The sequence below is a fragment of the Perognathus longimembris genome, chromosome 7 (assembly GCF_023159225.1).
Source record: "Perognathus longimembris pacificus isolate PPM17 chromosome 7, ASM2315922v1, whole genome shotgun sequence".
NCBI classification, from domain to species: Eukaryota; Metazoa; Chordata; class Mammalia; order Rodentia; family Heteromyidae; genus Perognathus; species Perognathus longimembris.
Window position 1 is genome coordinate 10,228,675 of NC_063167.1, and position 61,418 is coordinate 10,290,092.

General features: G+C 60.6%; 3 protein-coding genes across 3 annotated transcripts in view; all 3 read left to right on the plus strand.

The window, feature by feature from the left end:
• LOC125354641 (protein-arginine deiminase type-1-like) overlaps positions 1-6,611 on the plus strand; it is a 21,719-nt gene extending 15,108 nt beyond the window's left edge. Inside the window, exons 11-16 of the mRNA XM_048350345.1 lie at positions 572-723; positions 2,529-2,673; positions 3,823-3,916; positions 4,450-4,529; positions 4,922-5,047; positions 6,378-6,611. Coding sequence (XP_048206302.1) covers positions 572-723; positions 2,529-2,673; positions 3,823-3,916; positions 4,450-4,529; positions 4,922-5,047; positions 6,378-6,611 — 831 coding nt within the window. The remainder of the gene's footprint in view (positions 1-571; positions 724-2,528; positions 2,674-3,822; positions 3,917-4,449; positions 4,530-4,921; positions 5,048-6,377) is intronic.
• Positions 6,612-10,314: 3,703 nt separating this feature from the next.
• On the plus strand, positions 10,315-28,349 carry LOC125354640 (protein-arginine deiminase type-3). Its single transcript, XM_048350344.1, has 16 exons — positions 10,315-10,406; positions 15,110-15,290; positions 16,488-16,560; positions 17,405-17,466; positions 17,641-17,758; positions 17,977-18,102; positions 19,019-19,197; positions 19,350-19,453; positions 19,531-19,642; positions 21,024-21,131; positions 22,164-22,315; positions 23,422-23,566; positions 23,656-23,758; positions 25,868-25,947; positions 26,931-27,056; positions 28,106-28,349. Exons 1-16 carry the CDS (start codon positions 10,315-10,317, stop codon positions 28,337-28,339), a joined length of 1,995 nt encoding a protein of 664 aa, XP_048206301.1. The 3' UTR covers positions 28,340-28,349.
• A 13,705-nt stretch (positions 28,350-42,054) lies between these two features.
• Positions 42,055-58,604, plus strand: LOC125354639 (protein-arginine deiminase type-4-like). The gene is made up of 16 exons (XM_048350343.1): positions 42,055-42,146; positions 46,288-46,465; positions 48,231-48,297; positions 48,980-49,047; positions 50,026-50,143; positions 50,840-50,965; positions 52,322-52,500; positions 52,617-52,720; positions 53,469-53,580; positions 54,019-54,126; positions 55,669-55,823; positions 56,307-56,451; positions 56,587-56,689; positions 57,269-57,339; positions 57,535-57,675; positions 58,345-58,604. The coding sequence occupies exons 1-16, from the start codon at positions 42,055-42,057 to the stop codon at positions 58,576-58,578; spliced, it is 2,001 nt and encodes a 666-aa protein (XP_048206300.1). The 3' UTR covers positions 58,579-58,604.
• Positions 58,605-61,418: the final 2,814 nt, after the last annotated feature.

Here is a 61,418-nt window from a genome sequence, read left to right on the forward strand (position 1 = left end):
TAATGGCTGCGTTTCTCTATGACTTGGCGTGCCACTCACCATCCACGCACTTGGGTTTGTTCTTTGGCTTTGGTGTTTGAACTCAGTGCACGCTACACCTGCACTCCACCGCGAGGCCCCGCCTCCAGCCCCTTTTGTCCAGGCTGGCCTAGGCGGTGCTCCTCTCACGCGTGCTTCCTGGAGTCTGGGAGGCTGGGCCTGAGCCGCTGCACCCAGACATTGGTTGAGACGGAGTCTTTCAAATTTCTTCTCTTTAACAGTTTTTTCTTTGGCCATGGCTGGCCTTGATCTCTGCCTTTTCACGCGGGATCGCAGGCTGGAGTCCCACAGCCAGGCTGCGGGTTCTTTAGGCGGGTGCCGCTTAACTCGCAGACACTTGGGTCTTTCCGCGGCTCTCCGTGGCTGACTGGTCCTTCGCTGCCTGGCCTCGCAGATGGGGCGTTCATCAGTCACAGGGAACCCCGGGATCTTTCAGGCTGAGGAGGAAGGAACAGGAGACCCCAGACACTCCCCCTTTCCGTCCTGACTGACCCCCTCCTGCTGGGGCCGGGTCTTGCTGCTCCTTCCCTAGGGCCCTGACTTCGGCTACGTCACCCGCGAGGTCCAGTTCGCTGGCTCCTCCAGCCTGGATTCCTTCGGCAACCTGGACGTCAGCCCGCCGGTCACGGTGGGTGGCAGGGAGTACCCGCTGGGCCGGGTCCTCATCGGAGGCAGCTTCCCCAAGTGAGTGGCCAGCTGGGGGGGGGGGGGGGTGAGGCGGAGGGCAATGGCAGCACCCGCAGTTCCCCTGGGGGGGGGCAGGGGGCGATGGCAGCATCCACAGTTCCCCAACCTGGTAGGCGGCCAGCACTGTCCGCCTGGAATCCCAGAATTCGAGACTCAGATGTAACACCAACCCAGGAGTGGCCCCAAGGCCTTCGATCCGCCTCACTGGATGCGTGTAAATCCATCGCCAGTATTAAATACAGCAACTGACCACAGGTTTTTAAAAATAGGCAGGTCTCGCCAGGCACTGGTGGCTCGCGCCTGTCACCGTAGGTAGCTACTCAAGAAAGAGGCCGAGCTCTGAGGATGGCGGGGTGAGGCCAGCCCCGCAGGGAAGCCTGGGAGGATTTTTGCCTCTAATTAACCAGCAAAAAGCCGCGCGTGGGGCTGTGGGCTCGGGTGGTGAGGCTGCCGCCCTTGAGTGAAATAAACCAAGAGACAGTGCCAGGCCCCGAGTCCAAGCCCTGGACTGGCAGGTGTGCAAATGCACGTGCGTACACACACACACACACACACACACACACACACACACACACCACAGCCAATCTCTCGGCTTCTGGGAAAGCTAGGAGCTCGGGTCTTTGGAGTCAGGTGACCTTGGGTTCAAGTCCTGCCCTCGTGGCCACTGACCAGTGAGTGATTAGAACTAAGTCACATGACCAGCGCTTACCACAGTGCTCTGCACATAGTAGGTACTCGACTGAAGAAAAATCCTACTTAGTGCCTACCAGGCAGGGCTGGAAATACTAGGGTAGACACACTACTCTAGACCCCATGCCTCGGTTTCTCTAGCTGTAAAAGGGGCCCAGTAGACACCCCCTCCCTCCCGCTGATGAGCAGCGCCCCTGGGATACAGAACGCGTAAACCACCTTTTGGAGGCTTGGTGTAACTCCTCGCCCCCTACCCCCTCTACCTGTGGGGCGGGTTAGATGGGAGGCTGAGGCTCAGCCAAGGGAGATTCCTGGCATTCGTTCATTCCGTCTTTCCCCAGTTTCAAGGGCTGTGCTTTGAGGCTTGCTAAGCGACAGGCGAGGGGCCCTTGTGCAGGGGTTCAGGAATACCCCAGGCGGGGTGTCTACAGTCACCCCTTCCCCACGGGATAAAGGGAAGAAGGGACTTCAAGACGTGGCCACTTCAGAGGGTGTTCCGGGGAGTGGAGCGGCACGTGCCAAGGCCCTGAGGCAGAAACATGCCAGGGACCTGGAAGGAAAAGCGGGGAGACCAGTGGGGCTGGAGCTGAGTGTGGGGGTGGCGGGGGGGGCGGGGGGAGGGCGGAGCGCTGAGCTCAGCAGCGGTGGCGCATGGTGAGAAGAGCTGCAGAGCTAACAGGATTAAAGGAGGCACCAGTGCCCAGAGCGGGCACAGGACGTGTTTGTTATACAGACGCACCTCCCTTTCCTCAGCTTGGGTTCTCTACCCTCTGTCCTTCATGCTAGAAGGTTCTTTGGGTGTTTCCGCCCCCTGGTGGCGGCTTTGATGGAGCTGAAGACTCCTGTCGGGGTCGGGGTGGGGGGGCCGGCCCTCCCTCTGTGGTGGGGGGAGAGGAGGAGAGGACAGCCCCCCACCCCCCACCCCCCCACCCCCCGGCTCAGGAGTGGCCACTTTGGGGCCTGCGTGCTCTGGAGTCAGCCCCTCTCCTTTGGGGCGTCCTCCCGGCCCCGGGCCCAGCATGGGCTCCCAGCCTCGGTTTCCCCTCCGACGGGAGGGCTGTGGTGAGGGTCCCCGGGTGACGCACGCGCGTGTCCCCCCCCCCCCCGCCCAGGTCCAGCGGACGGCGGATGGCCCGGGTGGTGCAGGACTTCCTGCGGGCCCAGCGGGTGCAGGCGCCCGTGGAGCTGTACTCCGACTGGCTGTCCGTGGGCCACGTGGACGAGTTCCTGAGCTTCGTGCCCACTTCTGACCGGAAGGTGCGCCCCCCCCGCCTCCGCCTCCCCCCCCGCCCTCTTCCCACGGCCAGCCTCAGGGGTGCCAGGGCAAAGCCCCCCCCCCCAGGGTCAGAGGCACCTGCTGGGGCGGGGCCTGGGGTCCGGCGGGGTCACGGGGTCCGGCGGGGTCACGGGGTCAGGCGGGGTCATGGGGCAGGCTCGGGAGGAGGGAAGCCCCCCCTGCACAGTTACCAAGAGTCTGTTGAGCCCAGTCTAGAGGAGTGTAGGGGTTGAGACTACAGCTACCCGGGAGAGAGCTGAGGATCACGGTTCAAAGCCAGCCTGGGCAGGAAGTCTGTGAGATGCTTATCCCCCAATGAAGCACCAAAAACAAGTGAATACATAAAAAGCCAGAAGTGGAGCGGCGGCTCAAGTGGTAGAGCGCCAGCCTTGAGGGAGAAAGCTCAGGACAGTGCCCAGGCCCCGAGTTCAAGCCCCGTTACTGGCACGCGCACGTGAGAACAACACAAAAATACTAAGTTTACTCAGACCAAACCCATCCGCTGAAAGCCAGGGATGACACTTGCTATAAATTGTTACCTACGAAGTCGCAAACGCTGCATTCACTTTACTTCCTAGAACCCTCTCACTAGCCTGTTATTATTACTATTATTGTTGTTGCTATTTTATGTTTCCTATCTCCCAAGTAAGGAAAGAGCTCAGAGGAGTCATTAACTCATCCTGGCTCGCTCAGCCTGCAAGTGGCAGGGTAGCATTCACACACAGATGAGGGCCCTGATCTGACAGAGGACCCCGGGAGGGCTGCGGCAGCTGGGGAAGGAAGGCCTGTGTTTCTGCTCAGCCTGGTGTGAGCTCTGATGAGGGGTGGCACAGGCTGCCCCTGCCAGCAACAGAGACACCTGAATTGGGTGAAGATGGGAATTGAGTTCCCTGGTAGGCAAGTAGAAAAGGGCTTCCAGGCAAGGAGAACAGCACAGGCAAAGGCCTGGAGGTAGGGTCGGTCACCTAGGGGGGCTGGGGGCTGGGTAGAGTTGTAGGAGAGTCTTGTGGCTGGTGGGTGGGATGGAAGGGGGGAAGAAGAGAGTCCCCTGTGTGCTACCTGCCTCCTGAACTTGGGCCTGCCTGGGTTTGGGGGGGTCTCCGGTGCACCTTGTCTTCCTGCTGTGCCAGGGTTTCCGGCTGCTCCTGGCCAGTCCCAGTGCCTGCCTCAAACTATTCCAAGAGAAGAAGGAAGAGGGCCATGGGGAGGCGGCTCAGTTCGAGGGTGAGCGGCTTTCCACTGCGAGCCCCCTGCCCCACCCCACCCCTGCACGGTCCCCATGTTCCTCTGCAGAGCTCACAATGGGAATGAGGGGCGGAAGCTGGGGGCCTGGGGGCCTTGGGTGGTCTGGCAGCTCAGGGTCCCCACGCCCACTTCCCCAGCCTCACCCAGAGGTGCGCTCTGAACCTCTCAGAGCTCCTTCCCCTTCTCTTCCTGGAGGTGGCCATTAACTCTTTCTAGTACTTAAAGATCCATGACAGATCAAGGAGGTTCCCAGAGATGGTGGGCTGGGCGTTGAATTAATAGGCCAATGGCGGCCATTAATGAACAGGTCAAGGCCCGGAGTCCCTTCCCGAGGGGTTCCTGATCCATTACCTCGTCTTACTTGCAGCCAGCGCCAAGCATCCCAGGGGCTCCCAGCCTGTGATGGAGGGAAATCCTGGCCTGGATCCAGCTGTTCCCTGGCCTGGATCCAGCTGTTGCCTGGCTTGCCTTGGCCCGGGGCTTCTGAGCTCATGGCCGTTCCCGTCTTGCAGGGTTAAAGCACAAAGCAAAGAGAACCATCAATGAGCTCCTGGAAGACAGACACCTCAGGAAGGACAGCCTCCACGTGCAGGTGAGGGGCAGCTCCCACCTCAGGTGGGGACCCCCACCCCCCCACACACCCCGCCTCCTGGGGGAAGCTGGGTGGACTGTGCAGAGAATCAATGCTTGGGACGATGCCAGCCCTGTGCCCGACACAGGGCTCTGCCAGCCAGGCCGGGGCACGACATGACAACAACAACAAGGACTGCGGGAACCGTCCAGGCCAAACCCTAGCCCCACGGCGTCCTAGCTCTGTGCCACGGCTCGGGAGGCCCGTGCCTCAGTTTCCCCACCTTAGGACAGCCTTGGCTCCTCGGGCACAAAGCTGATGAGTGGCTCAGAGGGGCTGACAGGGGCTCGGGGCACCCAGCAGGTGCTTACGTCTTAGAGCTCTCTGCACCCCCCCCCTTCCCTACGCCCCAGAAATGCATCGACTGGAACCGCGAGGTGCTGAAGCGGGAGCTGGGCCTGGCCGAGAGCGACATTGTGGACATCCCGCAGCTCTTCTTCCTGAAGGGCGCCTACGCCGAGGCCTTCTTCCCTGACATGGTGAGGCCCCGGCCCAGGGGGCTCTGCCGGGATGGAGCTGCCCGAGACTGGGGGGGGGGGGGGGGCGCCAGCCTGCCTTGCCAGAACCGCCGTCCTGTGGCGTGTCCCGTCCAGAGGGTGGCCACCAGCCACGCGTGGCCGCCAAAGCGAACGCTTCTCTTCTTCCTCCGCGCTAGCCACGTGTGGAGAAGACTCTAACACGCTGTCTCCATCCTGGAAACATCCTGACAGTTCTCAATGGGGGTGGGGGGGGAGACGATGTTCCCCATGGCTTGTCACAAGGGGGGGGGTCACGAAGCTGGCATCTGGACCTGGCCAAAGAAGGCCTCTGAACGTACCCCGGCACACAGGGCACCCTCAGCCCCACCGGCAGGACCCTGGGCTTCCTGTAGGGTACGGGGCTGAACCCCCACCCGTGAGAAGCCAGGAAGAAATGGGGGTCCTGGGGTTCATCTCTGTGCCTTGGCTTGTCAGCTGAGAGCGGCCCACTGTGCCTATCCTCCCCCCGCAGGCCCCCAGCCCCCCTCCCCAGGAGACCTGCTAGGCAGCCGCTGGGGACTGAGGGCCAGCGAGGCCGGGCTGCCCACCGCACTGCCCCCCCTAGACTGGGGAGTCTCCCAGGGGAGCCCCAGGGAGGGCTGGGGCGGAGGGAGGGTGGACAGACACGCAGCTGGAGCCTAAGACGGAAGAGCGAAGTGCGTAGGAGCCAGCTGCACCTTGGTTTGCTTGTTGTTCTGTGTTTTAACTTGGAAAGTGAAATGGCTCTGTGGTGGGGACGCTTGGCACGTCCCTGCCCCCACCCTACATGTGCCACCCCCCCCCCCCCCCCCCACCGCGGGCTTTGCGCTGGCGAATGCCCTCGGTAGCCCCGAAGGCCAGACTGGAGGGGGGAGGGCCCGAGGTCCAGGAGAGCTCCCCCCTTCCCTGGGATAATCCAGGACCACACCCCACGGGCCCGAGCGTCCCACAATGACAAGGGGCACCCTGTGCCCCTTGCCATCCACCTGGGGCTGAGATCTCCTCTAGGAAACCCCTCACCTCCTCACATTGGTTCCCCAAGCCAGGACCACCACCAAGGGGAGGACAGAGGCGGGGCCTGCGCTGTTGTGATCGACAGCTCTGGTGGCTGTGATTGACAGCCCTGGCCGGCGTTCACCCGCCCTCGCCGCCACCCCGTGGCGGTTTCCGGAGCGCATCGGCCGCCCTGGCGGCCAGGAGGGTGGCGGGGACTGGGTGGCTTTGCCTGGCCAGGGCTGGAGCGAGCTCCCGCGCGTGGGGCCTGGCAGCCAGCGCAGCACGGCCGCCCTCTTGTCTTCTCCGTCTCCCGCAGGTGAACATGGTGGTCCTCGGCAAGTACCTGGGCATCCCCAAGCCCTACGGCCCGCTCATCCAGGGCCGCTGCTGCCTGGAGGAGAGGGTGCGCGCGCTGCTGGAGCCGCTGGGCCTGCGCTGCGTCTTCATCGACGACTTCCTGTCCTACCACAAGCTGCTGGGCGAGATCCACTGCGGCACCAACGTGCGCAGGAGACCCTTCGGCTTTAAATGGTGGCACGTGGCGCCCTGAGCACGCCCATCCTGCCGGCCGGCCACGGTGCGCCCCAGACTCCGGGCAAGGCGACAGCGAGGCGATGGCCCCCTTCCTCACCTCCGGAGTGACCGGTCCACCCCAGCAAGGACGGACCTCACACTCTCCTCCCCTCCCCTCTCAGCTCCCCAACATCAAGAGCCTGGACGTGTGCAAGCATGGCTGTGGGGGGGGGGGCCTCGGCAGGCAGACCCCGCTTTGAGTTGCTCCCTCCCCCAATCTCCCACCGGGGGGTGGGGGATGGGTCTGCTCCAGGAATGGGGGGCCGAGGAGGACCTGTGCTATGGGGCGATGCCCCCCCCCCCCGATTCCAGGTGGCTTCCGGCTCCTGCGAGACAAAATGGGCGATTGGAGGTGTCCTCTTTCTAAAGGGGACCCCAGGCGGCGACCTTCTTTCTCCCCACACCCCCGACTCCCATCAGCATAGGCAGGCAAACAAGGCTACTCAACACTGAAGACTTGTTTTGCAAAGGCCGAGAAACAGCCCAGTAGGAAATCCCTTTAATCTCTGACTCCATCTTCAAAAGTGCTCCTTACCCAAGTGTGGAGCCTCTAATTACAGCCAGCCGCTTCTGGCTAGAGGCAGAGGCCCGGGAGGCTGCCCGGGGGAGGCCGGGGCAGGAGGCCCAGACCCCAGCCTGTGGACCCGGCCTGGCCGGGCTGGGCACCTCGAGACCCAGGAGCGCCCGACTGTGGATTCTGGACTAGGCAGGCAGTGAGCGTTCCAGCTGTGGCTGGCTGGGTGGGAGCCCAGATGTTAGCTGCAGAGGGTGGGAGACAATTAGGTTATCTCTGAAGGTGGGGTGTAATTTCCTCTAATGGCCTTTAATGATTCCCCCTCCCCCTGCAGGCAGGGGGAGGGGGAGAGAGCCTCCCGTAGTCCTGGGACTGGGTAGCTTGGTTCTGAGCAGCCCCTGACCATGGCGGGGGGGGGGGGGAGGGTGGCCTCCCCTCCCCCCACACTGCAGGACCACAGCAGGTGCTAAACATTGGTGAGGCCTCAGACTGAAAAAGGCCACTGGCCACTCTAGTCAGCAAGGGCTTCTGTGCACCTGCAAGGGTCCCCTAGGAGCCTGGCTCCTCCCCTTCCAGAAGGTTCTGTGAGGTCCCTTTTGCCAGCTCCTACTCTCACCAGAGCGCCCTCCGTCCGCCGAGGACCCGACACAGGAGAGGCTGAGCCATGAGGAGAAGGCAGCCCATGGGGGGGTGGGGAGGACCATGTCTGGGAGGGGTGAACCTCAGAGCTGCTCAAATAGGGGGTTTTGGGGTGGCCGCCCAGGCCAGGGGAAGGCCTGAGTGACCAGACAGCTCCCTTCTGATCAATAAAAACCATCTCACGCATTTCTCTAAGCGCTGTCTCCTTGCCTCTGTTGGCTGGGCTGGGGGAGGGGGGAGGGGGGAGGGGAGAGGAAGAGGGACAGGGGAGGGGGAGAAGAGAGGGAGGGGCTAGTTTCCAGTTCCCGTCCCCTCTCCTGGTCAGGGAGCAGCCGGGCAGCAGCAGCTGATTCAGGAGAAAGGACAGCGCATGCCCGCTGGCCGGGGGCCCCACCCACCCGCTGAGATGGCTATCAGGAGGGAGAGGCGCTTCCTCTCTCCTCCCTTGAGTATCTCCTCATCGGTGGTCAGGGGTGCAGACCCAGGGGGAGGGACTGGGCCTCTGGGCAGGTGGGGGGGGGGGAGGGCTGCCAATCGCACGCAGCCCCGGTTCCTGAACTGGAATATGTCACCCCACACCTGCAGCACCTGCTGCCGCCTCAGGCGCCCCCCCACCCCCCAGATTACTTTAGCTTACGTTGTGGGCTAGGCGGCAAAAAGTTGCACCCCATCTGCCATCGACGCTTGAGTCCGAGAATGAACTCTGTGTGTGTGTGTGTGTGTGTGTGTGTGTGTGTGTGTGTGTGTGTTTTCACGTGCACGCACGCACGGGCACATACACGACTCAGGGCCTCACATTCACTTGATTTGATCCCTCCAAAGCCCCTGGCTCCTCTGGTGAAAGCCGGTTGTGGGTTGTGGGCTACCTCCACAGTCCACCCTCCGGGAAGGATGGGGCAGCCGCGGGCCCCCGTCCCGGAAGGGGCCATCCATCCCCCGTATTGCTCAGAGGCCGCGAGGGAGGCCGTGTGGGGCGTCCGCCTGAGCCCGGCCCTTACGCAGGCCGCCGGGCCCAGCGAGGCCTGGCGATGCTGGGCAACACGGAGACGTTGACCCAGGGGTCTTCCGGACGCGGGGCTTGGCCGTCCAGCTGGGAGCCCTGGACAGCCGCGGCGGGTCAGCTGAGGTCCTGGTCCCACCCTGCCTGCGCGGAGAAGGGAGGAGACTCGGATTCAGCACCTTCTGAGCCCCTGCCGGGCAGGGCGCAGGCTGCCATTATCCCTGCCGGTGCTGATGGTGACTTGTCACATTTTCTACAGATGAGGGAACTGAGGCCCCGAGCGAGGGAACGAGGAGCCGCCACCCTCCGAGGGCTGTCCCCTGACGCGTGGGGGAGAGTCTGGAGTGGAACCCAGGTTTCCTCTTCTCAGAGCCTCTCCTCTGGCGGTTCCAGGTGGGGCCTGGCCTCAGTTTCCCCACTGGGGAAGCACCGCATCCTACGCTGACCTCCTACGCTCCCGTGACCTTCATCTCCGCTTGCCCTACCTGAGGTTTCCTCTCCGGTGACGCGGAGGACAACGGCAGCGAGGTGAATCGAGTGCCACACTCGAGCCCCACCAGCCTGGGCCGTGCCCCAGACCGCTCAGCCAGGGCGGCAAGGCAGGGCGAAGCCCGCTTCCCCCCAGCCAGGCGGTAAGGAAAAGGCTGGCGTGGCTCCAGGCCCCGTCAGAAGGCATGGGAGCCTGTTCCCAGTGGCTCACACCGGAGGCTGCGACCTGAGGATCCCATGTTTGAAACCAGCCTGGACAGCAAGGTCTGGGAAGCTCTTATTTCCAATTAACCAGAAAAAAAAAAAAAAACTGGAAGTGGAGGTCTGGCTCAAGCGGTAAAGCATATAAGCCTTGACCAAAAAAAAAAAAGTTAAGCAGGAGTGCAAATCTGCTGGGCACTGGTGATTCACACCTGTAATCCTAGTTACTCATGAGGCTGAGGTCTGAGAAAGCCAGCCTAGGCAGGAAAGTCCATAAGACTCTTATCTCTAATTATACACCCGAAAACCGGAAGCGGCTCCAAGTGGTAGAGCGCTAGCCTTGAGTAAAAACTTGCCCAGGGACAGCGCCCAGGCCCAGAGTTCTACCCCCATGACCACAAAAAAAAAAAAAGAGTGCAAATCCTTGAGCTCAAGCCCCAGTACTGACACAGGTGCACGCACACACACCCCCACGCTTGCACACGTCCGGGCTTTGGGGGTGAGAAAGGGTCCAGATCAATGCCTCACATCTCCAACAACCCCTTCTGCCTTGGCCAAATACCTGTGGGGACTTGCTCCCCTTAGATCTGGAAACTAACTCCCCGCATGCCCCAGGTGAGAGCAGCAGGTTCATATGCAAATACTGGGGCCTTCCCAGCCAATCCTGAAGAGGTGATTGGTTCTTGGGCACCTGGGAAGGGGCTGAGCTTCCAGGACTGAAGCCAATGAGCTTGCACCCAGGGCCGGAGGGGTGGGGCCGGGGGCTTTTAAAAACCACTTTCCAAGGGGCCTGTGGGCAGTGCTGGGTTCGGTGGCTGAGCCCAGTCCAGAGCCAACATGTCTCTGCAGAGGATGGTTCGTGTGTCCCTGGAGCACCCCACCAGCGCCGTGTGCGTGGCTGGTGTGGAAACCATCGTGGACATTTATGGGTAAGAGCCAGAGGCCCTGGAGGTTGGGGGGGTCCTTGGGACCGCTGCCCCGGGGCCCTCTCTCCCGGGAGCTGTGCGGGGGGGAGGCCCCCGGTCTGGCTGCCCAGTCCCCTGACTCGGCCTTAAAACGGCTGCCAGTGGGGAAACTTGGGCCCTTGTCTTTGTCCATGGAGCTGGGATGGGGCCCGGGACAGGAGGCCCGGAGGGTGCACGGAGGCTCCCATGGGGCTGGGGTGGGGCTGGGGGCTGGGAGGGGCACCGGGCAGAGATCCTGCAGGCTGGGCTGGGGGTCTGCCTAATGCCACGGGAACGGGAAGAGGTGCCCCCCCCCCCATGCCCCTTAGCTTATGAGCTTGAAAACAGAGCTGAAGTCATTTTTGGAAAGACCCAGATCCTATCTGCTTGCCTATCATTTCCGGGGGGTGAGGTGGGAGGGGGGGAGGCAAGGGTCACTCTAAAACGTAAAACTCTATAGCTCGGTTCTGACCACCACCCTCTGGCTGGGTCTTGCTGTGGTCATCTCAGTCTGACAGGCGGGCCAGTTGAGGCACACAGAGGGTGAGCCCTGTATTGGAGTCACACAGTGACCAGCTGCGGAGCCCAGACCCAAGCTTTACCCGCTGGCTCCCTCAGGCCCTCTGCTTCCAGCCCAATGCCAGCTGTGGCCTCAGACCTGGTCCCTTCCCCCCCACCTTCCTTCAACTGTGCCCAGGCCTTTATGGTGCAGGAGGCGGAACATTCTCTCTCTGTCTCTCTGTCTCTGTCTCCCTGTCTGTCTCTGTCTCTGTCTCCGTCTCCCTCCCTCTCTCTGAAGACAAAGGAGGGTTTGGCTAGGGGCTCTGGATCTTAGGCTTTGGGGAGTCTGGTCCAGAGCTCAGCTTTGGACAGGGAGGGCCCCGTAACTGGGCCCCCCCCCCCCTCAGCTTCAGCTCTCTCCTCAGTGGCCTCCATGGCCTCTTCCCCTAGAGACCAGTACCACTCCCACTCAGCTGTGGCCACCACAAACGGTTCTCCAGAAACGTCCAGCTATGCCCTAGCGGGCAAAACTACCTACTCCTGGGAAACAAGTATCCTAGACTAAGAGTTTACCAGTGGAAATGGACTTAGCAGAAAGTCGCGATGACCAACCCCCCCCCACCTCCCGGTGAGAGAGGCTGAGTGGCTCACGAAGGGGGGGGAAACCACATCTAGAATGAGTCCAGCGTGCAGCTAGGGGCTAAAGCCTGGCTGAGGGCAGGTGGGACAGGGGGAGGGGGGAGGGGTGGGAGGGAGGAGGGCGCAGGGAGGGAGGAGGGAGCAATATCCGTGCCTTGCCGGCTGGCACCCCACCTGCTGCTCCAGGTCTGCGTGCCCCTGAGAGTGACTCACCCCCCCCACACACACACACCAACTCATGCCCATCGGGCAGGTACGTCTCCAGGAAGCTGGGCGGCTCTTCCCCCCGCAGAGCTGCCTCCTGGGATGGAGGACGGCTGGGGGAGGGGTGGATGGTGGGGGGGGGGGTGGCTGTCGGTAGGTAGAAGCCTGGCGTTGGTGGAGAATCCTGGGGAGGGCTGGGAGGAGGGCAGTCATGGGGCTGCCGCATCTTCAAATGCAGGACACTGGTCTCGGATGGGCAGGGAGGGTGCGGCCGTGGGTGTGGAGGCTCCGGGAGGCTGTGACTTTTCAGCCACTGTCAGCGAGGACTCACGCTTTCCCTGGCTAGGTTTCTCAATGCGCCCGTCGCCCCCTCCATCTCATAGGTGAGGAAACTGAGGCCCGGGGCTGAGTCACCGGCCTGTGGCCACTCAGCGTCCTGAACGCTCCACTGTGAACGGGACTCCAGGGTCGCCCTACCTGGGGACCAGCCTGCCTGCGCCACCCTGCGAGGCATAAGGGCCGAGCAGTCGGGGAGGGGGGCCTCGGAGGAGGTGGGGGGGCAGGACCCTGAAGGGCAGGCCCTTCCCCTGTCCTCTGCTTTCCCCTGAGGGAGGCGCAAGGGCTGGGAGAGCCAGGAGTCTGGGAGGGATGGAACCCTAGAGGGGGAGAGGTGTGCCCCCTGCACATCTATTCCCCGCGTGAGGGACACCCCAGAACCGTCAGGGCCCATCTGCTGAGCCGCAGAGCCCAGATGTCTCTCAGAAAGGGCAGCCTTGACCTTGAGAGCAAGCTTGACCTTAAGGGCACTCACCTTGGAATGACCTCAGGGAGCAAGCCCCTGGAAAGGCCAGAAGGCAAGCGGTCCACCATTAAGAACCATTGGGAAAATCGCTGTATGGATGGATGGATGGATGTACGCGGTGGTACTGGGATTTGAACTCAGGGACTTTACTAGGCAAGTCCCTTACCATTTGAGTCACACCCCCAGACCTTTTGTTTTTTAGTTTCAGATAGGACCTTGCGATTAAACCTAGGCTAGCCCTGGACCACAGTCTTCTCACCTCCGCCTCCCTAGTAGCTGGGACTACAGGCTGGCTCCATTAGATGTGCCGTGGCAGGAAGATGGGTGCCCCTGGCCTCCTCGAGGGAGGATCCTCAGCAGGTTAGCAGGTTTCTTGGAAGGACCCACGCCTGGGATGAGCTGGCCGCCTCCTCTTCTCTCCGCTGGAGGTTTCCTACCTCTGGCTACACATTTTGAGTCACCCAGGGTCTTTAAAAAAAAAGTATCGCTGGCTGGCAGTGCAGCCCTGGGAAAGGGCACTTGCCTGGCACGCACGAGGCTCTGGCTTGAATGCCCAGTGCCTCAAAAGAAAAGGAAATCGCTCTGGGTGTCCCTCGGAAAGCGTGGCTGGCTAGGCACCGGCGGCGGCTGAGATCCGAGGATTGAGGTGGGCAGCCAGCCCGGGCAGGACAGTCCGCGAGTGCAAGTGTCATCTCCAGTGAACCGCCAAGAAGCCGGAAGTGGAGCTGTGGCTCCAGTGGTGGAGGGCCAGCCTCCAGTGACAAAGCTAAGGGACAGGTTCCTGAGACCCCTGTGTGCCTGAGGCCAGCCGCTCCCAGTCCCCCAGTACCCCCCACCCACCCATACCCACCCCGGGAAGGCGAATGACTCAGATACCCAAAGGCCGCTTCCTGGAGGCGGGAGCCCTGGTTTTGCTGGGTCTCTGTGGCTGTGTCGTTCTGCGTCTGCTCCTGTCTGGGCCTCACCTTGAGTTCGCCTCATGGTCCCGGGGCCAGGCTTTCTGAGCAGCCTGCCTTTTGCTGTGTGGCCATCGGGAGGGGCTCACTGGCCTGAGGTTGACCCCCCCGTCCTGATTTGGGGGGGGGCCACTGGAGGAAACACAAGCCTCGGTTCCCGTATTTACCCTCCCCTGGCCGCACCCTTCGCAGGCCTGTGTGTATGGTGAGCCCCAGCTATGCCAGCAGCCGTCTAGAGGAGAATGGCCCCTGTGCCACCGTGGGGCACCGGGCCACCCTGGCAGCCCCAGGTGGCCGGCCCGAGCAGGACGGGTACCCAGGGCAGGCTCTCAGTGCTTCCCTTGTCTCCCAGGAAGTGGGAAGTCTGGATCGTGCTGGACCTGATGCAGGCTCTTCTCCCAGCAGCCTCTGGTCAGCACAACACAGGGCTTCTGTGTCAGGCTATGGGCAGCAGACTTGGAGTCTGGAGCCCCCGCCTTCCCCAGCCGCCTCTCTTCTGGGCCTCAGTTTCCCAGTAGTGAAGTGAGGCCATGACTTTCTCTTGTTCCAAGGGCATGATGTCCACACACTCCTTCCATCTCATCCTGAGCCCCACGAGGCACGTGTAGACTCTGAAGCTTGGGGCGGGGGGGGGGGGGGCGGGTAGGGGGGTGTGGCTGCCATGGAGGTCTGGCGAGTGGCAGGGTGGGATTTGAACCCAGGCCACCTGGCCTTGGGGCCTACAGCCTTGCTCACCCTCTCATAGCTCCACTGTGCTGGGAGTCTGGCCTCGATCTCCTGGCGTTTGGGGTGCAGCTGCCTCCCGTGCCCTGCTCCATAATTGACTGTAATGGCGCCCTTCCCAGCCTGGCCGGCGAGCCTCGCTCTCGGGACTGCCCGCGGGGCTGGCTGTCATTATCCCCAGTTATGGAGGCTGGGTGACTTAGTCAGTGTCACCTGCTGAGGCGTGGCCCCCCTGCCTCCGCCTGCTTCCGGATTCGGGCTCTGAGGCCCTCCCCCCCCCCCCCCCCCCTCGGCTGGCCCTGCATTCTGGACGCAGGGACAGGGACAGAGTGGGCGTGGGGGAGGGGCATCCAAAGCTTCCCAGCTTCCCGGCCCCGGGGGAGAGGGGCCCGGGCCTCCGTCCTCCATCCTCCGCGTCTGTCCTTGTGTCTCAACACCTCCATCTCTCTGGGTCTCTCCACGTTTTATCGTGGGGCTGGAGATCAAACCCAGGGCCTCGTGGGTGTGAGGCAGGTGCTCCCCGCGCCTCCGTGTCATGGCTCTGTCTCTGGGTCCCCGGATGGGGGCTGACCCCCCCCCTCCCAGGCAGTGAGGCCGGAAGCCCCCGATCTGGAAGCCCCCCCCACCCCCCCACCCCGTGTGGGGCTCAGCGCTGTCAGGTTGCGTCATGGATGCTCTACCTCAGCCTTCATCGCGTGGGCAGATGCCCCGGTTATGACACGAGTGTACACTCACAGGAGCACAGTTTCGTGTCCTCTACCCCAGCGCCAGCGCATGTTTTTGTTCTTGGCTGTCCCGGCTGGGGGAACCCGGCGGGCCCCCGGGGGGGCGTTTCCCACCCCCCACGCCTCCTGCTCTTCCAGGTCGGTCCCCGAGGGCACAGAGATGTTTGAGGTGTACGGGACCCCGGGCGTGGACATTTACATCTCCCCCAGCATGGAGAGCAGGCGGGAGCGCGCCCACAGCCGGCGGTGGCATTTCAACCGGGGGCTGGAGATCATCGTCCTCATGAACTCCCCGAGCAATGACCTCAACGACAGTCACGTGAGTGGCCCAGGCCTGGGGAGGGGGGCTGGGGGACCCCCCCCACCACACTTCCATCCTGACTTCCCGTGGGTGGATCCCGGGAGCAGAGCTGCTGGAAGATCTCAGCTCTGCAAGTGGCAAACCAAACCTGCCCTGTGCGTCCTTGGGCAGGACCTAGCCATCTCTGGTCTTGCCAGCCGGGGAGGTGGGGAGGGTCGGCCCCCTCCTCCCAGGGACAGGGGTGAAGCCAGCCCTCCTGGCTCCTTCTCTGGAGACCCAAGCCCCTGTGAAGGGAGGACCGGGCTCCATTCTGTGGCACGGGGCCTCAGTTTCCCCGTCTGAGGGCAGGGGTTGGCTAGGCGATCTCTGCTGTCGGAATGGAGGAGAGAGCGGAGGTGTTTCTCTGAGGGGCTTCGTTCTCCCGCTCCGCCTCCTCCTGACCCCATCTGTGTGGTATGCGTGGGGGGGGGGTGGCTGGGACTCAGCCTCTGTCACCATCCACACTTTATGGCCAGGCCCCCCCCCTTGCCCTTCGCGGAGGTGGGGAGACTGAGGTGGGGACCTGCAGGGCCCCATCTTGCAGATGGGGAAACTGAGGTAGCTCGGGGAGGTGAAGTGCCGTGGCCCAGACTCGCAGAGAGACCCCGGAGGAGCTGCCTGCCCCCAGCCTAGCCTCCAGCCAGCACTGACTCGCTAATCCTCTCTCTCCCCCTTCCCCTCGACACCCCCCCCCAGTCCTGCAGTACTTGGGTTTGAATGCAGAGCCTCCCACTTGCCAGGCCGGTGCTCTACCACTTCAGCCCCCCCCCCGACAGACAGACAGACAGACAGATGGACACATCCACACACACTTTTTTTTTTTTTGCTTTAGTAAATTTTCAGACAGAGTCTCATGCTTTTGCCCTGGACCACCTGCCTTGGAGACTTTCTTAACCCCCGCTGGACCTTTTAACACTCATCCTTTGGCCAATCGTAACATTGAACCCCCCCCCCCAACCACCACCACCAAGAGAGCTGGGGCCCCGTCACATTGGAGCTCCTGGTGGGGCTGGGACCCAGGGCTCCCCTTCTTCAGCTAGGCCAACCGAGGCGCAGGCGGTGGGATGGCTCAGGAGAGCCGCTCCCGGGATGGGGGGGAGGGTGGTGTCTCTCTCGGCCACACTGTCTTTGGGTGGGGCGCCGAGCGCCGCGTGACCATGCGCCCCGTCTCTGCAGGTGCAGATCTCCTACCACGCCAGCCAGGAGCAGGCGCCCCTGGCCTACGCCGTGCTGTACCTCACCTGTGTCGGTAAACAGGGCTCGGCTGAGCGGGTGGCGGGGGACAGGGGTGCCTGAGAAAGACCCTCGGGGAGGGGTGTGTGTGTGTGTGTGTGTGTGTGTGTGTGTGTGTGTGTGTGCGTGCACATGTGCTAATCCTGGGGCTTGAACTCAGGACCTGAGCGCTATCCCCGAGGTTTTCTTGCTCGAGGCTGGCTCTCTACCCCTTGAGCTACGACTCTACCTCCAGCGTTTCGGTCGCCGTTAACTGGAGGGAAGGGTCTTGCGGACTTTCCTTCTCGGGCTGGCTTTGAACTGGGATCCTCAGACCTCAGCCTCCTGGGTAGCTGGGATCCCACCCAGTGTCAGGCTCATTCCGCGCTCTTTAAGAAGCCAGGATGTTTCGTAGGTGCAGCAAGGTTGATTCTGAGCCCAGAACATTCCATTTGTGTTTTCCGACCTCCCCGTTTCCAGGAAGCATGCTGAAGCAAGGTGGGGGTGGGGGAGGGGGGCTCTGAGTGGCCTTGTGGTTAGTAGGAGGCAGAGGCCAATTCCCATCCAGGCTCTGCCCCCCCATCCCCTTCCCCCCCGCCCCCCCCCCCCGCCGGCCTGGACCCATTGCCCCAGCCACAGGAGACGAGTCAGATTTATAGAGATGGAGAAGGGGCCAAGGGACTGGGGCTCTGGAGGTGCAGAGGAGGGAGAAGTCACAGAAGGCTTCCTGGAGGAGGCAACCTTTGGCTGCACCCCCCCCCCCCAAGAGGCTCCCAAGGCCTCTCTCCCCCGAGCCTAGAGACAGGTCCCCCCACGTGTGGGCGTGTCTGCTGGGAGGGGATATAGCCTGGACCCACCCTCCGCCTTCCTGTCTCCTGCAGACATCTCCCTGGACTGTGACTTCAACTGTGAGGGCAGGCAGGGCCGGGACTTCATGGACAAGGTAGGCCTGTCCCGGGGCACCCTGAGCGGGGGGGGGGGGGGGGGGGTTGCTTAGGGAAAGAGGACCTGGGCTGTCAGAGCCCGCCCTGCGGTCTGGACTTGAAGGCTGGCCGGGGCTGCGGGGAGGAGGCCGGGTGTGACCGGAGCCACCAGGGCTGCGTCTTCTCCCGGGCAGCGGCAGTGGGTCTGGGGTCCCGAGGGCCACGGCGCCGTCCTGCTGGTGAACTGTGATCGGGACAGCGTGGACGGTAACGGTCCGGATAACTGGGACCAGCACGTGAACTGCCTGCAAGGTGAGGAGGGGCTGGGGCCGCCCCGAGGGCCTTGTCCAGCACCCTGGGATTAGAACCCAGAGTTCCAGCCCTCCCCCCGCCCAATGTGCCACGATGACCCTCATAACCCATCGGGGGCCGGCAGCGGACCCACCCCAAGGCCCTGGGGCCTGCGGGCCTCAGAGAGGGGCAGAAAGCCCAGGCCCCTCCTAGCCACTGCCCCTCTGCCCGCCCCTCAGACCTGGAAGACATGTCCATCATGGTACTGCGGACCCGGGGCCCCGATGCCCTCTTCCAGGACCACCGACTCGTCCTCCACACCTCCAGCTTCGACGCGGAGCGGGCCCGGGTCTTCCACATGTGTGGTGAGCCAGGGGGACCTTGCTCCGTCTCCCAGCCTCTGCAGGCACTGTGTGTGTGTGTGTGTGTGTGTGTGTGTGTGTGTGTGTGTGTGTGTGCGCGCATGCCAGTATGGGGGCTTGAACTCAGGACCTCAAGCTCTTGCTTAGCTTCTTTACTCAAGGCTGGCGCTCTACCACTTGAGCCATACCTCCATGTCTGGCTTTCTGAAGGTTCATTGGAGATCAGCGTCTTGGGGATTTTCCTGACTGCACTAGCTTCCAACTGCAATCCTCAGATCTTAGCCTCCAGAATAGCTAGGATTACAGGCATGAACTACCAGTGCCTGGCTACAAATGGAGTCTTTTTTTTTTTCTGGTCCTGGGGCTTGAACTCAGGGCCTGGGTGCTATTTCTGAGCTTCTTTGTGCTCAAGGCTAGCTTTCTACCACTTGATCCACAGCGCCACTTCCGGCTTTTTTTCTGAGTAGTTGATTAGACTTTGCTGCCTGGGCTGGCTTTGAACCGCTGGCTTTGAACCGCGATCCTCAGATCTCAGCCTCCTGAGTAGCTAGGATGACAGGTGTGAGCTACCAATGCCTGGCTTATGGAGTCTTTTAATGCAAATCTGCATGCATGTTTTTTTAGTAGGGAACAGCCTAGAATTAGCATAGCTGGATTAGCATCATTCCAATGATGATTCTTTGCAAGGAAGCCCTCTCCTACCAGGGAAATCTGGGTCCCGAGACACCTCCTCTTTACTGCCCAGGCCCCCAGGACTGGGGTCTGTAATTGTGTGTGGGGGGGGGGGGTTCCGTTTGCCCATCCCTCATGCTCCCCAGAGGTCAGGGGTCAGACTTCCCAAGAGTCACAGCCCCCACCCCGTCCCTCCCTCCCTCCCTCCCTCCCTCCCTCCCTCCCTCCCTCCCTCCCTCCCTCCCAGGCCCCGAGGACTCCTGTGAGGCCTACAGGTGTGTGCTGGGCCCGGACAAGCCGTCCTACGAGGTCCCGCGCCTCCACGGAGACGAGGAACGCTTCTTCGTGGAGGGCCTCTCCTTCCCCGACGCCGGCTTCCAGGGCCTCGTCTCCTTCCACGTCACCCTGCTGGACGACTCCAATGAGGTAGGGGTGGCCGGGCAGAGGGCGGGAAAGGGCCCCAGGCTGCCGGATGCCTCTGCCGGGTGAGACCGAACGCGGGGCCGTGAGCTCGCTAGGCGGGTGCTTTGTCCCTTGAGCCAGGTGTGCCCCCCCCCACCCTCCGCCCTCTCCTGCAGTATTTCTCCGAGTCGCCCATCTTCACGGACACCGTGGTGTTCCGGGTGGCACCCTGGATCATGACGCCCAGCACCCAGCCGCCCCTGGAGGTGTACGTGTGCAGGTGAGCCGGGGGCCGCGGCGGCCTCGCCCTGGTGACCCGTGGCTAGCTCTGAGCCGCCGTCCCCGCCTCGTCCACAGTGTGAGGAACAACAGGGGCTTTGTGGAAGCGGTGGCAGACCTGGCCAGGATGGCCGGCTGCAAGCTGACCATCTGCCCGCAGGCCGAGAACCGCAATGACCGCTGGATCCAGGTAACCGGGGTGACGGGCGACGCCGTCCTCCACACCACCGTCCCCGGGAAGGCCGGCCCACCCTCGCGGGGGAGCAATGCCAGGAGGACCCGGGTGCTCTCATGAGATTGCTCTTTCTGGTCTGAGACCTACAGCCCTTGCCCTAGAACTTTCTGGAAGTCAGAGGCACTCTGCTGCTGGACTCGACACCCCTCACCTCTCCAGCCAGGGCTGGCCCTGGGCTAGCTGTCGGTGGTGGGGGACAACTCATCCCCTACCATCTGGAGACCCCTTTGGTAGTCACCCTGGGAGGGCAGTGCCACTAAGCCTCCTGCCGTGCCCAGATCGGCCCCCAGAGAAGCTTCTAGTCCCTGTCAATAGTGAGGCGCCGAGCAGCCTGGACGCAGTGAATAATGGTTACCTTAATCAAGGATGTAGCCGGATGCTAGTGGTACCAACCTGCTGAGGAAAGAGAGGCAGCTGAGGGGAGGGGGAGAGCCCAGGGGGCGGGGTCTCGGAGGAGCCTCTGGGGTAGGGGCCAATGGGGTGGGACCTCCAGGGGGCGGGTCCTCCAGGGATAGGCCAGGGCCTTGAGGGGCAGGGCCAGCAGGGGGTGGGATCGTCTGAGCTGGACCAGGTCCTGCAGGCCTGTGGATAATGGCTTTCTGCCAGGACATATGTAGCATCATTTCATCTTGACCACCCCTGTAATTACCCCCATAATTAAGAAGCTCACAGGGGAGCAAACACCCAGGCTGCAGAGCTGGTAAGGGCAGTGCTGGGACTCCAGCTGCCCACTACCACCAGGAGGTTCAAGATGGGAGTCCTGGCAGAGCACCAGAATGTGCAAAGGCCCTGGAGGTGGGAGGTGGGAGGTGGGGGGGGAACATTGTGAGCTGCCTTTGGTCAGGACAGTGGCTTTGTGAAGGGCAGGAGGTAGGGGGACCTGAATGCCAAGCTAGTTAACTTCTAGTTCCTTGTAGCTTAGTCTAGTGAGGCTGGGCCAGGCAGGACACTGGGGTGATCCAGCCCAGCTGTGGGTTCTGGCTGTGCTGCGGACTGGCTGTGTGCCCTTGGAGAAGTAGCTACACCTCTCTGTTCCTCCTGGATTACATGAGGCTGTAATACAACCTCTACACGAACGTGTCGTGGGGATTCGTGGCAGAGCCAAGGACAGGGCCGGGCAGGCTAGTGTGTGTCTCACTGCCCCTGTAGTTGACAGAGGCCCAGCCATCCTAGCCTCCATTTCCCAGAGGGCTGCAGGCTGCTCTGCCCTCACAGGTCTGAGGTGTATCTGTGCCTTCTTGGGCCCCTCAGCCTGGCCCACGTAAGAGAGCAAGCTGGCAGCAAAGGCCTTTCCCGGGCACCAGATGTGCACAGCTGGCGTCTCTCTTGTCGGCAGGACGAGATGGAGCTGGGCTACATTCAGGCACCGCACAAGACCTTGCCGGTGGTGTTCGACTCCCCCAGGAACGGGGAGCTGCAGAACTTCCCTTACAAAAGAATCCTGGTGAGTGGGGCAGGGGTGGGGGGTGGGGGGTGGGCAGTGCCAGGGCGCAGGGATGGGCGCCGGGAACCTGGAGCGCAGCCGGACTCTGTACAGCAGTGGCACGTTCATTTCTGGTTTCAGAGAAGTCAGGACTAGCTTTGTGGGATCCGTGTGTCCCCCAAATGTCCCACCAGGCATACTTGTGTTAAAAAGCGGTGTTGTTTGCAGTTCCATTCTTGGGGCGTCCTGTGCTCTGATCTGTTACCCCTGGCAGCCCTGGAGGGGCTGTGCCCGCGATGGCACGGCGGTAATGACAGGCAGTGGAATGCGGGGCAGAGGGGCAGCGGGACCCCCAGAGGACAGGAGGGAGACTTCCTTGATGCCACAGGGAACAGGACGCCCCTCGGATTCCCCACTGGGCCGCCCAGGTGCCAGGAGCTGGGCTGGGCTGGCCTCCAAGGGGGCTGAGCCTGGACTTCCAGGACTGAGGCTGAGGAGCTTCAGACGCTGTGTGTGATGGGATACAGCGTCCTCCAATATGTCCTCTGTGGTGTGTGTGTGTGAGAGAGAGAGACAGACAGACAAACAGACAGACAGACAGACAGACAGACAGACATTGACCAGACATGATGGTACTCTGAGGGTCTGAATGCTTCCCAACTTGGGCCCTTAAGCACACATGCAATGTTGATTAGAGTCAGGCACTGGTGGCCCACACCTGTAATCCCAGCTACTCAACAGGCTGAGAGCTGAGGATCGAAGTTCAAAACCAGCCTGGGCAGGAAACTTTGTGGAGACTCTGTGACTCACGTGGTAGAGAACCAGCCGTGAGCAAAACACAGCCTCAAGGACAGCACCCGGGCCTTGAGTCCAAGCCCTAGGACTGGGAATATACATCATATCGACTACATCAAAACCCATCTTTGACTTAGTATTTTTGCCCAAAGAGCAGGAGGCTGCTTGACCCCACCTCTTAGGAGCTCAGAGCCCGGCGAGTTAGTTCAAACCCTTCCCATCATCCCATCCCCGCCTGACTCAGTCTCCCCCAACCAGGGTTTGGATTTTGGCTACGTGACGCGGGAGCCACGAGACAGGTCTGTGAGCGGCCTTGACTCCTTCGGGAACCTGGAGGTCAGCCCCCCAGTGGTGGCCAACGGGAAAGAGTACCCTCTGGGGAGGATCCTCATTGGGGGCAACCTGCCTGGGTGAGAGGCTGCGGTTGGGGGGCTCGGGGGGGGGGAGGATGGAGGCTGGGGTGGGGGCCGTCCTGACCTCCCCAAGAGGTGGGCTGTTCACTTACCGCAGAGTGCGAGGTTGCAGAGTAAACAGGGACCCAAGAGATTATGTGGTCCAACCTTTCATTTTACAAGTGGGGCCAGAGAGGGCAAATGAATGATGAGACTCGGGCCTTCCGGTTCTGAAATAAACAGACAGCGCTGCTACCAGAGCGCTTCTACCGACAGCCGTGGAAGAAAAGGTGTCCATTCCCTAAAATGCATTTCGGTCAAATCTTGTTCATACTATGAGGTGAATGACTAACATCAGATCTTTTCCTGAGCAATCAGAGACATGAAAAGTGAGATGACAGTAGAAGACAGACGGATGGGCGGATGGACAAATAGATGTGTGACACAGAACTACTGTGGGAGAGGAAAGATTATAGCATAATGGTTATTTTTCGTAGACTAGAACAAGACATTGACCCAACTGAGTTCAAATCCCACAAAGCTTCCAGGTAGGTTTCGGATCTAGTAATGGATGGATTCAGAGACAGGCTCTGGAGGGAGACCGACTGCTCTCAAATACATGACACTCCAGAGAGGACACTGCAGCAGGCCTTGCCTTGGATGCTTTTTCAGAAGGCTAATAATAATAATAATAATAATAATAGGACTTAGGTTTACAAGCAAAATGTGGGAGTTGTGGCTCCTTGCGGGCTTTGAACTCAGGGCTTCGTGACGTGCTAACTTGAGCCATGCTCCTAGCCCTTTTTGCTCCAGCTATTTTCCCCCTTGTGCCAGTCTCAGATAGTGATCCTCCTATTTCTACCTCCATTGTAACTGGATTACAGGTGTGTGTCGCCATACCCAGCTTGTTCTTCGGAGGTCGAGTCTTGCCGACGTTTCTTGGCTCTGGCTGACTTTGAAATGTGGTCCTCCCGGTCTCTCTCTTAGGCAGTCAGGGTCGCAGGGGGACTGCACGCAACACGTTTGTAGTCAGCTGCTGCAGACAGCTCGGACGCTTGCCGTTCCGTGTCTGCCTGGCGTCTTTGTCTTAGCTAAGTGGCTTTTCCTAACCCCGTGGGCCTCAGGTCGAGAGGCCGCAGGGTCACCCAGGTGGTGAGGGACTTCCTCCACGCCCAGAAGGTACAGCCCCTGGTGGAGCTCTTTGTGGACTGGCTGTCGGTGGGCCACGTAGATGAGTTTCTGAGCTTCGTCCCTGCTCCAGATGGCAAGGTAGGCACCCGGTGGCATGCGTCTCCTGGCCTCTGGGACGGGGAGCCGGGCAGGGCCGGGGCTCAGCCAGGCCTGTCTTCTGCACGCAGGGCTTCCGGTTGCTCCTGGCCAGCCCTGGCGCCTGCTTCCGGCTCTTCCAAGAGAAACAGAAGTGGGGCCACGGCCGGGCCCTCCTGTTCCAGGGGATCGTCGGTGGGTGTTGTTCCCGGGACGCTCCGCGCAGCTCCCTTGAGTTGCAGGGATGGGTAGGGCCGGCGTGGGGGAAGCGGGGAGGGGTTGGGGGGGGACGGCCAGTTTGTGACCTGCGCGTTTGCACCCGGCCTCTGCTCAGAGGGGCCCAGCGGCGGGGCCCGGCGGTTGGGGTTGAGTGTCTTGGATGGGCATCCGAGTGCGTGTGTTTTGTAAGGGATGTCGGATGGGGGACTGCGGAGGGCGCCGAGCCTCCGCCTCCCATCCTCCTGGCCTCCCTGGGGCGAGTTCAAAGGTGCCACCCGGGCGTCCTGGAGTGGAGGGTTCAGTTCTCCATAGCTTGCCTGGTCGCAGGGGCCTGTGGGAAGGTGAGGAGCCTGGCTCAGCCTTGAACTGTGGTCCTCAGCTCTTGAGTAGGTAGGAGCAGGTGCGCGCCACGTGTCTGAATTCCCCCTCCCCCCCGGGGTTTGAACAAGGACACAGGAGGACACCGAGGGGCAGGCTGACTGGGCTCCGGTGTCCGCAGAGACCTTCCTGGAGTCGCTCTCAAATCCACTCCCCCTCGACTCCGCACCACAGGCCCCACCCAGTCTCCAGGCAGAAAGCTGTGGGGTAGGGGACGTAAGCCCCTCAGGGACAAAACCCGAGGAGCTTCCGGAGTCCCTGCCTCGCCACGGCACTGTCCTAGCGTGACATGAACCCCAACCACGTTCCCTCAGCCCCCCCAAGCCCGGCCCCCGGAGCTCATGTCTGCATCCTCGATGCTGGAGAGACTGAGATCAGAAGGATCACAGTTCCAGGCCAGCCCGGGCAGAGCAGTCCTCCCTGCTCTGTGCTACCAGGCCAAGCTGAGCTTGGTGGTGGTGTGTGCCCATCATCCCAGGGAGGGTGGGAAATGAAAAAAAAGATGACAACCAGGACAGGAAGCGTGCTCAATACCAGGCTGGAGGGGTTGCTTAGCTGCAGGGTGCCTGCCTAGCAACTACAAGGCCCCGAGTTCAAACCCTAGTGCTGCCAAAAGCGTCCTCAAATGCACATTTTCCTTGCCCGTGGGGGTGGAGGCGGAGTGCTCTTGGCCGCTCCCAGGAAACCAGGTTTCTAAGTGAGCAAGGCCTGGGCAGGCCTTCCAGAGCCAGTCCCCCTGACCCGGCGCTGGACGCGGCTAGCTGGTCACGCAAGCACAGCAGGCCAGGTCTTTGTGGTCACAGTCACCCACCGCTGACCCAGGAGAGCCTGGAAGGGCTGCTCTCTGTCCACCCCCTTCCTACCGGGGCTGAGAGGCTCCGCCAGGGCAGACGCTGCCCCAGGGGCCTCCTCTGCAAGAATGCAGTGGAGCTGGGGCTGCAAGGGAGCCATGGGCCTCAGCAGGAGTACAGGGATATGGGGTCCCCCCTTTCCCCTCCTTCCCCCCCCCCCCCGCTTCGCCACTGCTCCTGAGCCCTGGGCTCACAGAGCGCCCGTCCCCCGCCCTGTCCTAGCCGAGTGGCTGCAGCCAGTCATCTGATTGCTCTGAGCTAGGTTTTCCTCATGGGTAAGGCGAGGCTGGCCATGCCTGCCTGTGAGCTGCTGAACCCCCAGCTCCTGGGCCAGGGCCTGGCTGACCGTGGTCTGCGCTGCTCCGGGCACAGGATAGGGAACCGGGGACCCCGCCCCCCCTGCCCTGGGCCGCCCCGCTCCCCGGGAACCCATGGGGAAGGCATCAGGTCGTCACAGCTGGAGGAGCAGAGGGCAAGTCAGAGCCTGCTGGTGGCACAGTCCCAGGACCGGCTGGTTCACTGGGGCCCGGGGCGGGGATGCAGACAGCAGCTGACCCAGCTCCTCCATTTGCCGGGGGCTGAGGACTCATCCCACAGCACCCCAGGGGTACTTGTGAAGGTCCAATTAAAGGCAACACAACTTCCAGTCAACTCAAATAAAAACCGAAAGGCCACTGCCCAGCCGCCGGTGGGACCCTCCCAGCCCCCTCTCCTCCCTCAGGCAGCGCCCGCCCAAGACAGGCAGAGAGCAGCAGCCGCTGTGAACTGGGCCTCGGCCTGGCCGCTTCCCGGAGCAGGACGCCCTCCCGGGGGGCCTGGTCCTCACCCCGCCATCTCTGTTCCGTCCGCTTCACAGGAGAAAGGCGGGTCCCGACCATCTCCATCAACCAGATTCTTTCGAATGAGAACCTCATCAGCTTTAACAAGTTTGTTCAGGTACCGAGGTGGGGGGCTGTCAGTGGAGGGGGGGGGGGCAGACATGGGGACGGGAAAGGGTGGCACATCTGAAGCTCACAGATGGGTGTAGGGGGCCTTCCTTGCCCTGCGCCACCCCCTGTGGCCGCCAGAGGGCGACGTGACCTCGCGCGCCGGCTCAGAGCTGGGCAGCTGGTGCTCATTGGTCCCTGAATGTATTTTTTTTTTTTGCCAGTCCTGGGCCTTGGACTCAGGGTCAAGGCTAGCACTCTGCCACTTGTGCCACAGCGCCACTTCTGGCCTTTTCTATATACGTGGTGCTGGGGAATCGAACCCAGGGCTTCATGTATACGAGGCAAGCACTCTTGACACTAGGCCATATCCCCAGCCGGTCTCTGATTGTAGGAGGAGCACTGTGATGTGAAGCCGGAGTGGGAAAATAGGCAAGACTCCATCTCCAATTAACCAGCAAAATGCTGGACTAGAAGCTGGACTCGGGTAGGAGAGCGCCAGCTGAGCAAGCTCAAGGACTTTTGTTTAAATAATAATATTAATTAATAATAATAATAATTTATTGTTGGCCCAATTACATGGATGCACTTATTAGATATCCAGTCAGAAATGCAAAGATGCTGGGATGTTTGCAAGTCTAAACTCAGCCTTCTTAAGGGCAGATATAAACTTGGGGCAGATAGAGACTGGGACCGACCAGTATATAGTGAGAGGAGGGGAAGATCCCCCTAAGAAGTGAGAGATGTAGAGAAGTGGGTCAAGGATGGACCATTCTAGAACATTCTCACTGGTAGCCCACCTACCAGCGGACAGGATGTGGGTGGGTGGGGCATTTTGACCCAGTGGTTCAGAGGTTAGCTTGTGTGGACGGAGGTTATCTGTGTTGAGGGTCACCTTGCCCCTCCTGGAACACACTTGAGCCCCGGAAGCCCACCCACACCCCCATCACACACTGGTCCAGTCGCCCCAACGCGCCCCTCGCCTCCCTCCAGAGCTGCATCGACTGGAACCGCGAGGTGCTGAAGCGGGAGCTGGGCCTGGCGGACCGCGACATCATCGACATCCCGCAGCTCTTCAAGATGGAGAAGAGAAAGGCGGTGGCCTTCTTCCCGGACCTGGTGAGCCTCCTGTCCCCAGGCGGGGGCGGGGGGGGGGGGGAGGGAAAGGGGGGTGCGGCTGGGGGGAGGGCCAGAGCGTCCAGGCTGGCGCAGTGGCTTCCAGTAGCCGCCGGCATGGCCCGTGTGAACGAGGTCACGTGTGGGAAGCCTGGGCGTCCATTCTGGCCCTCAGGTCCCAGCACTCCATCCACACACGCACAGGGAGACGTCCTGTGACCGACACAGAGGATTGAGCCTAAAGACATGTCCCCTGACCCAGTCTGTGTGACAGAGTTAAAGGAGCTGGGCACCAATGGCTCACACCTGTCATCCTAGCTACTCAGGAGGCTGAGGCCTGAGGATCACGGGTCGAAGCCAGCCCGGGCAGGAAAGTCTGTGAGACTATTTTCCAACTGAACATCAAAAAAAAAAAAGAAAGAAAGAAAAAAAAGGCTGGACATGGAGGTATAGCTCAAGTGATAGAGCTTCAGCCTTGTGTGAAAAGCTCAGGGACAGTGCTCAGGTCCTGAGTTCAAACTCTAGTACTGGCAGAAAAAGAGAGAACAGGAGCCAAGTAAGAATGCATGGTGGAGCTTTGGTGGAGCCTCGGGGTCTCTTTTTATCTCCCACTCTTCCTGCATGCTTCAAGGCCTTGGAATCACATACCTGCTCCCAGGCTCGTCCATGTTTCTCTCTCCTCTCCTCTTCCTTTCCTTTCCTTCTTTGGTGCCTGTCCTGAGGCTTGAACTCAGGGCCTCACGTGGCTTTTATGCTCTAACCTGGCACTCCACCCCTTGAGCCACAGCTCTCGGCGGCTAACCGGAGATAAGCGTCTTTGGGGTTTTTCCCGCCCTGGCTGGCTTTGAACCCTGATCTCAGTCTCCCGAGTAGCTGACATGACAGGCGGGAGGGAGCCCCTGGCTCATGGCGGTCGCTGGCCGCCATTGGGGTTTCCCAGGCTGCCTGGAGGCCCGTCTCTCGGGTCTTTCTGGGTGGGTGGAGGAGGGGGCAGCAGAAGGGGGGGGTGAGGGGCTGTCTCTGAGCGGGCGCCCCCACCCCGTGTCGTGCAGGTGAACATGCTGGTTCTGGGGAAGCACTTGGGCATCCCCAAGCCCTTCGGCCCCCTCATCCACGGCCGCTGCTGCCTGGAGGAGAGGGTGCGCGCGCTGCTGGAGCCGCTGGGCCTGCGCTGCGTCTTCATCGACGACTTCGCCTCCTACCACCTGCTGCACGGCGAGGTGCACTGCGGCACCAACGTGCGCCGCCAGCCCTTCGCCTTCAAGTGGTGGCACATGCAGCCCTGAGCTCCACCGCCCGCCCGCCCGCCCGCCATCCTCCGTCGAGAGGCGGGGCCTCGGCGGTTGGGGGTGATGGGAACCCAGCCCGGCCCCGCGAGCCGTGAGCACCAGGTGACCCCAGGCTCCAGACGGCACCCCCACGACGACCCGCCGACCTCCGCCCCCTCCGAAGCCCGTCCCTACACATGTCTGTGCCCTCCCTGCCTGAGCCATGATTGGTTCTCAAACATGAATCCTCTTGGTCTCCCGCAGGAGGACCCCATCTCTGTGGCTTTCACGTGAATCAACATGATCAAAGGGGACTCCTCCTTCCAACCCCCCCCCCAAACCCTTTGTTTGGGAACAGATTCATTGGGGGGGAGGGGTTGTGTGTCTAGAAGCATCCTGACACCAAACATCATGGCCCGTGCATCCTCACAAAGGCCCTGGGACTCGGCTCTGGGCTCTGGCCTGACCGTCTCTTACCCGTCAGGGAACAGATTCTCCACACAGGATGGGAGACCTGCCCCAAACCTCCCCCCAGGGAAGACCCAGGGACCCACTCAGGTGGAAGTGGGAACCTGGGCCCCGCTCCAAGCTCCCGGCCAGATGTTGAACTCTGTGCACAGTAGGTCCCTCTAGATGTGTGTGGAGGGAGTTTGGCTTTATAAACTCTCTATTATGAGATAGGCAGAAATACAGCGTTGTCTGCAATCCTCCTGGAATCTTCGGTGAAGTGTTGTTTGGGGAGACCGGGTCCCAGGGTGAGAAGAAGTGCCCCCGGGTTGTCACTGGCAGCCCCCACCTGTGGGGGGGAGGGGACTTCCTGGGTCCTGGGACCCTCCGGTGATTTGGCTCTCAGCCTTCTGTTGATCTCTGCGTGGATCCAAACCCTGGCTGTAGCAGAAGATGCCCCGAGAGGCACCGCCCTGGGGTCACTGGTAGCTCTGATATAGGGCGTGCATGAGCCTGGGGCCAGGCTGAGCATGGGTGTGGCCAAGAAGCATGGCTCTGAGCACAGGGCGTGGCTAAGTGTGGACCATCACTCTGGTTGCAGGGCGTGGCTGAGTAGGGGGTGTGGCTTGATGTAGGGCGTGGCTCTGTGTGGGACGTGGCTACACGTATGGGGTGTGGCTGTGGGCGTGGCTCTGGCATAGGGCGTGGCTAATGTGGACCATCACTCCGGTTGCAGGGCGTAACTGAGTAGGGGTGTGACTTGACGCAGGGCGTGGCTGAGCATGGGGTGTGGCTGTGGGCGTGGCTCTGGAGCATGGGGCGTAGCTAAGTGTGGACCATCATTCTAGTTGCAGGATGTGGCTGAGTAGGGGGTGTGGCTTGATGCAGGGCGTGGCTCTGTGGGACGTGGCTACACATACGGGGTGTGGCTATGGGGTGTGGCTCTGAGCACAGGGCCTGGCTGTGTGGACCATCATTTACCGTGGGCGTGGCTGGATAGGGGGTGTGGCTTGATGCAGGGCGTGGCTGGGCATGGGGCGTGGTTGTGGGCGTGGCTCTGGTTCATAGGGCGTGGCTAAGTGTGGACCATCATTCTAGTTGCAGGTCGTGACTGGGTAGGCGGTGTGGCTTGATGCAGGGCGTGGCTCTGACTTGGGGCATGGCTCCAGGTGCGGGGCAGGGCTTTTCCAAGACCTGTGTCAGCTGCAGGTGTGTTCTGCGTGGGTCCAGTGGGGTTTCCATGACTGGTGAATAATTCCACAGAGGCACCGAAGCGTAGGATAGAATCTGTAACTCTCACTTTCTTCCTGGGGAGCTGGACACGCTGCTCGCCCCTTTGCCATTTCTCCCTCCTTTATCCTGGTATGCTAAAATAAAGAAAGCAAAGCACTGGATCCCGCGGGTGCGTGCACGTTTCTATAGTCCTTGCTTCTGATGGTGGGTGCACAAAATCCTGCTTTCTCACCCGTGAGCATTTAATCATGGCCCCTGAAGTGGACAATTTAGCATTTCAGTGAGGCTGTAATGAGCAGCATGTACTCTAGATCATGCTGAAGAGGGAGGTGGGTGGCTGGGACCTGTTTAATTTCATTCCACTGAGGGCCTTCTCTGAAACAGCAACACTTACAAGGGAGGTTAGCAGTCAGCCTGAGAGGCTGCACCTTTCCCCTGGGAAGCACAGGTGCTTGACACCTCCCCCCCAAAGTTCCTGCCTCACCCCCAGAGCACCAGGAAGGCACCACTCATTCGCTGCTGCCCTGCCAGCTCCCCGTTCTCTCCAGAGGCGCAAACACACTTGTGTGCTAGTTCTCTGTGGCTGTGACAAAATGCCGGAGGAAAACAGTGTAAAAGGAGGAAAGGTTCATGTGGGCTTCTGGTTTCAGAGGTTCCTTCCATGATCAGTTGGTTTCACTGCTTCAGGGCCTGTGGAAAAGCCGAATATTAAGAGGAGGGGAGCATATGGTAGAATAAAGCTGCAGGGGGCGGTCTAGAAACAATATACCTTTCGGGGTTCCCTTATACATTCCTAAGGCCAGCCCTCATCAGCTCATGGGCCCATCCCCTCTGAATGCTGCTGCCATGCAGATCAAGTGGCCAACACAAGCTTGTTGGTGACATTTAAGATCCAAGTCACAAGGGCTCCCCTTTGGGTGACTGGAGAAGGAGTTATAGGCTACCCTGAGGCCATCTCCTGGGCCCACTATACTTACAGCCTCTAGAATGTTCTCTCAATACTGCCTCCTATACCGAGATGTTGACAAAACAAGCCACTACTGCCACTGAGGGAAGCAGAGACAAATGAAGATGCTGAGAAAATTAAGAGTTCTGAAGATGGATTCCAGCCTAGTCTTTAACTCCCATTTCCCATGTGGGGAACTGGAAATGTTTCTTTCCTGTTTCTCCTTCTTCCTACTTTTCTATCTTTTGTTGTTGTTGTTGTTATTGATCCTGGGGCTTGAACTCAGGGCCAGGGCACTGTCCCCTTGAGCTCTTCTGCTCAAGGTTAGTACTCTACACACTTTGAACCACAGCTCCATTTTCCATGTTCTGGTGGTTCATTTGGAGATAAGAGTCTCAAGGCCTTTCCTGCCCTGGCTGGCTTTGAACCATGATCCTCAGATCTCAGGCTCCTGAGTAGCGAGGATTACAGGCATGAGCCGCCAGAGCCTGGCTCCTACTTTATTTCTTATTCTACTAAAAATAAACCCTTGCTAAAGGCTCCCCTTCAAAGGCTTTTTCATGTGTGGATCTCAAGTACCTCCAGGTTTGCATGAAACTGGAAAGTGGAGGGGAGTGAGCCCTTCCTCCTTCCCTTCCTCCTTCCCTTCCTCCCGCAGTTTGGACGAGCCCTTGGTGGCATCGTGTTACATAAAGGGCTGCCTGGCACCCCAAGGCACCCCAGCCTCTTCCGGCCTGCTGCGTAGACATAGTCTTGAGTTCTGAATTTGTTTTCCTCCCCAGTATTGGAGAATCCAAGGCTTTAAGCTTGCCAGGCAAGCTCTCCCCCGTTTGAGCCATGTCCCTTGGCCTTTTGTTTTCTAGTTTGCTTTCGGGTTTCCTGCTACCTCTGCCTGGGCCAACCTTGAATTGATAGTCTACCTCTGCCTCCCCAGCAGCTGGGATTACAGGCATGTACTACCACACCCGGCCTCTAGGTCCAGGCCCTCTGAGAGCCAGAGCTTAAGGAGGCTCTGGCCCAGACAGGAAGCCAGGCCCTGCCCTTCTTAAGGAGATTCCAGGCCTGCCTGGCCCCCACGTACCCCAGCTTTCCTCAGCATCAGGAGGAAGAAACCACAGGGCCCCTTAGGAAGTTGCCCAACCTGTGGCCCGGGGCCCTGGTGAGGATGGCTGCCCGGAAGTCCAAGGCACCGAGCGTGTATCCATGGTGACAGCAAGCGTGGCCGGAAAGTGCCGGCCACCGCCCTGTGCCCCCATCCCCCATACAAAATGCCACGGCCAGTGGCTGTCAGGAGGACACGGAGGCACAAGGAAATGAAGGGCTGTGGGGGGGGGGGGTACCCACCGCCAGGGAACCTCTCCACCCTGGCTTCTCAGCGGAGCTGCATCTGCAGTTCTCAATCCACCTGTCTGTTAGAATCTTCTGGAAGATCGTTAACCTTAGCAGAGCCAGCCCCCAACTGGCTTGGCTGGTGGTACCTAAATACAGCATAAGACCTCTTCCGGTGCGTTAAATACCAATTTCTGGGCTGGGCATGGTGGTATATGACTATAATCCCAGCTACTTGGGGGGCAGAGAGGGGAAGAATTAAGGTTGGAAGCTGGCCCCCAGGAGAAAGCCGGTGAGAGCGTCTCAGTCCCTCAGCCAGGTGTGGTGAGTGTTCCTCATTCCAGCTACCTCGAGGGCCTCGGTTGGGTGTGGCTTGCCTGAGGCCTTAGGTCATCGGCCTCTGAGGCCAGGCCTGGCCAGAAGCACAAGACCCCACCTGAAAAATAACCCAAGCAAAACAAATTAAAAGGGGGAGGGGAGGGGTTGAAGGTGTGGCTCAAGTGGCAGAGTGCCTGCCTAACAAGTATGAAGCCCTGGGTTCAAGCCCCAGCAACACACACACACACACACACACACACACACACACACACACACACACGCTCCTCAGCTCTTCCTCCAGCAGGCCTCCTGAGCCTGAATCCCTAGGCCTGGGCATCTGTATGTTTATGTTTCACACTGAAAGACTATTTCTTGTTTGTTTTGGTTAAAAAGAAAAGAAGAGACAAATCTGGAAAGGGTGATTGTTTATCAAGGAAGACCCCCTGCACCTGTTTCTTTGGTGGGCTGTCTTGAACTCAGGGTCTGGGCACTGTCCTTAGTTTTTGTTTTTCTCTCAAGGCTGGCGCTCTCCTGCTTGAGCCGCAGCTCCGCTTCTGGCTGTTGGGTGGTTCATAGCCTATAGCTAGCTCCTCAGGAGGCTGAGAATGGGAGGACCACAATTTGAGGCCAGTAGGACAGACAAGCGCCCAAGCTGTTTGCAGAAGTGTGTCCTCCGGTCCTTCCCGCCCTGCGGTTTGCGGTCGGTGAAGCAATCAGTGTCCCAATGCAGAAGCAAGCTGGGAGCTGAGAGCTCTGCGGAGGAGAGCCTGATGGCCCACGCTCCATCCCCTCTACGTGAGTCCATTCCGCGCACCCAGGCTGCCTTCCCGCAGCGACAACGGCTGGGGCCCAGGTCGGAGGCTGTGCGGTGCGCCTTCTGGCCAGCTGTGTGGCTGTGGGCAAGTTGCTTAGCCTCTCTGAACCTCACTGTTCTTGTGGGTAAGACAAGGATCGTAACAACTGACTCCGAGGATTTCTGACATAAGCGTCTCACATCATGGGCTGTCCATCCTGGGCAGGCTTCAAACTTCGATGCTCAGCTCTCAACCCCTTGAGATTAGAGGTGTGAGCCACCAGCTCCTGACTAATGGGAGATTTTTGCGGCCCAGCCTCTGTTTGCGGGGTCGGGGGTGGGTGGGGTGGTAGCGCTGGATTCTTGGAGGCCTAGAACAGTGCCTGGCAGAGGCTGGATTCGTACCTGGTACGGTGCCTGGCAAATGGTAACAGGTGCTTGCCAGACCCAACAGCTTTTCTCCCACCTGTGGGTCTCATGTCTGATCCTCTCCCAGGCTGCTGTTCCAAGCAGGGGCACACTTACATGTGTGTCCAACCCAGTGACAGTGTGTGAAAATGTAGAGCAGAGTGTGCAGGGGGCGTGGCTCCACGGGCAAGCCCAGGCTTAGCAAGTGCCAAGGTTCTGAGTTCAAAACTCCGGTACTGCCTTTGTAAAAAGAAGGAACGAAAACCAACCCAACAGAGTAATAGAACAAAGAAAAACAACCTGGCAGGGCACCAGTGGCTCACGCCTGTAATCCCAGCTACTCAGGAGGTCGAGATCTAAAAATCAAGGTTCAAACCCAAACTGGGCAGAAACGTACATGATACTCATATCTCCAATTATCTAGCAAAAAGCAGGAAGTGAAGGCGTAGCCCAAGTGGTAAAGCTCTAGCCTTGAGTGAAAAGCTAAGGAATGGCGCCCAGGCCTTGAGTTCAAGTCCAAAATGAGCACCAAAGCAAAAAGAAAAGAGAGAAAAAAAAATCTGCATGGTTCTCACAATAAGCCATAAAAACAGATGATACAACTGCCATTTATATTTTTAAAAGAAGACTTTTCACTTAGGAAGGACTTCTTTAACTCAGTAGCCAATAATGTGACGCAGTGGTTCAAAATGGGGTCCCCAGGGCAAAAGCCACAGCCCAGAGCACTATGAACACCCTCAGGCCCCCGACCTTCTGAGTCATAGTCTCGGGGGGGGGGGGGGGGGGACGCGGCTGGGGTTCCCTGACTCAACCAAAGCCCGAGGACCACTGATCCTCTGAAACCCACTGCCCCACCTAAAGCTGATGACTTGGGCCAAATGGATGAGGAAGAGCGAGTTAGCGGCTAAGCCAGCAGGAGGGGCCCCCGGGGGGCCTAGTGTCCTGAGGAAACTTAACACAGGGTTCCGGCTCCTTCTATCTCCTGGAGGAAACGGCTGAAGGAACCTGCTAATGCAGACTTGGCAGAATCACATGTGCCCTGCAGCGGGAGAAGCCAAAGTCGAGAATATTCTAGGTGGATTGACTTGGCACTGCTAGTGTAATGACTCATGAGATCGAGTACCCAGGGAAGCCTTGTCCTTGCTAGGCAGGCGCTCTACCCGCTGAGCCACACCCTCAGTACTGGTTATTTTCCTAGTAGGGGCTTAATTCATGCCTGGGCTTCAATCCTCCTGCTTGGGTTTTCCCATGTCGCTGGGATGACAGGCGCATGCCCTGCTCTCCACCATTGGCTGAGATGGTGGAGTCTCACAAACTTTCATGCCCGGGTTAGCTGTGAATTTCAGCCCCCCATGACCCCCTCCTCATAGCTAGAATTACAAGCTCGAGCCACTGTGCCTGGCTGCGTAGGCCTTTTCTGTAATGGAAACAATACGCAGGGCCACCATGGGCATTGGCCTCTCTTATTCAGCCGGGGACAGAAGGCTCTTGCCAGAGAGTCTTAAGATTAGAAAGGAATTAAAATACGCTTAGAAAATTCCAAAACCAGGTGCTGGTGGCTCACGCCTGTCATCCTAGCTACTCAGGAGGCTGAGATCTGAGGAAGGAGATTCGAAGGCAGCCCGGGCACGAAAGCCCATGAGACTCTTATTTCCAATTAACTACCAGAAAACCAGAAGTGGCAGTGTGGCTCAAAGTGGTAGAGCACTAGCCTTGAGCTGAAGAGCTCGGGGACAATGTCCAGGCCCAGGCTTCAAGCCCCACAACTGACCAACATAAAAAGAAGAAGAAAAGTCCAGCCAGGCACTGGTGGCTCACACATGAAATCCTGGCTACTCGGGAGGCTGAGGTTGGGGAAGACGGTGGCTCAAGACCAGCTGAGGTAGGGAGGTTTGGGAGACCCTCTTCCCCACCAACTGTTGGATGCCGTGGTGTGTGCCTGTCATCCTAGCTATGGCGAGAAACCTAAAACAGAAGGAACGAGACCTAGGCATGATCTGGCCAGGACGGGAGACCTTATGTAACAACAGTAATAATAATCAAGGCAAAAACCAGGGCTGGAAGCCCGAGTCAGCGGTAGCGCACCTGCCTAGGAAGCAAAGGTCCTGACTGCAATGACCCCCTTTCCCTCCCCCCAAAAACAGGAAAGAAAAGAAATATCCCGAAGGACCTAGATACTATAAGAACTAATAAGGTGTGGGCGTGTGTCCACTCGGCTGGGAGTCTGTGAAGCTCTCAGCTGTACACAACCCGTAAGGTGCAGGGGTGGGGGGGACGAGGGAGGGCGGGGGCAGGTGCAGGAGGCAGGCGCAGACAGAAAGGCACCGCGGGACACGCACAGGAGCGGATCCGGCTGCCCCACAGCGCACGTGGACAGCAGGAGATCCCCGTGGGGCAGACGAGAGGACCGCACGGCCCACGGAAGGGGAAGGCCGGGGACAGGCTGGCAGATCAGCCGCACTCTGCTGGAAGGCAGAGCCCCGGGAGCCCGGGGGTGGAAGGCCGGGGTGTCAGGAAAGCCCAGCCTAGCGCCCGGTGAGCGGTAAGCGCAGGGGAGGAGAGCAAGGGGAAGAAGGCTGACCCCCCGGGGGGAACTCAAGCCGGAGGTCTTGCTCTGGAGCCCCCCGGGGGGACTCCATAGCCCAGAGGTGTGCTGGGAGCTGGCAGAACCACCAGCCCAGGAAGGAGCCCTGGGCAGCCCGGGCAACACCTGGCCGTGGGCTGCCCCGGCCCTGCTTTGTTGCTTCCTGTTGGGTGTGAAGCCACAGAGCAAATCAAATCAATGTCAGACAGTGGCCCCAGCTGGGAGAAGAAGGTGAGGCATTGTAGTTGGTTTTGTCAGAGCGGCTCTGGGCTCTAGGGTTCGTGGTCAGCCCTGAGCAGCTGTTGGACAAAAACCTTTGAGTCCTCCGTGAAGCAATGAGCTTGTGGAGTCTCCCTGTCCCCCAGTAACACCCAGGCTATGGCCCTGTCCCTCCCTGGTCCTCAATAACATAGCCACAGCTGGAAGACAAACCCGGTTAGACCACGGTGTGAGCCTTATCAGGAGCTAAATCAACAGAACACACCAGGAACACAAACAAGCTAGCAAGCTCCTGGGAGGGCTGGGTGGTGAGAGTAGACAAATAAGATGACAAGGGGGGGGGTAATTATCAGGAAAGCAGTTTGAAAATGTGACTCCACAATTTATAAACAAGGGAAATAAAAGCATTATCTCAAGAGAGACACCTGCACTCCCACAATCCCTCAGCATGGTGCACAGTAGCTAAAAGATGGTAGCCACTTAAGGCTCTGTCAACTAGATAAAGAAATTGTGCTAAGGACAAGCACAGTGGCACACTGTAATCCCAGCACTTAAGTGGTGGGAGGTTCCTGACAGCCTGGGCTGTATAGCCTGGGCTATATAGGTCCTGTCAACATGCCAAGAAACAAACTAGCAAAAGTATGATGTAAATGCACACTGTAGGGACTTTGTGGATGGTCATTTCACAATGTATCTGCTTATCAAACATCTCATTGTGTCTCTTAAATATATATGTGTGTGTGTGTGTGTGCTTCTAAATAACCAGTAGGTGGAAACGAAAATATCTTAGGGGTTCGAGACATGCACGGCTCGGGTGGTAGAGTGCCAGCCAATGGGTGAAAATGTCAGATACCAGGTTCGAGCCCCAGTCTCAGACAAAATATTACACATTTTTTATATCTTAAAAAGAAATTTAAAAAAAAAAACAGCAAGAATCATGAATGGAGTAAAAAATGAAAAGACATAAATTGTGTGGCATTCAGCCAAAGCAGTGCCAAGAGGGAAATTTGTAGCCTCAATACTTCTAGTAGAAAAAGATAAAGGTTTTAAAACAGTAATCTTGACTTCATCCTCATGAAACTAGGGAAAGGATCACAAGAAATTCAAACCAAGAAGAAGGAAGAAAACAGGAAGAATAAACACAGAAAATAATGAAATTGGGTGTAAATAAAAAATAGAGGAGGGGCTGGGGATATGGCCTAGTGGCAAGAGTGCTTGCCTCGTATACATGAGGCCCTGGGTTCGATTCCCCCAGCACCACATATACAGAAAATGGCCAGAAGTGGCGCTGTGGCTCAAGTGGCAGAGTGCTAGCCTTGAGCATAAAGAAGCCAGGGACAGTGCTCAGGCCCTGAGTCCAAGCCCCAGGACTGGCCAAAAAAAAAAAAAAATAGAGGAAAAGCAACACAACAAAAATTGCATTCTAGGTGGGGGAGGCTGGAGCTTGAACTTGAACTCGGGGCCTGTGCTTTTTTGCTCAAGGTTAATGCTCTGTTGAGCCACAGCTCCACTTCTGGCCTTTTGGTGGTTTAGGGAGATAAGAGCCTCATGCATTTTCCTGCCCAGGCTGGCTTTGAACCCCTCCCTTGCTTTTCTCAAAGCGGGCGCCCAGCTGTTGCCGCAGGGCTTTGGGGTAGCGCCTGGCGCGGTTGGAGCCACGGTTTGGGCTTTGTGTGGCCATGATGAGCCTTTCTGGGACCTGGGAAGATCCTGCAAAGGAGAGCGGTGATGGGAGCTGGAGGCTGGGCGGGCGGGGAGAGGTGGGAGGACACCCCTCTCCCCCCACCCCTATCCCCCAGGGCCACAGGGAGTCCAGACAGAGGCTTTCTGGGAGCGGGGAATGGCGGTTGCTCTCACATGCTCGGTGTTCTGCACTTCCTCCTGTGCACACGAGGGCAGCCACCTCCTCTCTCCTGAGGCTCGGTGTTCTCATCTGGACAATGGACAGAGTGTAAGTCGGGCGTGAAGGCTGCCAAGAGGACTAGAGAGGGGCTGGGGATAGGGCCTAGTGGCAAGAGTGCTTGCCTCGTGTACATGAAGCCCTGAGTTCGATTCCCCAGCACCACATATATAGAAAACAGCCGGAAGTGGCGCTGTGGCTCAAGTGGCAGAGTGCTAGCCTTGAGCAAAAAGAAGCCAGGGACAGTGCTCAGGCCCTGAGTTCAAGGCCCAGGACTGGCAAACAAAAAAGAGGACTAGAGAGGAGGCCAGTGAGTGCCCGGCCAGGCCAGGGCTGCACCGGGCCAGAGCGTGAGAGGAAGCTGAGTTGAAACCTGCCCTGTGACCTTGACCCTGGTTCTCGGCTTCCGTGGCTGTGCGTGGGCTGCGCGGAGAATTCCAGGGAACAGAGCACAGGCGCCTGCTGACAGGTTTCACAGATGTGAGTCACCTCCATCATCTGTAACACAGAGCCAAAGCCGGCCTCTACGAACGAACAGCTCAGCAAATCCAGTTCACCTGTGTTCCTGAAGGAATAAGGCTCAGACCCGTGGGTGCCAAATACAAGGATCCTGGGCCTGTCTCCGAGTCCCCGAAGCTGTCCCGCTGACCCGATTCCCGTCCCAGAAGGACAAGCCACCATTGCCGGGAGCAGGCTGGGGCCTGGGACGGCGGCTCTGGTTCCGGGGCCTCTGAGCCTCTGGGAGCCAGTAGCCTGGGCAACTCTTGCATCAGGAGCCGGGATGGTGACTCGGCCTTCCACTGGGAAATGGACCCCGTGCTGCCTTCTGAGCCTGGCTCATCCCAACCCCAAAGGCCCCTCACAGGAGTCCCCACTGTGGCTCTGGTGCTGGGCGGGGGTGTGGGGGCGGGGCAAGGACATGGACAACCCAGCCCTGAGCTTCGAGTCCTGAGTAGATGCTACAGACAGGACCACGGCTCCTTGAAACGCGAGCGGAGCCGGTCTTGGGAAAGAACCATGACTTTGAGCCAGCAGAGGGGACAAAGCCCAGCCACCAAGTCTGCAACATGGTTTAGGATAGGAAGGCTTGAATCCGGGCCTGTCCATGTTTCCCCCCGCCCCCGGCCCCACACACTCAAGGCCAGCACTCTACCACTTGAGCCAGGCCTCCGGTTCCCTGGCTTTTTGCTCGTTCATTGGGTTTCTGTGCCTGGGCTGGCTTTGAACCTGGATCCTCAGATCTCAGCTTCCTGCATAGCGGGGGTGATAGATGTGAGCCGCCGGCACTTGGCGAGGCATCGAACCCCTGACTCCTCCCTCGTTACCACCCAGGTTCGATTCCCCTCCAGTCCTATCGGCAGGATGTTCAGGGTCCCTCCTGACCCTGGCCTGGCGCCGACGTCTGTCCCCCGGCTGAGGGCCATAGCCTCCCAGGGGTCCAGCCGGAAGGACTTCCCGCAAACAAGGGCACGCATGGTACGGTCTTGCCCTGCTCACGGCCCCCCTGGCTCCCCCAGGTCACGTGGGGTAGAAGCTGAAATCCTCCTAATGCCCGGTCTGTCCCATGGGGTCCACCTCCCCCGCCCTCCACCGGGTCAGGGCCATGGCAGGCAGGTTTCTACCTCAGGGCCTTTGCACTGGTTGCCCTGGCCAACATTCTCCCACACGGACAGCCACACGGTCACCGCCTGCGAGACTTTGCTCAAACGGTCGCCTTCCCTCAGGGCCCCATGGGAAACTGGGACTGGTCTCCCCCTTGCATTTCTAGGGGCCCTCGCTCTGGCGTTTGTTTGTTTCTCGCATTTTTGTACACGACTTGACACACCCACTTAGAATCCACTCATGCGTACTGCTGTCTCTTTCCAGCAAGGGAAAAAGAAAACGCTCCTCAAAGGCAGATTTTGCTGTGTTTCTTCCTGGTGTATGGCGAGTGCCTGGCAGAGTGCCAGGGAGTCAGTAGGTGCTCACTGAATCCCCGCTCCGTGGGGCTGTGGTGGGGCAGGGTGGGAGAGGGCTGGGCGGCCATGCACGGGCCCCGGGACCAGCCCCAGCACTGGACCACACCAAACCAGCAACCAGAAGTCGCGGGACGGACAAAGTGGCTCGGGGCTTGTCTACGACTTGTTGGCGCTGCTGGGAGAGGGGGCCCTGGGCCTCGAGCGCCCGCTCTGACCCTCGTCTTCTTGAGGACGCTTTCCATCAGAAGCCCAAGGTACATCTTGTCACGTGACCCGCCAGAGCACCCCCCCCCACACCGGGGGCGGGGCTAGAGGCGGCCCAGGGTCCCGGATCCCAGATCACGGGGTCCCCTCTCGGCCTCAGCGGTCTCGCCTGGAACATGGGGGGGTCACGCTCCTATCTGCGCCCCAGGGACGCCGGCCGGAAGGAACGGGGTGGGGGGGCCTCAAACCTGCCTGATCCCACAGCCGGCTCCCAACCCACAAAGACCTGGCTTCAAAGCCAGAGCAAATGAGTGAACCCTTACGCAAACCCTGCCACCCCCAGTTCATGCCCGAGGCTCGCCGCAGGTGCCTGACCCGGGCACCTCCTGTCGGGGCCTGCCCATCCCCTCGCGGCTGCCATCATCCCATGAGGAGGCAGAGCCTGGCCCCAGGGCCCCGGGGAGCACTCCCGGGCGGGGGGTGGCCCACCCCTGTTCTTTCCCATCAGCTGCGGGAGGCCGGACGCTCGAGGCCCGAAGCCCGAGGCTGGAGTGTGGGGAGCACCGGCTCCCGGGTCCGGCAGTTATCCACCCCCACCCCACCCCCCGGCTCTGCCTCTTGCCCCAGAAAGTCGCTTTTCCTCTCCGGGTCTCGATTTTCCCTTCTGTAAAACGGGCTGAGCTCAAAAGCCCACAAAGACCTTGTCTCCATCCGTGCCGGGATCTGGACCCCACGTGTGGCGTGGGCCGGCGGCTCGTAAACCTCGGCGTCTGGAGCCTCGGGGCCCTGGGATCAAATCCCCCTGGCGCTACCACGGTGTCGCTGTGTCATCCGCCTGCGCCTTGGTTTCTCCTCCTCGTAAAACGGGCGCTGGCCTCAGAGTGCGGCTGTGAGGATGAAAGGAGGAGGAAACAGCAGCGCCCACGTCACAGGTGGACGAGCCCCGGGAGAGGGGGACCAGCTCGGAGCGGGTGCCGGCTGGCAGGTGGGCAGCTCAGCGGGGGGACTGCCCCGCTCTTGGGAGTGAATGGACGACGGGGCTGGGGTCCCGATGCCCTGGGGGGGCTGCGCGTGGGCAGGATTCTGCTGCTCCTGGCCCCCGGCGGGGGTGGGCCTTGCCACCCACAGGCCTCATCCCCCGGGGCTGCAGAGGTCTCAGTCCTGCCTAGGAAACAGATCACCCCTTACTACGGATTCCGGCACCCCCGCCCATCTTGGGGCGGAGGGGGACCCCAGGGCAACCCCAGGGCAGCCCCAGGGCAAACGAAGCCTGGCAGTCCACGCCCAGGACTGGAGTGGGGAGGGCTGGGCCCGGGGCCGCGGCCCCAGTGCTGACTCACGGCCGGGCTGGCCGTATAAAGGGAGCCGCTCGGGACTTCCTGCAGCTGGCAGCGATGGCCCAGGGCGCCGTGATCCACGTGGCCCCCGAGCAGCCCACTCGGGCCGTGTGTGTGCTGGGCACCGCGGTGCAGCTCGACGTCCACAGGTGAGCGGGGGGGGGGGACGGGGGGGGCAGGGCGCGGGAGGCCACGGGCAGCTCTGTCCACGCGGGCAGGGCTCACCCCGCTGGCTCCCGCCCCCTCTCTCGGCCAGCCTTCCTCGGTGGGTTCATAGGGTGGCCTATTAGTGAGGCGCTGTGCTGTGATAGTGGGGGGGGGGGGGGGGTCAGGCGCCGATGGCTCACGCCTGCAATCCCAGCTACTCAGGAGGCTGAGATCTGAGGATCAAAGCCAGCCCCGGCAGGAAAGTCCAGGAGACTCTTCTCACCCATGAACCACCAAAAGTGGAGGTGTGGCTCAAGCAGTAGAGCGCCAGCCTGGCCCATGGGGGCTGGGGGAGGCACCGGGCCTCGGGCAGCCTTGGTCCCCGTGTGCGCGGTGGGCAGCGCCCCCTGCAGGCGGGCGTAGAGGGAGTCGTGCGAAGCCCTCCAGCGAGCCCCTCAGTACCAGCCCTGGCGGGCACCGGCTGTTTCGTTGTCATTGGATCGTTTGCTCGTCGATTCGTTCAATGAGTCCTGGTGCCGGAGCCCTGTGTTCCCCGCCCCACCCCGTGCTCCGGGATACACCGGCGGCAGAGGACGCACTCCGGGAGCGTGCGTGGCCTCATCTTTGTTGGTGGCAATCATAGTGGCAGCCCTTGCGAGCTTCCTCCCGGGCTGGCGGGGCGCCCAGGGGCGTGGCTGAGAACCTCCCAGCCAGCCGCCCGCTGCCTCACCCGGCCGCCCAAGAGGTCAGAAGTGGCAGTGAACCAGAGGCCGGGCGGCCCTCCAGCTCCCACTCTTCAGAAGGAGCCACTGGGTGGCGAGGGCAGAGGGAAAGGAAGCGGCCGGAGCTAGCCCAGGGCCCTGCCTGTAGGCCCAGGCTGGCCCTCTCCTTAGGGCAGGCAGAGCAAGGGCAGGTCAAAGCCATAGATGCTTCTGGATGGGGTAGGGGGGGCAGTGGGGCTGAGCCAAGAGGAAGGCAATGCCACACCGCTCAGAAAGAGGGGGCTCACAGGTCCCCGTGTCTCCCCCGTCCAGTGAGCCCTGTTCTGTGTCCCCCGAGCGTTTCCCAGAATCATGGCTTCTGTTCAAACCACAGCCCTACCTACAGCAGCAGCCTTCCCGCCTCCCACAAGGGGAAACTGAGGCTCTCAGAGGCGAAGCAGCCCGGGAACGTTGCACAGCTGGCCAATGGGGAGGGAGGTCGAGGTCTGGGACCCCCTCACTCCGCTCTGCTCCGTCGGAGACAAGGAGGCGAGGCGGGGCGTGTCCACGCGTCAGAGCCCCCTGCAGTCCGCGTCCTCTCCTTTGGACTCGGGAAGGAACTTTGCCTGCGAGGGAAAATGCACGGGTTCTACTCACACCAACCTCGACCCCCTTCTAGGCCCTCTGTGCATGCCAGGCAAGGAGAACTGCTCACCGGCCCTTCGCAGCTGACTTGGAATCTTTCTAGAAACCTGGAGAGAGAGTATATGATAACAGAAACAGAGAGAACATTCTGGAATGTGCCATGAGCCAAGAACACAGGTGTTTCCTGGCATTCTCAAAAGGCAATGACTGAGGTTGGAGGTGTGGCCCGGGTGGTAGAGTGCCAGCCAATGAGTGAAAGCAGAGGCTGCGAATATGGCCTAGTGGCAAGAGAGCTTACCTGGTATACATGAAGCCCTGGGTTCGATTCCCCAGCACCACATATACAGAAAACGGCCAGAAGTGGCGCTGTGGCTCAAGTGGCAGAGTGCTAGCCTTGAGCAAAAAGAAGCCAGGGACAGTGCTCAGGCCCTGAGTCCAAGCCCCAGGACTGGCCAAAAACAAAACAAAACAATGAGTGAAAGCATCAGGTACTGAGTTCGAGCCCATTCTTGGACAAAAAAAGACAGATAGAGAAAAGGCGAGGGGCGGTCTCCCCTGGAGAGGAGGGTGCGCTCAGCCCTGTGGGGCCCCCGTGTGGGTCTGTGGCCCGGGCACTGTGTGCCCAGTGCCCCGTGAGGTCACCGGGCTACGGCACTTTGCCACAGTGGCGAGGGAGACGGGCAAGCGCCCCCGCTGGAGGGAAATGCGGCTGCAGTGCGTGTCGGCTGCACTCCGGGAAGGCAGCGGGAACACCCACATCATCGCCGGAAAGTAACAATGAGAGGCACAGAAAGCAAAGGGCAGCCGTTGTCGTAGACTGAGGTTCGATGCTGGGCCAGTTTTGCCCCGGATGGAAACTTCTGGAAACTTCTGGGCTCATCAGGACGCTGGCTCCGAACCAGCGCTCTTCTCCCCAGCTGAGCTCGAGAATGTGGCGTGGGAATTTGGGGGCCTTCTCCCGCCCTGATTGTCTCCTGCCCTGACCCCCTCCTTGCCCAAATTGGCTTTCACGGGGGGTGCAGCCCGCGGCACGTGACAGCCAGCCGGTCACCTTTGTCCACATGGCCATCCACCACCCTGTGTGCGGGGTACTGTCATTCCCGTGTCGCAGAGGGGAAACTGAGGCTCAGAGTGGCAAAGTGCCCTGGGGTTTGTTCCTCAAGAGAAGGCAGAGGTGACGAAGCTAGCGGGTGGGGGCTGAGAGGAGCAGGAGCAGGGGAGAGAACGTTCTGGAAGGGGCCATGAGTGGTGGATGGGATCTCATACTTGGGTAATCGTGGTGGGGGGGGGGGATGGGTTTGGAGGGAAGAAGGAAGGGACCATCACGAGGCTGTCTGTGGACGAGGAGGCCCAGACGTGCCCCGTGGTGGGACACACTTAGAAGTGCAAGAGATGGGAGGTGAGCGGCGGCGGTCCTGGAGACCCTTGACCCGCTCAGGGCTGGCTGCGGAGTCGTGGAGGAGAAGGGAAAGATTAAGGAGCCCGCTTGGGTTCAACCCAGCTCCCGCCGCTTAGAACAGAGGCGAATGGACCGCTGCCGTCGCTGGCTTTCCAGCAGCCCTGTGCGGGCCGGGCCGCGTGTACTGTTGTGGTCAGGGCTAAGCTGCTATTATTCATTTTATTTTATCTTTAGCAACCAAGTGCGTCTCCGATCACGTCTGGCATAAATTTGCACTTGCGTTTTGGTACTTACCCGAGAAAGGCAGAGCCTCTTTGTGCATGTACGATCACTGGCGTGCCAGTTTCTCTGAGTGTCTGCTCATATCTGCTCATATCAGCACTACAGTAAATCTTCTACCTGATCGGGTAGAAGGTATGGAAGGAACGCCTTAACTAACTCAGCCCCTCAGTTTTCCATGTGAGTTTTATTTTATTTATGCCAGTAGCAAGGCTTGAACTGGGTACTCTTCCTTAGTCCTTGTTTTAACTCGATGCTGGTGCTCTATCGCTTGAGCCATGGCTCCCATTCTGGCTTTTTTGGTGGTTGGTTGGAGATGAGTCTTTCGTATTTGTCTGCCTGGGCTGCTGTAGAACCTACTGAGTAACTACTATTCCAGGTCTGAGCCTCTGGTATCTGACCTGTTGATTTGTAAAAATAGTGGGTTTTGTTTATGTGGAAATGTTTTTGAAAGACTTGGGGGAGGTTGACTAATTGCAAGGTAATGGTTCTCTTCTCAAAACACTGTGGTGGTATTGTGCAATGGTCTTCTAGGTTTCATTGGCGCTATTGACAAGTCTGCTTTCAGCTGCACCGCTTACTCCTGCCTGGATAGTCTGACTTTTCTTTCTGGATACTGTCAAGCGCTCCTCTTTGCTTTCTAGATTGAGGCTATGTTAGTGGATGCATACCTGTTGAGACTACCTTCCAGCAAGTTGGCCTTTATCGCATTCATTTGTGATCTTCTGTATTGAAAACAATGTGGTATTGTGTAATAATTTACTCTTCTCTGATGTTAATAAAGCCAACCCAGCTTTCCTGGTTAATCTTTTGTACTGAAAAGTTTAACCACAGTGTGTGTTTTCATGGGCACTTGTGGAGTGAGAAGGAAAAAAAGAGAGAGGAGGGAGAGACAGGGAGAACGAGAGAACTTGAACGTTCTAGTTCAAGTTCAAGGCCTTCATCACACCACCCACCAACCCCCCAACCCCACCCCCACCCCCATTCTCTCCCCTTCTTGCTCCAGGGCAGAGTACTCAGGGCCGCCCCCTGGTGTTCACTGGGAATAAGAGGAATCCCAGCGGAGCCAGGGTGGGCTGTGGCTCACGGGGTGCCGGGCCCCCTCTGCCGCTCCCACAGCTCTGCCCCCGAGGACTGCCGGTCCTTCAGCATTGCCGCCTCCCCGGGCGTGGTGGTGGAAGTCACCCACGGCCCTCCAATCAAGAAGCGCTCCACCGCTTCCAAATGGCCCCTGGTCCCTGGGCTGGAGGTCTCCCTGCAGGTGAAAGCCGCCAGCAGCAGCACAGACGACCAGAAGGTGAGCGCTACGCGGGGGAGGGGAGGTGGGGAGGGACGGCCCTCACCCCGGCTTGCAGCTTCTCCCCCCCGGGGGCCTGCCCTGGGCCCACCATGGCTTCCTCCCCCTCAGTGTCCTTGTGGTCGGTGGCCCGGGGTGCCGGGGTCTGTGAAGGGCGGAGTCTCCGTTAAACTCACTCAATCAGAGCATATAATAAACACCTGCTCGCGCCAGGCACCAGGGAAGACGGGAACGCGCATGGCAGGGAGGTGCCATCCGCCCGCCCCCCACCCCCGCCCTCGGGCATCAGGTGATAACACGGGAAGACAGCCAGCATATTCCAACAACGGTGACAGCCAGGAATCAGCAGCCCGGGAGCCCCAGTGCCGGTCACTTCCGTCCTGGGGGCGGGGGGGGGGGGGGATGGCGAGCACCTCATGACGTGTGGTGACATCATTTTCTTCAGTTACACACAACCTCCCCCACCTCTCCGTGTCATCGCCTCCTGCCTGGTCCCTGATTCGGGGCCCGCCTGGTCATCCCAGGTGATCCTTAGTTCCCAGCTGCCGTGACTCCCTGGTGCTAGGAACGAGGACGAGGACTTGAGTCTTGGGGGACCTCCCTCCGACCTGCTAGAGCCCCCTTTTGACTGTAGGTGGTCTCTCAGCCAGACTCTCTGAGTTCCCACCAAGATTGGAACCACTTGTCCCCAAGGATCCCAACAAGACCCTGCTCCTACTGCAGAAGCACAAGGCGTGGGTACCCAAGTTGATAGTGCCTGTGTGTACCCTGTCTTTGGATAAGATGGCAAGATGCACATGGGAGAAACCGAGGAAGTCCACGAGGGTGGAGAAGATGGTGAGGGAGAGGGATGGGTACCCGGGACCTCATATCCTGAGGGCAGCAAGCAGCCGGAGGAGGGGTCTTGGCTTGGAGCCACCGGCTGGCATTTGTAAGGTAGAAAGATTCCACCGTAGACCAGACCTGGGGAGAAGAGTTAAAGGCTGACACCTGGCCAGGTAACAGGTGATGCAGCTGTGGCGTCCAAATACCTCAGGAGCCCATGGTTCTCTAGTCTCAGCTGTAAGGATTTGTCTTGCGGAGCACCCAGGGCCATTTTGTTTGGATAAGTCAATGCCCTCCCTCGTCTGGCAGCTGGACCAATCAGATGTGATCTTCCTGGAATTCCTCCCCTCTCAGCCCAGATGCCCCGCCCCCATCTGGTAACCATCTGGTAACCAATCAGAAACGCTCAGCTGGGTTTTTATTTCTGAGAGGTGGGGTTTGCTGAGACTTAGCTCAGGGCCACACAGGTGCTGAACATAGGTTCTTCCACCGAGCTACCCCACTGAGTCCTCCCTAGATTTTGAGCCTGAATCAGAGAGGTGTGTGTGTGTGTGTGTGTGTGTGTGTGTGTGTGTGTGTGTGTGTGTGTGTGTGTGAACATTGCTTCTGAACAGCTCTTGCCCTGGGGACCACTGTCCATCCGGAGCTCCCGCCTCAGGGGTCCCTGTCCATGTCTCGTGGCCAGTTTTCTCCCTCTAATGACTTCACTCTGTCTCCAGTCCCTGCTCACCTTCCAGGACCTTCTCAAGGTGTCCCTCTTTGTCGAGCCCCCTGCCATTTCTGGGTGTACCCCCTGCATTTGGGGGCTCCTGCAGGACCTTCTTCTGTAGCCTCCTGGTCATCTGAGCTGAACTGGGCTGGGCTGGCCCATAGAAAGGATGCATCCATGTTTGTTGAGTGACTAAGGAAAAGTCATTAACAGTCTGCTGCTGTCTTACAGGTTCAAATTTCATACTATGGACCCAAGACTTCAAGGGTCCAAGCCCTCCTCTACCTCACTGGAGTGGGTGAGTAATGACCTCCCCCCAGGGCCCAGGGGCCCGTGGCGCGCTGCGGGAAGCATGAGGCCTCGTGTTTGGAGTGACAGTGTGGTCATGTCTTCCAGTACTGTCTCAGGCCTGCGGTTGGGTGGGAATAAGATATTGGCATTGGGATTAAGAGTGGGTGTGGGGCTGGGGATATAGCCTAGTGGCAAGAGTGCCTGCCTCGGATACACGAGGCCCTAGGTTCGATTCCCCAGCACCACATATACAGAAAACGGCCAGAAGCGGCGCTGTGGCTCAAGTGGCAGAGTGCTAGCCTTGAGCGGGAAGAAGCCAGGGACAGTGCTCAGGCCCTGAGTCCAAGGCCCAGGACTGGCCAAAAAAAAAAAAAGAGTGGGTGTGTTTAGCACAACCACTGGGTCCCCCATCCCAGGATCCTTGCAGGCTGGAGCTGGGACCAGAGTTCCTCACCAGGGTGATTGGGGGGTTCTTCCTGACACCCGTGGGCAGGGCCAGGCCCACGGAGTCTCACTGGGGCAACAATCATGGTACCCTGGAGCCCAGAGCCTCCAGCCCTGCTCTCTAAGTCATTGTGGGTGGGGGAGCTGAGGTTGGGGTGTCTTTGAGCGAGGAGGGGCCCCCAGCCTGTAGACACAGTCTCCTGACCACCCCCGCCTTACGGCTCCTGTTATTTGTGGGATTTCAGAAATCTCCCTGCTCGCAGACGTCACCCGCACCGGAAAGGCAACGTGCACCAGAGCCATGACAGACAAGGTACGCGGCGCAGTGAGCTCCAGCCCTGCTGGGCTCTCCTATGGCGCCTCCTAGTGGGGAACAGGGGAACCGCAGTGCGTCTTCCACTTCGGATGCTAAATGTGTAATTCACAAAGAAAGAACACGAATGGGCGCCGTGTTGCCTACCTGTAATCCCAGCACCTGGGGAGGCTGAGGCAGGTGAACTGCAAGTTTGAGACCCGCCTGGGCCACATCGTGCGGCCTTATCTCAGGGAAAAACAGGAACAAACATCACTGGTGGTATTTCGATCTCTCCCCAGATGGGCACCGCCTGTAAGCTGGGCTCCCTATCCTAGGAATACACAGCACAGAAGCAGTGCCTAGTCAGGTCTCGGCTGTGCCAGGCCTTAGTGGGAGGGCGTCCCACAGCGCCACCTGCAGGGCTGGAGGACACGGGAAGGCAGCATGGCCGAGCTAGCCAAGCCCAGGAGGCTGAGATCTGAGCATGGAGAGTCCAGCGCCCGCACTGCCAGGCGCTCATCGTGGTCACTGTCTAGACTGGAGCTGGAGGGCAGATTCGGGTCTGTGTGTGTCTGTGTGTGTGTGTGCGGGTGCACACATGCCAGTCCTGAAGCTTGAACTCAGGGCCTGAGCACTTTCACCCAAGGCTAGCGCTTTACCGCTTGAGCCACAGCTCCACTTCTGGCTTTTTGGTAGAGGCTGGCTTTGAACCACGAACCTCAGATCTCAGCCTCCCGAGGAGCTAGGATGACAGGCGTGAGCCCCCAGTGCCTGGCTCTCTCTCTCGGGCGCCTTTCTGAAGGGTGGCTGCGTTGCACCCTGGGTGAATTTCTGGCCTGGGACTTCATTGGTCCAGAGCACGAAGGGTTAAAGTGCACAAGGTGGTGGGGGAGGGGGGAGGCCGTGTCAGGAGGGAGCCCTGCTTACCTCTGGCCCGAGGGGACTGGACAGACGGGCTTGGGGTTCCTGAGTGCACCCCGTGTCTCCGGTGCCCAGAGGACCTGGACCTGGGGCCCTCATGGCCAGGGCGCCATCCTGCTGGTGAACTGTGACAAAGATAACCCCAAGTCTTCTGCCCCCGACTGCGAGGACGAGCGGGTGCTGGGCCACAAAGGTAAGGCCCCCGCTGGCCTGGGTCGCCTGGGTCCCTGCTTCTGTGTGGCCTGGCCTGGCCCTGGAGCCCCGAGGGGCTGCACAAGGGTTTCTACAGGTGAAGAGACAGACGGGTGACCAGAGAGGGCACAGGACTCTCCTGAGGTCACACGGCAGTCAGGGAGAGCCGGGGCCGCCCCCCCCCCCATGCACCTCGGGGACCCCAGCTTCCAGGCCGGCCACCTGCTCATCCGCATGGGCCTCAGACCTCCTCAGGGCAGGTTTGGGGGTACAGGGACGGTGGTGGGCACAGACAGGGTCTCTCTCAATAGGAGTCCCCGGGAATGCTAGGGAACAGCCGGTGGGGGGAGGGGGAGGGGGCGTTCTGGGATTGCGGCTAGGACAGCATGGCCTGTGCCCCTCCACGCCAGGCTCTCCCGGGGCTGTGGCTCGGTGCTGCTTGCTGTTCTAGATGCTTCTCGGCATCTGAGGTTGCAGGTGTGCGTGGTGAGGTTTGGGGGTGGGGGGTTGGGGGGTTAGACGTGGTCCTCACCGCCTTGAGCCTCCAGCCTCGGCTCATCCCAGGAGAAAGGTGCAAAGCTAAGCACTGGAGGCAGCATGGCGGAGGGTGGGCGAGGGCCTGGCGGGCCGGGGGGCGGGGGGGGACAGCGGGAGGGACGCCAGCCCCCCCAGCGGCCGGCCCGGCTCTTCGTTACAGATCTGCAGGACATGACCCTGATGACCCTGAGCACCAAGGCCCCCGAGGACTTCTTCACCCAGCACCGGCTGCTGCTGCACGTGGCCAAGGCCGAGATGGAGAAAGTGAGGGTGTTCCAGGCCACGCGTGAGTTGCCAGCCCCGGCCCCGGCCCCCCCCCCGGGACCACCACCCTGCACCCCCACAAAGAACCCCTGAAGCCACTCAGCAGGCTGAGATCTGAGGATCGCAGTTCAAAGCCCGCCAGCCCGGGACAGGAAAGTCCATGAGACTCTTCTCTCCAGTGAGCCACCAGGAAACCGGAAGTGGCGCTGGCCTTGAGCTGGAGAGCTCAGGGACAGTGCCCAAGCCCTGAGTTCAAGCCCCATGGGTGACCAAAAAAATAAAAACTCCTGAGAGCTGGGAACACAGCTGGACACCAAACAGCTGTCCCCAAACCTCCAGACAGCAACAGGGATGAAAGACACAGGAACTGCCCCGGGCAGGGCAGAGGAGTGACAGAGCCATCTCACTGGCAATCTGAGTGCCCTCTTTCCCTCTCTCTCTCTCTCTCACACACACACACACACACACTCACACTCCCCTATACAGACTTGGAGACACACACACCGACTGTTTGTTCAGCCCCTCCTCCGCAGCTCGGTGCTGCCCCTCCTGAGCGTGCCAGCCTGGGCTCCTGACACAGGACACAGGGCCGGGCGCACCATGAAGCCCCTGTCTGTTTTTTTCCTGGGCCGGGAGACGTGGGAGGAGAGCCCCCACGGTGCCAGATCGTTTCCGGGGAGAGGAAACAACGTGTAGAAACCCTGGGGAAGGGCGACCCGGGCAGAGGGAATGGCAGGCGCGAAAGCCCCGAGGTGGGAGCTAGCTTGCCCGTGCGTTGGAGGAAGGCAGGGGGACCAGCACGTCTGGCTTGTGGTGCGCAAGGGGTAAAGAGGAAGACGAGGCCCAAACCAGTGGATGAGGGCAGAGAGCCAAGGATGAGGTGCTAGGTCCGTGTGTATAAGCTGGGGGGGCGGGGGTGATTTGGGGACAGGACGGGGCCCACAGAGTGGCCTTTCTAGAGGCTCGGCCCGGCCGGCTCCCTTGTGTCCTAGACCAGTGATTGAATTGATGTGGGTTTGGTGGCAGCACATCACCCCCTCCAGGAAGCCCTCGGGCTCCCCTCCATCCTCAGGGAGCTTCATGAATCTCCACCCCTCCCTAGTCACCCCTGAGGGAGGGGACGGTGACTCGGGGTCACTGATAGTCCCACCCTGGCTCGGCTGGGATCTGACTGTGGCTTAGGAATGAATGAATGAGTGAATGAATGAATGGGTGTCGCATGCTGGGAATAGCTGAGCGACTGCCCCCCACCCCACCGCTCTCCCTGGATACCCCAACCCAGGCCTTGGTCCCTTTCTCCCCCTTTGTCAGGTGGGGGCCGGGTGGGGCGCAGCACTGGGGCCCAGCTCAGGGTCTGCGCCTCCCCTGCCCGGTCCAGGGGACGGACGGCCGGCCAGGTACAAGGCGGTCCTGGGGCCGCAGAAGCCCTCGCACTGCCTGAAGCTCCGGGGGGGGCAGCACCGCGCGGACTTCTACGTGGAGGGCCGGGCCTTCGCGGACGCCAGCTTCCCGGGCCTCGTCTCCCTCGGCGTCTCCCTGCTGGACTCGTCCAACCCCGTACGCCAAGCTGGCCTGGCTGCCCGGCAGAGGGGACAGCGTTGGGGGGGGGGAGGGGTAGCAGGGCCCTGGCTGGAGTGACACCCCGCCCTCCTCCCCCCTCCCCTCCTCCGCAGGAGCTCCCCGACACCCTGCTTTTCCAAGATAGCGTGGTCTTCCGCGTGGCCCCCTGGATCATGACCCCCAACACCCAGCCCCCCCAGGAGGTGTATGTGTCCAGGTGAGGCTGGCAGGCCGGGGCCCTGACTGTGTGAATGGGACACGCCTGCTCTTTGCACGCCCACCGTGAGTGTTGCCAAGGCAGGGAGGGCCTGTCACCTGTCACCAGCCTGATGAGGAGTAAGACCCCTGCCTTACTCCTGGGGGCTGAGACCCCAGCAGACCCGGCCCCCAAGACAGACTTTTACGGCTCTTCAGAGTACAGCCTGTGCCATGCCCCCCCCCCACAATCTGGAAACTTCTGGGAGCATGTCTAAATGCCCCTGGCCAGATGGGCACAGTGACTCATGTCTGTAATCCCAGCCACACAGGAGGCAGAGATGGGGAGGATGGTGGCTGGAGGCCTTGGCCAATAATGTAGGATTCCCATCTGAATAATCACTACGGCACAAAAGGGTTCCTCGTGCCTGCCTGGCACAAGGGCAAGTTCAAGCCCCAGTGCCACCCAAAATAACCACGCATGCACCTGTGGGCCTGGCCACTGCGCCAGGCTCCCGTCTCTGGGGATGGGGTCTCCTGGGCCCCTGGAGAGCAAGCCGGGGTTTTACGGTCCCCCTTGTCCGATTGCTTCGGGGGCAGAGCGAGGAGGGGTCACCGGGGTCAGGATGCAGGTGGGGTTCAGCACGGCCCCCCACAGTGCCCGCCCCCCCCTTCCCCGTGGGAGGCCAGCCCCCGACGCGCCGGTGCTGGACAAGGGCAGAGGTGCGTCCCCACCCCCGGGCCGCAGCTCCAGAAACTTCTTTGTCTAGGATTTCTGATAATGAAGGCTTCCTGAAGTCCGTGGCTGCTCTGGCTAAGAAGGCCAAGTGCACGCTGACGGTCAGCCCGGAGGAGGAGAACATGGACGACCAATGGATGCAGGTGGGTGGCCCTGGCCTCCTGCCATGGCTGGGGGGAGAGGGGCGCGAGGGGGGGTGCAGCAGCCATTGTTCACTGCTGGAGCCGCCACACCCAGCTTCCTGGGCTCCCCAGACCTGGCTCCACCCCTACTCCAGCAGGTGTGTGTGCGCACGCGTGTGCACGCGAGCTGGTACTGGGGCTGAGTCGCTAGGGTGACTGTGGAGCCCTCTGCGAACCCATCCCCCCCACCCTGGAGACCCCTCCCCCTCCCCCCCACCTCCCCGGCTCTGCCCTGAAGTATGGCGTGGGGTCGGCTCTGTCACTGTGGTCACAGCCCCTGGGGGGCAGGTACAAGTTCTCAGAACTTCGGGTGTCTGGTGGGGCTGGGCTCTGATTTGGGGGGTGGGGGGTGATGGTCCCCCCAGCCCAGCCACACAGCCTTCCCCGGGGCCCCACCAGGACGAAATGGAGTTCGGCTACATCCAGGCCCCCCACAAAACGCTGCCAGTGGTGTTCGACTCCCCGAGGGACAGAGGCCTGAAGGACTTCCCCATCAGGCGCGTCATGGTAGGAACCCACCACGCAGGATGGCTGGGGCCGGCTCCCCAAAGCCCATCCAGGCCCGTCTGCCTCTCCCCCCCCCCCCCCCCGGCAGGCAGGCACCCTCCGGCTGAGCTCCAGCTGGTCAGGTGGGCAGGGCTGGGCGTCCGGGCGTCCGGGGCTGAGCCAAGGCGCACAGCACAGCCACTACCAGCTGCCTTCCCGGTGGGGTTTGGCTTTGGGGGCCCCTCAGGGATGCAGACGGGGGTGGGGGAGGGTTCAGGATCAATGGCCCTTTCCTGTGTGTGACTTTACTCACTGTCATCTCCACGGGAGGGGATGGAGAGTGACGTCAGCGCGGCCCGCTGGCCTAGCGAGGGAGACGGATGTGAACTCAGCACAGATGACGACGATGATAATCATAAGAGTAATAATAATAATAATAATTGCACGTATTGAGCTTGCTTCCTGTCAGCCCCGGCGCTGACTCAATGACAACCCTTGACAGCGTTGTTCTCATTGGGCCCATTTTACAGAGGAGAAAACTCTGGGTCCGTGGGGGGGGGGGGCAGTGAGGGTTCAAACCCAGCCAGCCCCTCCCAGGAAGCCCCCAACCCCGGCCGGCACCCTGAACCCCGGAGCCCAGAGAAAACGCAGCAAGGAGTGGGGTGCGAGGTGGGCTAGGAGGTGAGATTTGTCTGGGAAGCATCCTGCGCCCCAGGGAAGGGCGGCAGCCCGGCCCGTCCAGTCTCCAGCCTGGGGCTCCTCAGCGCTGACCCCGCCCCTCAGGGCCCACCCGGCTGCCTTGGCCCTGTCCACACTCGCTTCCAGTGCAAGGTCAGCGCCCTCCTGTGCCCTGAGCCGGAGCCCCGGAGTCCTGGAACTCCAGGGAGAGGTCATGATGGAAAGGGCCTGAGTTCAAGACCCACTGCCCGCTCAGTGCTAGTGCTCACGCCTGTCATTCTAGCTACTCGGGAGGCCGAGGTTCACGGTTCAAAGCCAGCCCAGGCAGGGAAGTCCGTGAGACTCTTTATCTCCAGTGAACCACCAAAAAGCCAGACTTGGAGAGGCGGCTCGTGTGGTCGAGCACCACTCTCTCTCTCGGGGGGGAAAGTGACAGATGAAGGCATGAGGCCTTGAATTCAAGTCCTAGTATCAGCAAGAAAAGGAAGGGAGGTGGGCTGGGAATGTGGCCTAGTGGTAGAGTGCTCGCCTCACATACATGCAGCCCTGGGTTCGATTCCCCAGCACCACAGATATGGAAAAAGCCAAAAGTGGCGCTGTGGCTCGCTAGCCTTGGGTGAAAGAAGCCAGGGACAGTGCTCAGGCCCCGAGTTCAAGGCCCAGGACTGGCGGGAGGGAGGGAGGGAGGGAGGGAGCAGATTTAGTTAATTTGCCCAAGCCAAGGTGTCAGGAATGAGGTGACAGCTGTGCTGTGAGCCCGCTGCAGCCCGGCACCCACAGTGCAGCACAGAGCGCCCCCCCTCCCCGCCGTGGAGTCCAGTCCCTCCTCCATCGCACCCCACCCCATGTGCGCCCAGCCTCTCAAATGCTGCTCTCCCACCTCAGGGCCCCAACATGGGCTACGTGACCCGAGGCCTGGCCACGGAGGAGGTCACGGGGCTGGACTCCTTCGGGAACCTGGAGGTGAGCCCCCCGGTGGTGGTGGGCGAGAAGCAGTACCCGCTGGGCAGGATCCTCATCGGGAACAGCAGTTACCCCAGGTAAGGGGGAGAGGGGGGCGGGGGGGGGGGGGCGCTGCTTCTCCTCCAGCCAGGAGATGCTTTCCGGTACAGTAACCAAGCCAGGTCGTTTGAAAGGAGGGAGAAATAAGGCCGAGGAAGAGGAGGACTGTGTTAGCAGGGAGGGCTTCTCTAGGGAGGGGACTTCTGAGCCGAGGCCTGATCACAAGAAGGACGCGACCACACATACAGATCGGGGCAGAGACTCGGGCGGATGAAGAGGCGTGTGCGAAGGTCCTGGGGCAGGAATGAGCCGGATGGATTTAGCAAATGTAGGCTTGGATTGGTGATGGACCAGGCAGTACTTTCTGAGGCTAGGTGCTGGTCTGTGCCTCAGTTTCGCTCCCCCCCTCTCCCACCAAGGGAAGCTGGAACTATGATTCCTCGGGTTGTGAGAGAGGAGGAGGGCGGTGGAGGCTGCCTTCCCCCTCCCCCCCAGTGACACCCCTTACCCTCTGGGGGCAGCAAGGACAGCCGGGACATGCACGAGGCGCTGCGGGACTTCCTGCGGGCCCAGCGGGTGCAGGCGCCCGTGGAGCTGTACTCCGACTGGCTGTCCGTGGGCCACGTGGACGAGTTCCTGAGCTTCGTGCCCGCGCCCGACAGGAAGGTGAGCTCCGGAACAGCTTGAGGCAGCTGTGTTCCTGCCCCGAGGGACAGCAGGGAGGTGGGGGGGTTCCCCCAGACCAGCGCCCCCCGGCTCTCCCGGGAGCCACAGAGGCAAAGCTGTCCTCTGCCCTCCCAGGGCTTCCGGCTGCTCCTGGCCAGTCCCAGGGCCTGCTACAGACTGTTCCAGAAGCTGCAGCAGGAGGGTCACGGGGAGGCGCTGCTCTTCCAAGGAGTCCAGAGTAAGTGCAGCCCGGTGCCGGCGCTCACGCCTGGAATCCCAGCCGCTCAGGAGGCTGAGGGCTGAGGATCCCAAACCAGCCGGGGGCAGAAAAGTCTGTGGAGACTCCACGGAATCGGCAACCAGCCCGAGGTGGAGGCCCGGCTCAAGTGGTAGAGCGCCAGCTGGGCGGGAGTGCAAGGCCCTGGGTTCAAGCCCCAGTACTGGCACGCACACATGCGCGCGCGCACACACAGAGCGTAAGCCCCGCCCCCTCCCCTGACACCCAGCCCCCCTACTCCGGTGGACGTGTCCAGGAAGCAGAAATCTTCTGAATGCTGAGTGCCAGGCACTGGACATGGCAGCCAGCCAGCCAGCCAAGAGAACCATAGCAGGGACTTGGGGATGGACGCGGGGCTTCCCACGCAGGGCAGGCACGGCGCCCCCCCCCCGCATCGCCAGGCCCCACGTCTTCTGGGGGACCCGTGCGCCACGCTGCGTGAGCTGACGGGCTGCCCACGGTGCGCCCACGTTACAGCCGGGAATGTGGAGTGGACTCCACACCTGCCGAGGGCTGACCCGCTTCCCCCCCCTCCCCCAGGAAGGAAACAGCAGACGATAAAGGCCGTCCTATCCAACAAGGTCCTGAAGGAACAGAACGACTATGCGCAGGTGGGGAGCCCTGGGGGGGTCCGGGCCGCGTGCCCACCCGCCCCCTGCGCCTGCGATGACCCAGGCGGGGCTCAGAGCGGCCCACCGCGGCCCTGCCAGGGTGGCTGGTGGCTCTGCCCATCCCCGCTGCCCTGGCCCTGCCCCCCCCACCCCGGTTCTCCACCCCTACGGCCCCTCTCTCTGCCTTTGCCCCAGAGCTGCATCGACTGGAATCGGGGGCTGCTGAAGAGGGAGCTGGGCCTGGCCGAGGGGGACATCGTGGACCTCCCGCAGCTCTTCAAGCTCACCGGCAACTCCAGAGCCACGCTCAGGGTGGCTGCCTTCTTCCCCAACATGGTGAGCGGGCGGCGGTCCCAGCCCTGGAACCCCGGGGCCCCGACGACCCCTCCACCCTCCAGGAGACGAGGCACAGCACAGAAAGGGACGGCATCTGACACGAGAGCTCTCAGCACCAGAGCGGGGGCTCGAAGCTGGGGTCCGGCTGGCTCCGGAGCCCCCCCAGCTCTGACGGGAAGCCCTCTGTGTTGATGATAAGCCCATGGCATGTGGCTCACAGGCTCTTACCAGCCTCCCACTGAGCGGAAAGGGCATGAAGTTCTTTGTGCATGTGCGTGTGTGCACACGCATGTGCACACCTGCGTGTACCGGTCCTGGTGCTTGAACTCGGGGCCTGGGTGCTGTCCCTGAGCTTTTTTTTGTCCAAGGATAGCACTCCACCCCTTGAGCCACAGCTCTCGGTGGCTAACCGGAGATAAGCGTCTTTGGGGTTTTTCCCGCCCTGGCTGGCTTTGAACCCTGATCGTCAGAGCTCAGTCTCCCGAGTAACTGAGATGACAGGCGGGAGGGAGCCCCTGGCTCATGGCGGTGGCTGGCCGCCATCGGGGTTTCCCAGGCTGCCTGGAGGCCCGTCTCTCGGGTCTTTCTGGGTGGGTGGAGGAGGGGGCAGCAGAAGGGGGGGGTGAGGGGCTGTCTCTGAGCGGGCGCCCCCCACCCCGTGTCATGCAGGTGAACATGCTGGTTCTGGGGAAGCACCTGGGCATCCCCAAGCCCTTCGGCCCCCTCATCCACGGCCGCTGCTGCCTGGAGGAGAGGGTGCGCGCGCTGCTGGAGCCGCTGGGCCTGCGCTGCGTCTTCATCGACGACTTCGCCTCCTACCACCTGCTGCACGGCGAGGTGCACTGCGGCACCAACGTGCGCCGCCAGCCCTTCGCCTTCAAGTGGTGGCACATGCAGCCCTGAGCCCACAGGGCGGTCCGCAAAGGATTCTGGGAACGGCTGGCCCCGCCCCCGGGGCGTGGCCAGCACTCAGGGCGATGACTTCCCTCATCTCCTGGGCCCCAGCGCCCCGCCCCCTGAGCCCCAGCGCCCCGCCCCCTGGGCCCCAGCGCCCCGCCCCCTGGACCCCAGCGCCCCGCCCCCTGGACGCACGACGCGTCCCCATGGTCCTCCTACCGCAAACTCAGCTCCGCTCAGAGGAGCTGCCATGAAGATGTGTTAAATAGCTTTCTCCCTGCGGCTGTAAAGGTGTCCCTGTCATGGTCGCCTTTCCTCTGCTGTTGTGGCTGTGACGAGCTCAGGAAAGCCATCAAGACGCGCTGCAATCAGGACACCACCACCCCCCGCAGCGGCTTTTGCTCCCAGGCGGATAGTCGGTCTATGCAATCTCACAGGAACAGAACCCACGGAAGGGGGCCACACCTGTAAGCCCAGCCACTCCGGAAGCAGAGGCGGGAGGATCTGAAAAGGGGAGACTAAATTTGGGCCAAGTTAGTAAGACACAGTCTCCAAGACATGGTAAAAGGGGGTGACTTTGTTACCCACAAGTGGACGTGTTGTACAAAGGGGTTTCAACGATCTGAAGATGGCCATAACAATAGTAATAATAAATATGAAGGGTTGGTGGTGTGGCTCAAGTGGTTGAACATCTGTGTGAGACCTGGGACTTAATCCCCAGTACTGGAAAACAAAACAAAAAACAGCTGGGTGCTGGTGGCTCAGGCCTAGAACCTTAGCCACTCAGGAGGCTGAGATCTGAGGATCACAGTTTGAAGCCAGCCCAGGCAGAAAAGTCCATGAGACTCTTATCTACCATTAACCAGCAAAAAGCCAGCAGTGGAGCTGTGGCTTAAGTGGTATAGTGCCAGCCTTGAGCAAAAAAAAAAAAAAAGCTAAGAGACGGCGCCTTGGCCCTGAGTTCAAGCCCTAGTAGTGGAACAACAACAACAGAAAAGCTTCCGCCAGCACGGTATTGCGGGCCTGCACTTCACTGGGCATCTTTAGGGCACCTGATGGCAGGTGCCAGGAAGCCAGGCTGCCAACGAGGGGGCACAGAAGAGCCAGGAAGGATATGGAGATGCAGCCGGGACCCGGCTTAACCTCCTGCGTGTTCCTTCCCACACACCCTGCCAGCGGCTGAGCTGTGTCCCCCGAAATACATACGTGGAGGTTCTCATCCCGCAGGATGGTCCTTCAAGGGGCCACGGAGCCCAAAAATGAGGTGATCAGGGTCAAATGAGCTCACTGGGTGAGCAAAAGAACCCCGGGGGGAGGGGGCTGGGTGCTCAGAGCCCGTGACGTTTGAGTCCCACCTGGGGCTGCTTGGCAGGGCTGGGCCCAATGACCCGCTGGGCCCTTCCCCAGCTGTGAGCCCCGCATTCCGCGCCCCACGTGAGGAGAGCCGGCCCCACGGCGCGCACACCTGAGGAAAGTAAACTAAACGCAGCACCTCCAACCCACGGAGCCCCTCACCTCCTCACCGATCCCGAGCTCACTGGGGTTCCAGCCTAGGGCGCCCTTCCGGCCACGGCTCACCTAAGCCTGGCTGTGGCTTTCCGATGAAGCGATTTTCGCCGCTGCAGACCCCAACCAGCCATTTCTTCCCTTTAACATTGCCGTTTCCCAATACACGCCTGCCCCCCACTCCTTCCTGGACACTGAACGGAACTCGTGGATTGCTGCCTCCCCCCAAGTCATGGCCTCGGCGTTTTCCTGCAGGCCTTCACGCGAGAGTGTCTCCATCCTCTGGCCTTGTCCTCCCCCCTTCCTCCCTCCTAGAGACATCCCCGCCCCCCAAGGCATCTCCAGTCACAAGCCAGGTGGCTGAGGCCAGAGATCAAAATCAGCGTCCCTGAGCCGAAGGCAGGTGGCCTCCGGGATGGGTCCCTGGGGACAGGGGGAATCCGCAGCTATTCTTTCTCAGCTCTTGGTGTCATGCTGACCTCGGTGCTCCGATGTGCCACCCACCCCCCTCCCCCGCCCCATGCCTGCCCTTGTGACAACATTTGGGGTCCCAGGCTGTCTGAGTCGCCTGTAGGAGGTTCGTATGCGTCTCAGAACCCACCTAGGAAGGGACGTGGGGCTCAAGAGCCACACAGGCTTCAACGAGGGCCCTCCCATTGCAAGCAGCCTAGTGTTTGTGCCCCCACATTGGAGAGGCCACCCCCAGAGGGGACATGGTCCCACTGAGCATCTCCCGTGCGTGGAAGACACTTCCAGAAGGACTTGCCGTGAGCAGCCTCCCTCTGGAAGGGGGTCTCACAGACCCACCAGCGTCCATCCACGTGGGTGTAAAGTGAGCACAGGGCCTTGGCTCGGCTGAAGCCCACTGGGTTATGGGGGGGGAGGGGGAAGAAGCAGGGAAGGGCACCTAGTCATTTGTAACCCCCACAAGAATTTGATCAACGCCCTCATGCAGGGATCTTCCAGAGACTGGGGACCCCCCATCCACCCAGAGCGCAGGTGTCCTTCCCCTCCTCCCGTCGGATGCCACCCAGGCCCAGGGGGGACAGGCCAAGCGCCTGCTGCCACCCAGAGAGAATCTTAGGGTCTTCCTGGGCAGCCCTCTACTTCCGAGGAGGCACTAAAGCAACCTACGCTGGGCTGCTGTACTGACGGCCACATCCTTCCCTCCGCCCAGCCTTGAATAGGCCTGCCCCCCCCCCAAGTCTTCCTCAGAGCCCAGCCTCCATCACTGGGGGTGGGTAACAGTGACCCGCAGGTGCAGGGGTCAAAGCAGGTGGCTCCCACCTACCACAGCCCTGCCCTATGCCCAGCGCAAAAGGCTGTTTTCCAAGCTCGAC

Excerpts from the sequence above, each read along its gene's own strand:
- LOC125354639 (XM_048350343.1), top strand. The coding sequence starts at position 42,055 with ATGGCCCAGGGCGCCGTGATCCACGTGGCCCCCGAGCAGCCCACTCGG. Across the intron at positions 55,824-56,306 it reads GGGAACAGCAGTTACCCCAG|CAAGGACAGCCGGGACATGC; the intron begins GTAAGGGGGAGA and ends CTCTGGGGGCAG. Across the intron at positions 57,340-57,534 it reads AACAGAACGACTATGCGCAG|AGCTGCATCGACTGGAATCG; the intron begins GTGGGGAGCCCT and ends CCTTTGCCCCAG.
- LOC125354640 (XM_048350344.1), top strand. The coding sequence starts at position 10,315 with ATGTCTCTGCAGAGGATGGTTCGTGTGTCCCTGGAGCACCCCACCAGC. Across the intron at positions 18,103-19,018 it reads CCGGGTCTTCCACATGTGTG|GCCCCGAGGACTCCTGTGAG; the intron begins GTGAGCCAGGGG and ends CCTCCCTCCCAG. Across the intron at positions 19,198-19,349 it reads TGCTGGACGACTCCAATGAG|TATTTCTCCGAGTCGCCCAT; the intron begins GTAGGGGTGGCC and ends CCTCTCCTGCAG.